Source organism: Bacillus rossius, chromosome 7 (genome assembly GCF_032445375.1).
Source record: "Bacillus rossius redtenbacheri isolate Brsri chromosome 7, Brsri_v3, whole genome shotgun sequence".
NCBI classification, from domain to species: Eukaryota; Metazoa; Arthropoda; class Insecta; order Phasmatodea; family Bacillidae; genus Bacillus; species Bacillus rossius.
In genome coordinates, this window is record NC_086335.1 from 26,833,043 (window position 1) to 26,905,131 (window position 72,089).

Below are 72,089 nucleotides of genomic sequence, written 5' to 3' on the forward strand. Positions count from 1 at the left end.
AGATTTTACGTTCATAGATATGGGCGATATGCAAATTGTGTACGGGATGACAAGAGAAATTGCAGTAAGATCGGTGTTCATTTGTCAAGGACTCTAACAACAAACGTGTATTTAATAGGAAAGACCTTCTTTACACGGCTTAAGAGACTTGGCAAGGTCGAGTTGTGCACGAATGACCAGAATATAAAAATATTCTCTTTCGGCACGGCAAACAGGCGTAGGTAGATTTGGAAGTACCTATTTATTCTGGAAATATTTTGGCAGCTTCTATAAACTTCTGAAAATTTTCAAGAACTTAATGTACATAACGTATTTATTGTAAGGGTGTATTATGGTGGTGAGCCATTACTATGCAGTATCTATTTAAATTTACTAATACATAATTATTATTTATTTATATAATATAAACATATATTGAGTTTGATTGCTGGTCTGTCAAATATGTAAATAGTAAAGGTGTTTGGTATATATTAGCTACTGTTTTGGAATGCCCAATACACAAATCATATACCTAATATAATGAACCAAAAACAAGTTTTAAATTTAATTTTGTAGGTATACTAGCAGGAAGTTATGTGGGGTCCAGCTTTTATCAAAAGTTCAGATCTAATCGAATATTATTGTTTATGATAATTATTAAGAAACAAAATTTGAACTAGAAATTTTCTCGTATATCAATGTTGCCTCGACTTCAGTTCGGTAGATTCAGATACTCGTAAAGTCTACAAGACTCGTGGTTTTAACACAAGTTATGGTAAGGGAAAAAATATTGGATATTGGTGATTATTTCCATAGCGTCAATTTCTGTGGCCATCCAATATATTCAGTCAAACCAATATTCGGAAATAGTGAAGATAATCAGCTCACCTCAGTTCTAGTTTTATGCACCTCAATTTACTCATAATAAGCATTATATTCTTCACAAATATTATTGCAATCATTAATTACATCTTGATGTCTTAATTCAGTATTACATATTCTGATTGCCATGATTCAAAAAACTTTTTCAACAATCCAGATCATACTGGTCAAGAAAATTTTTCTATGGCCTGAGGTCATAGTTACCATCAAGCTTAAAATAATGAGAAACACTTATAACTAAATATATACTAAACACAATGGTAATATTAAAACAGTTAACATGTGCATTGAGAAAAGAATATGAAATTGCATAGACAACTATGTGAATTAAAGTTAAAATAATAGTCTTTGCAGTCTGTTTGTATTACTGCTGCTATGAAATGGTCCCAGAGCTTTATAACTAGGTATCACAATGTCATTGAATTAACTTATTTCAGTCTTTAACACATGTTTACATAATTTTATACATATAAAATTATTTGTATATTATTTTTGTTTATGCTCTCGAATATTACAAAATTATCAATTAAATATTTGCCCATTTTCCATGCAGCGAAAATATAACGAATGTTTTTAATTCAATGTATCCAGCTTTGAATAATTAAGAACGCAGCCTTGAATAGTTTAGACAGCAGCATTGAATGGCTTAGAACGAATTTCATATTATACACCAACTAATATAATTATTTAATTTTTGGATTTCTAACACTATTTTGCATCCCTTGCACTAATAACATGGTCGTATAAAATTTTGCTTTGTATCCAAGTTTTAAGATGATATTTAGATGGTTTGAAAAGAATTAAAACAAATTTCATACTAAGAAATTTTTTTTTTAATTTCAACCTCTGTTTTACGGTAATAATTCGTTTCATCAAAAATTGTCTCAGCCAAATTTTAGATGAAGTTTAGGATTCATACCATAAATTATAACGGATATGATATAATGTCTATTTTAAAAATGTAATTATAATTTATTTACTTTTAAACCTTCTTATTTCCATCCTTTATTGTAATGGCTGTTTGGAAATTTAAAATTTTAACAATAATTTTAGACAATAGTTAAAAATTTCAAAAAAAATACGAATGGATTAGATTGTGTACATGTTATGGATTTTTTAATTTATTTTCTTATTTCAAACACAAATTTTTTTCTAAACTTGAAATAATGGTTTGAATTATCAAAAATTGTTTCAGATAAAAGTTTTGGTTAAGAATTATTAGATTTACAAACAATTTGATCGGATTTGATAGTGTGCGTGCTAAGGGAGTTATTTTATTTGTCATTAATAGTAGATCTTATAAATAAAATTATTTCAAACAAAAGTTTTAGATAATAATTCAAGTTTTCAATCAATTAAAACGAATATGGTGGTGTATATGGTTCTGATATGATTTTTTTTTTTTAATTTTGCACTAATTTTTCAATTCCCCGTAGCAATCGCTCATCTAAAAAATTGTTTCAGACACAAGTTTTAGATAAAAATTATAATACATATTTACAAAAAAATGGAATGGATTTTTTTATGTCCTTACTAAAGAAGTTATAAATATTTTTTTGTTTTCCAACCCTTGTTTCTTCAACCTCTTGCAGTTATGGTTGGTTGTATGAAAAATTTTGCAGACAAAAGTTAAAGGTAATATTTATATGGTTTACAAACAATTTGAAAGGATTTAAAAGTAAAATTAAGGAAAATAAACGTTTAAAGAATACAAAATAACAGCTTAAAGTACAGTGAATATTGAAAAAAAATGTAAAAGTTAACATTATTTTAGTTTCATTTTGTATTGAAAGGTTTCTATGTACTGCAAGAAACTTCTTTTACATATTAAATTTTAGAAAATTAGTTTATTTCACCAACATATCAGGATGATAAATTTACTAAAGTTTACATTTCTGAATAACCTAGAAGGATGTGTAATGTCAATTCTTCATTAGTTTCGTAAAGTCAAAATTTGAATCAGTAGAATTTAATTAAATTTTATCAATTAAAAGCGTTTATACTTTGGTAACTTTCCCACTATTGAACCTGCGTAAAAAAATCTTCAGAGCCAGTTTTTGAATTACTGAATAACGTACCAAACTAGAGATTATTTAAATTAAAGGATATGTTACTATCGCAAGTACTTCTAATTATCATCTCAAATTTGACATTTTTCCTTTGGTACCATTGGTTTCTATATTTTGAATTTCATACTCCAAAAAACACACATTGTTTGTTTACGAACCTTGAAAATCAAACAAAGTGGTTTACAAACACAATTTACATAAACACATTAACCCAGCAAAGGTACATGGTATCAATTGGCATTACTTTATATAACTGTCCAATTTGCTACATGTTACATGACAGTTATAATGCAGGTACATAAGTATCCGCAATTTTTAATTTTACGTTTATTAGTATGTTAATAACAATAACAAGCAATTTCTTATGGGTGTTTGAACATTCATAAACGCTTATCAATTAAAAAAACGAGAGTTCGTCCTGACTGTTTTGATCGTGATTTATCAGCTATAAAAATTACTTTAAATTAATCCCCAAATTGACGCCTCGCCTGAATTCAACGCTGTCTAAACTCCGCCATCGCGTGGGAGGGGGGATAAAAAAAACACGGAGAATTTCATGGCTTCTAGCCTCGGTTTTTAATCCTGTTGTGAACGTGGTTGAAACATGGTCGTTTGGATTGGAGAGGGAGTAGAGAGAGAGAGAGAGAGAAAAAAAACCAGTCGTTCATATTTCTCAGGGCTTGCTCCTCGCATTATTATTATTATATTTTTTTTGACCGTACCTCCTGCCCTTTCAACTGCCCGCGTGCATAATTGAGTGGATGCTCGCTGAGGGGAGGATGGGAATAAGAAAAGGACGCCAAAGCGGATAAACGAAAGCGTAAACCGAGGCACGAGAACTCACACGCACGGCTCCGAAATAATTCCGTGCCCGCCAAAACTAAAACCCATCTCCCGCGAGCTAGCGAGACGACCCCCCCCCCCCCTCCCCCCAACACCATGGGTTCGTGAATTGCCGCGACAAGAGCTACCGTATTTCCGTCTCTCCGAAGCGGACGATGACGTCATCTCTCCCCCCCCCCCCCCTTGCCAGTGCTAGCGTCCACCGGCCGAAGCAGGTGCGCGGGTCTATGCTTGTTGTTAGTGCTTGTGACACGTCCACTTCTCACGGCACGCTCTTCCCGGCGGCCATTATTAATGGGCAACCTTTCGCTTGAATGAGTGGACTGCTTCAATGAGCAATTTGCTCACTTTCCAGTTGATGGGATTTTCTGTTCACTTTTTTTTTCTCGGGATAAAAGCTCGAAAAGCAACAGGAAACTTGCCTGCCAAAGTGTTAAATTTATATAGATATATCATATAAAATTGCTTCAATAACTTAAGATCGTTAAAATTCTTGTTATTCATTCAAGTATTATTAAGAATAAAATTTGTAATATAATCTGTATAAATTTTAAAAAAAATGCAAAAAGGTATTTTAAACATGCTAGGAACTAATATGTCTTTATGGGAAACTCTTAATTATTTTTGACTTTTCTCGTTTCCGAATCAATAAAAATGTTTCAGTAAACATCTTTTTAAAAATGACCATAAACTAAGATAAACCGGAGATAGACTGAAAATAAATATTAACAGCAATCGTGTTCTTCTTTGAAGTAACATTAAGAATAAAGTCAGACATAAAAGAAATAAAACTTCCACTAATAGGAAATATTGAAAGAGAGATCTGTAATACACAATAAATTGTTACTACAATTTAAATAATGTAAATTACAAGCATTAAGAAGTTGGCCGTTATTTTAGTACCATTATATAAATTTTAGAAAACATAACTTAAATAAATTTTTTTTTAACTATTTTTACATGTAAAAACGGAAATTCATAAATTTAATTGAGTATAATTATTAAATATCATAATTTAAAATGTTACTTTATTTTTATATTAAGACCATGTTGTGAAATAATTTTTTACCTTATACTTAGCAATAAACTTTACCAGTTGTTCACAAAATCAATTAAACATATTATTAGTGACAGTCGTCATACGATTTGTCTTAGTTCGAATTACACGACGGGAAAATTTTTGCTTTTCAAACCGTTCGTGCTTTATATAAATCTTCTTTATAAAATTATTATTTTTATCATAAAAATATCATATCTTGATTATTTGGTTTTCTTTCTACCCAAAAAGTGATCTCGCTTTAGCAAACATCCAGTCAGGACTGATAATGTGTTCCAAAGTGACGATTTTATTATATTTTTTCCGGTGTTAAGTATGTGTGACCCGAGTGTGGAAAACATCCAATCTATTCTTTAGGCAAAAAATATTTAAGAAAGTATTTTTTTATTCCAAGTCTAAGGATAGGCTAAATGTATTTTACATCTAATTTATAAGTTATTTGCTTATATATTAATGCCATAATTAGTTTGTTGTAAGCAAAAATATTCTTTTTTTTTTAAAAGGATATTCGCTGGAAATATGTTAAAAATATTGTTTATGGAACATCACTTAAAAGTTTGGATATATTTTAAAACAGTTATGTACGAGATAAAAAATGATTGCTGTTACTTAAAGCTTAACCATAATATTGAAAAACAAAAATATTTGTATATTAAGATAAAATAAACTAAAATATATTTTATAGAAACATGCAGCACAATTAACGTCATATTTATATATTTACTAGAAAAAAGGGTTTGGCAAACATGTATAAAAAGATTTTTTAAACAACCTAAGTATTTTAAGCATAACATGTAAAGACACACTGGAGCTATTAAATAATACACTAAAAAATTTACGACTTGCAGATAATCAATCGACAAATCTTGCTTATAAACTTTAATCTGTACACATTACGAACTTCACGTTTGCAAAGAAGTCTTTTTTCAAGAAGAGTGTATATAAAGAGCCAGAAAATATGTTCCTGTTTTGAAGCCTATATTTTTCCTCAAAAGTTATCTGAAATATATGGCAGAAATCCAAAAATGGAAAAATGTATTACAAGGAGTCACATTTATTTGATTTTTCTTTGTGTTTTGTGTTTATCTTTACAGTCAGCTCAAGTTTAAACATATATTAAAAATATTAAAACTTTTCAATTATATAGCATTGCTGCATAAGCATACGATAACTATCATGCAACCAAAAATGTTGTTGATGTACAAAACCAATATAGGTTTAGTTTTATTAAAAATAAATATTAAATATTTTTCAAGTTTTTTGAAGAGGTAAGAATAATAGCGTTTGATAATTATGGGCTTTCTAATGGAAGCTCGTCGTCTTAAATGTTTCCAAGGGGAAAAAAATTATAAACATTAACCTTTTTTTCTAAAAGCGCGTAGCCCACAATAATTAACACGATTAAATCTGTCTGACGTGGAATTTCGAGCAAGAACAGAAGATATGTATAAAAAAAATGTAGTAGTATCGTAGCATTATACTCTCGGCTTTGTCCCTGTTCAGCTTTCCTTTTAGTTCCGCCGGTCGCTGGCACCTTACAAAAAAAAATTACAGTAGCGCTTCGGCCGCGCGGTTATATTACCATTCTAACTGCACCCTCTCGCGTCACGATACCGAGCAACTTATGAGGACTCTGGTGGCCCAACCCGCCCTCGAGTTGCGTCTTTTACTTCCCCCAACTCCCCACCACCTATTTTTTTTTCATCATCGGTTTTTACGAGTGGGTCCGGGAACCCATCGCCGAATCCCGCCGCCCCGGAAAGAACCTCGTAAACGCCCGTAACTTCCGGATATTATGTGAGAAGCGAGTGTGTTCGTGGGAGCCCGTGGCGGGAGCTTAAATGCCGACGTTCGTGAGGGGAAAATATTAATATATATTTTTTTTTTTGTTCGGGGTCGGCTCCCGGTGTTGTCGCTGGCCCCGCATGACAATGAAATCCTGGAGGATTGCCCCCAGTCAGTGGCGACGGCTAGGACTGCGATTTCGCTCCGCGGGAGGTCTGGAAGCAGGCAGCGCGCGAGACGTGAGATCCCGATAATACCAACTCATCCACCACCATTGAAAAAAATTTCCCCCTTCGAACCGGCATAACAAACCGGTTACAGATTATCCAGGGACATACGTAAGTTGGCGGAGTACTTGATTTGAAACAAGTTTCTTGGACATACGCCATTGCAGTTATGCACTGTTCGCCATTGCGAAAAAATTCATAAACGCAAAATTAAAAATTAACAAAATAAAAAATTAAAACATAAGCAGACGGATAAACCGAACGATGAACCTAAACAGTAATCATGGACAAGACAGTACAGACAGCACAGACGAACACATTCAAACTTAAATATCAGACGGCAAAAGAATTCCGAGGAAGAAATTCAGTCATAAAAAAATAATAACAGCACAGATGAACACAAGGAGCTTACAATAACAATACAGTTAAAAAAAACAGTAAATTCAGGCAGACAACAACATTATTGGCAACGCAGAAAATATACTAACACAACGACAAAATTGACGAACATAGCAGGTTTTTGCCTGATGATGGGAACAGGTGCCAGTTCCCGAAAAGTCACAACTGTGTTGTATCGCCTTGTAGCCTCATAGCTAAATGCTGTTGTAGCCATATGGAACCGTACTATTGTTGTATTGTAGCCAAAATGCAATTGTAAGAGTTGAAGTCAAAATTTCGTTGGAGCAGTTGTAGTCAGATGGAGCTTTGTATACTCGTAGCCTCGTATTATTTTAGATTTGTAGCCTTGTACCCTTTTAGCCAAAATGCACTTGGGGCAGTTGGAGCCAAAATGTCGTTGAAGCGGTTTTAGCCAAAATGTCGTTAGAGCAGTTGTAGCCAAAGACAGTTGGAGCAGTTGGAACCAAAATGTCGCTGGAGAAATTGAAGCCAAATACAATTGGAACAGTTGGACCGAAAGACAGATGGAAGATGGAGCAAAATAAAATTTAAATTAGTTGTAGCTAAATATAGTTGAAGGCATTGTTGCCTATCGTATCCTGCGACCGATCAATTCCTACTGATGGGATCATATATAAGTGAGTTGAATGTTCGTGTAAATGTACGCTCTGTTCATTAAATGTGCTTCCTTTTTCGAATGTGCTTCCAAATGTGCTTCGTTTTTGTCGAATATGTGTCCATTGTGTGTTCTGTGTGTCCAGTGTGATACTTTTTGTTGAATATCCGTCCATTGGGTGTATATTATGTATCCTGTGTGTCCAGTGTGTGTCCTTTTTATATAATGTGTGGCCAGTGTGTGTCCGTTGTGTGGCCATTGTGTGTTTTTTGTGTCTAGTGTGTGTCCATTTTAGGTCCTTTTGGTCGAATGTGTGTCCATTGTATGTCCAGTGTGGGTCTATTGTGCCCTTTATGTTCAGGATGTGTCCTTTTTGTCAAATGTTTCTCCTGTGTTTGTTCTTTTTCCGAAATTGTTTCCAGTGTGTGTCTTTTTGTTGACTGTGTGGCCTGTATATATCCATTATGTCGATTGTGTATCGTTTTTGTTGACTGAGCATTGCAGGTCTGTACTTGGTACTGACGACCTAATGGTTCAGTACGTCTATGTTTTGTTGTAAGCGTAAAACATTTTTTCGGGAATTCTTGGTCCCATATTTAAGCGTAAAACCTGTTTCGTTAGTTGGTCTATTATCTTGTAAAAATTTATTATCCATACTGTAGGTCTGGCAGTTCGGAGACTCTTGTCTTGTCTGTTTGAAATATAAAATATTTGTTTTGTAATAAATAACAAGTATCGTAAAATACTTTCTCGTTGTCCATTTACTCTTGGTCTATACGCCTGGCATTGGACATGGCCTGGCATCGTGGCTTAGGGTCGCTTGGTCTATACGCCTAATATTGGACATGGCGTTTTTGTAAGGTATAACAAATGTAAAAAAAATTACATCTATTTGTTCGCAGACGTTGTACATGACCTGTTTAAAATGTCCGCCGAGTATCGAAAAATACCTAGGTTGGCGAAGTGATATCGAATAAAATATTTATTTAGCTGGACAGGTGTCTTGTATAAAGGTTTTTTGGTAATAAGGGCAATAAATTAAACAAACATTTTTAAATTTTAAATAACTTTTTCGGCATTGTCCAGGAATCGTACCAAGGTCATTTAATCAGTCGATAAATTTATGGGTTATTTTATTAATGATTTTAGGAATCTGTTTCCAAGTTTATTGGTAACAAATTACAGATTTTCAAGATGGCAGTCATGACGTCAGCTAACATGACGAACATCGTGACAGCTGGCAGTCTGGTATTACTGCATTCTAGGGAATAAAAATTAAACTATAATGGCAGCAGTACACTCTAGCAGATGACGTGTGTTAACTAGCACTCCTAGTAGCTAAGTATTAAAGCAAAAATTAATGGTACCGCCCTCTAGCAGGTAATGCTATTATTCCTTCAAATCAATTTATATATATTACAAGTCTGATTATGTATGTTATTTATCCATGAACTTTTATTAATTCTCACTATGGTAACTCTCTCGATGGTCGTGAATTCAAAGGCGTATATTTTTTAACCCTGAATTCCGAGCTGTCATGGTTATAATCACGTCGATTTCAATATCTTATGTAAAAAAAATTAATTTTTAATATATTACTAAGGGTTAAAACCACATCGATAGTTAATGGAAATTAGACATTACATTCATGAAACAGAGAGATGCTGGCGCTCTCTAGGAACAGACAGCAGAAACAAAGTTGGTACTATCCAAGATGGCGACCTCCAGCAAAACAAAAACCAAGATCGTTTCTGTGGCCTCATACAAGATGTTAGCCTCTAGACGACGAAATGAATATGGCGGTCATTTATTTGGAAAAAAAAGGTTGTGAAATCAGATTCAAGATGGCAGATATGACGTCAATATTCAAGATGACGGAAGGTTCTACCACAAAGAAAAGTCCAACAGTTGTCAATGGGGTGCTAGATTTCATAATGGCTGAATTCAAGATGACAGCCTCTAGACGAGGAAAAGAAGATGACGGTCATTTATTAAAAAAAAAAAAAAAAAAAAAATGTTTGTGAAATCAGATTCAAGATGGCGCATATGACGTCAAAATTCAAGATGACGGAAGGTTCTACCGCAAAGAAAAGTCCAACAGTTGTCAATGGAGTGCTAGATGTCATAATGGCTGAATTCAAGATGACTGCTGAGTCCAAAGCCAAGGTCAAGGTCAAAGGCAAGAACACTGGTCAAGTCCAAAGTCACTGGTCAATGTCAAAGTAAAGAGTCTTGGTAAAAGGTCAAGATGGTGACTGTAGCGAAAAATCAACGTTGACGTCATCCAAGATGGCCGCTTTTACATTAGAGTTAGGTCGACACCTTGTGCCGGAAATTAGGTTTTTTGGCACGTACTTTTAAATTTTATCATAATTTTAAAATTATTTTTGGAAATAATTTTATTTTCCATATAGATTGGTTTCATAAGGGAGTAGTTTTTTTTAAGTCGACTGTACCGCAACTCGCCCCTGGTCGACTTTAGTGCGTGCCACCTCCGACAGAGGGAAGTCTTTTACGATAGTTTACTTCGAGCCGGACGACGAGAGTTGCCGAAGGTTTCCGACGCCCCTCCACCCTCTAGGACGAAGTCCTTGTTTTGAATTAGCGACGCGGCGCGGATGAGAGGGGACTCTTGCTCTGCACTCTGGAACGACCGCGTCGGTAGACCGCTGATCGTGTTTCGGGCTCCGTCCAGTTAAATCAAAGCTGACGCCGAGCAACAGTACTAAGATGTAGTCCGATCAGAAAAGGGATGTTTCCCTATTTACCTTTTGGTTTTTTATTTTAGTCATCTCAGTATAGCCTCTACGTAGTAATCCTAGTTTCTCCGCGAACCAAATTTCTTGTCTGGTGCCGCATATATTTTTTTTTCTTTTAACCGCGACGTCGGCCGCGCATCGCCCTCCATCTTCCGACCAAGCAACATGGCTGTGCCTAACAACAACTACTACCCTGTTTTGGTAAGTTCTCTCTTCGGTCCTTTGAACTTTGTCTCTCTTGCGGTCGTTTTCTGACCCGACCTTGTTCTGTCTGTGGTGCAGATATAATTTATTTTGGTTTGGTCTGTCCACAGACAGGGTCCTAGTCCCCCCTCCCCCAAAGAGAAAGAAACCATCATGGGGAACTAAGGAAGCCCGGCGACCTCCAATTTTGAATTGGTGGTTTCGCCAGTGGAAGCTCTCACCCCCGGCCTTTTCGCCATCAGCTACGAACCGCCAGAAAATCTCCAGTTCGTGAGAGCGAGTGCCAGTGAAAGTTTTATTTTGTAAATTTCCAAATGTAATTTCAGAAATCAGATTCGAACCAGTTTAACAGCTTTGGTCTCTTCAGCCATCTCGAAATTGTATATGTGAAATTTTTATAATTAACCAATGATAAGCTAATATGGTGATTACAGATTTTTGTAAAATGTTAAAACTTTACGGTTTCTTTAAGAATGATGTGTTGGAAAAATAATTTTCTATTCGCGGCCCGGGTCGGCAAATGATTAGGTAGATTGAGCTCTCTTTAATAATGGTTAAATGATAGAAGTGTTTTCTCTTTATAGCTTGTAACAGAAAATCTTGAAAACAAATTTTGACCTTAAATAAAAGGATGCCTATAAACGTAACTGTTTGTTTTTATTACTTAAGGCAATAACGATCCACACTAAACTCCCAAGTCTTGATAGGGAGTTTACAAATTTTTCTTTGGACCCACCCCGTGTCCGCCTCTGATGTTTAAATTTTGTTCTTAATTCTTCTTTTCTGCCCGCCACTTCCAAGGCCTGTTTTGTCGACATCTTGTCAATATTAATAACAAGGACACGAGGGGCGTTTCAACCTCGACACATGAAACATGAACCAGTTACCGTGTTTACTATTATATACTACTACCAACCATCACTGCAAGGGGTGGCAATACCAAGTGTTGTAGTATCAAAATTTTTATAATTTATTGTAAAAATTCTAAACGTTAGCTTAAACCTTTGACTGAAACAAATTTTTATGAAACCAACTATTACTTTAAAAAAAGGGGATTAAAAAAATTCAAAATATTTTTACAATATTTTTTTGGGATATATTTTAAACAATCCTGATATTATCTTCAACCTTTGTCCAGTGCAAACTTTTATACGACTACGTAGGCCTATTAATTCAGTGATGAAAAACAGGGTTTGAATGTCAAAACGATTCATAACCTCCTTTGGAGGTATAATATGATAATCACTCTAAGCTATTTAATGCTTGATGCATTTACTTAAAAACCTTCACAACATTCTCGCTATATAAAATTTGAGAAATTGTTTTTTTCAAATAATTCTGAAATATTGGACAAAATATAGGATGTCATGTACAATAAGTTTTTTATTGTTCCAGAAGATTATAGAAGTTTTTAGAATGTTTCCAGAATAAATAAGTAATTTAAACTCTACTTACGCCAGTAGGCAGTGCCAAAAGGGATTTTTAAAGCAGTGATTAATCTATACTATAACTATTTAGTTTACAATTTGTATTCCAGAATCTTTTTCATATTAAAAATTTGCATTGACACACCAATATGATTTGGTGTGTTTCCCCCGATATTCGTGAATTTGAATATATATAGGTTTATGCTGCAACTCGTGGATCCGCAATGTTGATGAATTCGGTGAGGCGGTAGCAATGATTGGTTCACACGTCTCTGGACCTTATTGTATTACCCTCGAAAACTAATAACAAGCCACAGGCGGTAGTTTGACTGTAATTCGACGCTCATGAAAACATGTTGTCAATATCCAAGCTCCTGTGCCCGAGGCTACATTCACTATCCACATGAATGAACTGATCAATTTGAACCAACCCCCGGCACTGTCATTCATGGGGCATAGCCTCGCATCTGGGAAGCTTGTAAGATGACGATCTGATGTAGAGAGCGATCGTGGCTTGTCGTTAGTATTCGAGAATACCACGAGCCGCCCCACAGACAGGAAACCCGACAACACACACGCCTACCGCCTACTCACAGTGCGCATTTCAAAAACGAGCCCCTGTTCACTCCGGACAGCAGTCATTAAGACCGAAAGTCATTTGACCGAAATTTCAGGGTAGTACCTTCAAGACATTTGAATTTTGGGCAAAGTAACTTTTTCTCTAAGTTCCTGTCGATCAACTGTGTATTGCAAGAATAGAGTTACTGTACCAGCCAGATACTTTATCATGTTTTAGGTGTAATACCTGTCGGTCCAGTGCCTTTCTGTCAAACGACTCTTCGACAAAAGAACTGCCGGTTCTGTCTAGTTCCTATCGGTCAGACGGCTTTCGGCTTACTGCCTTACCGCCGTCACGGGAGGTTGCCGGGGCAGGAGGGGTGGTTGGCTTAGGCTTCGGCCTCTATCCTTTGTTATTTAATTGCCCCACGGCGTGGCGATTATCTTCGCAACATTAATTACCCTGGATCGCTGCGGCGGCGCGGCGGTGGTCGACCGCTCGCGGTCCCACACCAGAGACTCCCCGGCCGTTTATATTGTTCCGTTGCACTCGCGGTCGATCGGGCGAGAACCGTTCATTATCCGACCTCCCCTTCCCCCTCCTCCACCAACCCTCACCCTTCCAACACGTACATTATATTTTTATCTCCTCTTAATTGCAGGGTCGTCCGCATCGTTAACCTCCCTTCAGTCTCCCGCCCACGCGGGCAATCAGCCCGCGAGATTACGTAATGTTTCAATTAGGTTCGTTACGTCTGATGACGGTGGACGAGGCCATATCCCGATTCCATCGCCACCTCTCGCTGAGGGGTTCTTTCTTCTTTTTTTTTTTTTTTGCTGACCGGCTGGATGGACAGGTTTGCACCGGAAATACTAGAACCGCAATAACAACCCGACGAACGCGATGATTTCCGAACCAGTCACGTCCGACACATCTTCTACGTCAGCGCAGTGAAATTTCCGACCAGGAAATAATTTATGTTTGCATCGCGTCACGGGTTTTAGGTTCGTGAAAAAAATATTACAGGCCCCTCACACGATCAGTCCGAACTGTCCGTTAGGACTTATCATTCGGAACTGAATAGTCAGAACTGCCGTGTGTGTGCAAGGACGGTGGACTGATCAGTCGGAACTGTCGTACAGGCGAACTGATGGTTTTCCATCAAAACTGACTGTTGGCTTTATATCAAACCAGTCCAAACTGCAGTGTGTGGGAACAGCGTCTCGCCAGTCCAAACTGTCATTCAAAACAATCAGTCAATTATTCCATCAGTCCATCAGCTGAGTGACGTGGCAGATATCTTTTGTTCATACTCTTTGTTTTCGCTTTTCTATTTTTTTTTTCTTCATCTTTAACTAAAAGTGTAACTAAAATTTAACTTCCAAAGTTTCTTCATTATTCTGCGAATAAACGATACATCCAACAGCAACACCAACCACAAAACTAATCGTGTGTGGGGAATATTTTGAGTGATAGAAACAATAATTGGTTTTTTTTTAATGGATTAATTTATCCTTGCACTATACGCATGCCCCTGAGAAACTTCTCTCACGACAAATCTTTTTGGGTTAGAACATATCTTGAGAAAAACTTCCAATAAATGTTCTTCCATGCGTGAGCCAGCTGTATGCTCCCGTTAAGAAACTCAGGAAGGACGGAAACGAAGGATGAAGTACATGTGGCCACCCGGCTGAGCGCACGAGCCTCAATTTCTGCGGAAAAAAACCCCCGCAACCTACGTTATGAGTTTATGTTTGAGCGGGCCCGCGGAGGGTCCCAGGCCGCGGATTTCCGCCCATCACCTACATTTACAAAAAATACCAATCTGGTTTTTAATGGGTCACGAATATAGGGCGTCATGTCACTCTGAACTGTGTTTTTTTTTTTTTTAATTTGAATAAATAGGCGGGGTTTGTAGAAGGCGTGCTGAGAAATAAAATGAAATAGGGTATAGTTAAAATCTTATGTTATTTATACGGGCGAAAGCTGTATCCCATGTGCAAACAGAAATAAATAAATTAATGGAAGATTCGGGAAGATGGGTTTGAACCCCAGTGGAATTGGAATGTTATATCTAGAGTTTCTCGTGGTCAAATAAATAGTTGTCCAGGTTTCATAGCATCGTCGTCACCTCAGCAGCCCTGTCGATAGGTCCCCGTGATTGTTTTAGTTTGATTTTAAGTGAAGGAGGGGGGGAGGGGGTGTAATGGCAGGGTAAAGGAGTTTGACAGTGTTGATCCGATGACAGGGTCGCGAACTTTTCCGACGGCAATATATCAGTGCTGACAGGTGAAATTCGCAATAGTTTTTACATCGTTCCCTCTGCTTTGGCACCCTATCCCACCCTCCGCGGAAACGTCCACAGCGTTGCTGGCGTGCCACGCGCGGACTGGTAAGAAAGCGCACACGTGCGAACAATGCCTCTTGCGAGTCTTCGCGAACGACGACATCTCGTAGTTTCACTATGAAAAAAAAAAAAAGATAAATATGAACTTCAATATTTTTCGTAAACATTTTAATCACAATGTATCGACAAATGTTTCGGAATTAACTTCTTTTTGTTGCACGACGGACAAATATGACTGAAATGAAATATTTTCTTAATAAGTTTTTTTTTTAATTCAACTTAAACGTTTTACTAGACGCAGATCGTGTTAGCACAGGAGTATTATAACTATAATATTATAAATTCAAAATAATAAATGAATAACTTAAATTAATTGATCTTTCTAAATAATCTATGATCATTAATTTTCAATTTTATTTTGTTGTAAAAATAAAATACAATTTAATTTGAGTGCTTTACATAACTAAAACGACTGCAAAATTATTTATATTTTTTATTCTCCGGAAAGTGTTAGTTTTCCCGTGTTGGAGAGATCTGAACAAAAATGAAAGTTTTGTTAGGTTATTTATACCTGTAAATATAACGGAAAATTATTGTTAAATTTTAAAAATAACGTAAACGTTTTTTTTTTCTCCGGAACGTTACAGTTTCTAAAATCTTAAACAAGACGTAGGTTATGTTACGCAATTGACAGTTAAAATGCCCCTAAAGCGTTTTAAAATAAAATGGTACCTAGTATACGGTTACGTTTGTTACATAACAAAAATTATTGAAGACAATTCGTTATTTTGTTCTTTTTCAGGGAAGGCTAGGTTTTCAAACTACTAAGTGATCTTAACCTTAATTAAATTTTGGTAAGTTAAATAACATAAATATAATGTTAAATAATTTTTGAAAATTTTTAAATATTGTATATGTACCAAATTAGTTTTCCCTTATTTTTCTGGTAAATATTTTTATTTATTCCGACCAAAAAGTTGCACAAGCGAGATGCAAATGTCAAATACGTTCGGGAAATGTTGGAGGACAGTTAATTATAGGAATCCCACAGATGAAACGAGGCGCGGAAGACTACGGTTCACATAGATGAGAGCCACACCCGAACAGTTCCGAAGTTTGCCGATCCCTAAAAAAAACCATGATATTGTAAGGATTATGATATTTTGCGGTCATAGAGTATTTTAAATAACACTTACCTGAACAAACTTTCATTTTAGTCATGATAACCTAACAAACTCTCCCGGAAGAAAATAAAGAACAATTATTTATTACCGTGTTTTAACCTAACCTAACCTAACCTATTACTTCGATAAACTTTGGAACTGTTCGGTTTGGGGCTGTTCATCCTTTTGAACAGTAGGTCATCTAGCATGGCAAAAGGGGGGGAAAGGTTCACCAAAGGGGAGGAAACACGTTGTAACCAAAAAAGGTTGGAGGTAGGATATTGGCGCGATCTGTGAATCGAACGATGACTTAAGTGGTCCATGCTCGGAAGGAAAATATATCCGTACAATAAACGATGGAGTAGAATCCAAAGGATAGGAATTGTCTGACTGCGCCATATCTGAAACACTATAGATTAGTCCTTAACGCTTTGAGTGGATATTAGAATCGCAATATTGTGATAAGAAATGGTCCAGTAGTTGCCTAGAAATGGTCCGGTTTGTTTGGCCTTACTTTCGCTTCAAATGCTCAATCTGTACTTTGGTCCATGGTTTAATATGGAATTTAAAAACGAAAATTCTGAAAAACTTTTAAGTTTGGCATAAGAGATGTTGAGATTTGAAATTTAAAATTAACTTCAATTGTGCGCCTTCCGGAAAATTTGTATTTTATTTTTCGATGGTCTATAGAACCCAAAACCAGCGTCATCTCAAAAATGGTATACACACACACACACACATATATGTATATATAACAGTTTTATGGCCACGATAACTTTCGTAATTTTGCACAAATCACTTCAAAACTGATACATAAATTAAAGTTATGAAAAATATCGGTCACGTTCATTGATGGGCAACATCCAACTAAAAATCTAAAATGGAAAAGGTTTTTCGAAAAACATAACAATCGATATAACACCTATAATATGATGAGAATCACATCCGTTTGAACGTTTTAAACTCTTAGGCGTTATAGCAAAAAATTGTCTTAACATATTTTGATACAACAAAAAATAACTACTAGGTGTGGAAAAAACCAAGGATTGGAGGCAAAAAAATATTCATAACTCCATTCATAGGCACACCACAAAATCCGTTAAAATTTGTTTGTTTTTCCATAAATTTATATCCCAAACTTTTTAAAACATGTTTTAATAAGACGATCCATTACTACAGGGGGTTGAAAACATAGGGGTATATTTAAAAGAAAGCATCATTTTCGTAAATTAAATCCATTTTAATTTATTGTAAAACCATAATTTATTACCTACAACTTCCGTCTAAAATAATTTTAATACTACCAGGTATCACTGCACGGGATGGAATAAACAGAGGTTGAACGACCAAAATAATCACACTCCGTTCAAATTGTTTGTAAACCCTACAAATATTATCTAAAAATTTTGTCTGAAACAATTTTTGATACAACCACCCATTGAGAATTGTGGATAAAGAGAGGTTAAAATTTTAAAACTAAATTATTTCTACCTTAGTAGAAACACCATCAAATCCGTTCAATTTTTTTTTGTAAATCTTATGATTTTTAATGTAAACTTTTGTCTGAAATAAATCTGATATACAAACCATTATTGCAAGGAGTTGAGAAAACCTGCGCTTGAAATAAGAAAAATTTTACACTATCGTTTCCAATATTATTTTTATTTATCTTTCTCAATATTGTTCAAAAGTTTAATAATATAAATTTTTATGCAACAAACCATTACTGTAAGGAATGTGAAGGCTTTAGATTTGAAAGTAAAAAATTTCCTTTTTAAAATAGATGTACTATAAAATACGTAATATGTAATAGCATAAATCCTAAACTTTATCTAAAACTATAGTTGAAACCATTTTTGATAAAACAAATCATCACGTAAATAACCGGGGTTCAAATTTTAAAAAAAATTCAAAACTCCCAAATTATAAAATGCGTTATAATTTATTTGAACCTATCATAATATAATCTTAATTCATGGCACAAGGTAAATATTTATACGGCCACGTTATTGGCGCAAGGTATGAAACACAGTGTTAATATGAAGATTATTCTAAGCTTTTCAAAACTGAATGCATTCAGTTAAAAAAGAAATTTGTTTGAAAAATGAGAAAATGTTTAATCGATCAGTTTGTAATATGAGAAAATATAAATATGTTAGTATATTAAGTTCTTAAAATGCTACAGAAGTTTATAGAAGTTTCCAGAAGAAATAGGTAGGCTACTTCGAAATATATATACGCCTGTAGTCTGTGCCGAATGAGAATTTTTTATTTCTTTTGGGCTCTACATCTGGACAACAACAAAGTTTTTAAAGACGGGATTACAAAGTATGATAAATAGTAACTAGGGAAGTAGCCAGCCATGGCTTACTGTAAAGACCAATATGCCTCAAGTAATTTAAAGAAATGGAAGACCAAGGTCAAGATTATTGGATCAGTATTTGAAGAAATTTTTTTTAAGTTTTATTTTAATGTTTAGTTGATATAAGATGAAGTGTTTGAGTAAGTCATATATCTTTGATTATTGACACATTTTAACAGTTTTTGAACACTATAAAAAATCCACACTCGAGCCTTGCACGGAACTCGAATCCAGAACTCTTCGAATAAAAATCCGGCGTGCATCCAACTCAGTAAGCTACGGAAGCCAGAATCCTACTCGTTTCATGAAGTAAACATGACATGGAGCCAGCCAATCTTGTCTTCCGTACCTTATGTAATATCTGGCTCACTTAAAATAAATAAAGGTGTCTAACTTACAGCTGCCAATATTTCCATTTGTAATACATTATCTTGGCCTTATAGGTTCGGGTCGTGATGAAGTGGTAGATCTCACTGACGTTTTCCGTTTTTTTTTTCTTTTTTTAACTTTACCACACACGCGCTTTTGTATACATGGATGGACGCTGGTGGAAAAAAAAATACATCTAGAATTAAGGTCATCATGAAACAAATAATAATAAAGAATAATAATTGAAATATTGTTTTGGAGATTGAAATTTAAGACCATATTGACTCAACAATAGTAATAGATAAATTTTTCTGATTTGTGAAAAAAAGTTAACTTTATTATTTTTGCTAATGTTTGCTATTGTCTTTGAAATATTGGATGTAATGAAATTTTTTGAAAACAGAGATTATCAATATAATTATAGACATTTGAATCACATGGCAAAAAAAAAAAAAATATTGTAATGTAACTACTGAAATTATGCTTTTTTTGCGTCAGATTTTATTTGAATGTAGGCCTACAAGTAAATATAATATGTACACTGTATTCTCAAGTTTATATTAGTTCAGAAAGGAAAATAATTTGCTATTCCGAAAACAAACACTTTTAACAACTTCAGTTACTTTGAAATTAATATCAAGAGGAATTTATAAAGTAATATAACTGTTAATGTTTCTAGCGATAGTTTATTAAAAATAATCATATAGTTGCCCCGCAGCTAAATATACAAGTGATAATCGATATTGGAAGATCTTCCAGCTACCTGTTCGTTAAGTACCTATAAATTAAATAACTTGAAGCCCTCAGGGTAAAGTGCTAATTGCATGATTTGCAGTAACTATAGATCTCTACATTAAAAACTGATCGTGCAAAAGTTCTTCTATTACTACGCAGCTCGTATCTTCTTCTCTTGCCAGTTTTTTTTCTTTGCCCTTCAGCTCGTTTATGTTCGGCATGACGAGAATACGAGCGGGATTAACACCGTTGTCTTTATGCCTTCTACAGAAATAATAAAATGCAAATGATGATTTCAAACCCCTTCACGCGAGTAGTTAACGATAGCAATCTTCCAGCGAAATATTGCCGTGTGGAATGAGGAAACTTGAAGGTATTGCCATGTTTTTTACTCTTCCGCAACGCGATTGTATTTAATCTTGTGTGTCTGACAGCGTTGTCATGTTTTATTAATCAGTATTCAATAGGCTGTAACATTTTTTTTCCTTCGTAAATACAATCACAGCAGCTTTAGTGGTGTAAAGTTAAAGTTTTATCTATTTAATGTTTTATTTTTTATTTTTCACTTAATGACCCGGAATGGGGTTCTACATTAACATCTTAAAGCAACATAACATGGTTAATTACAGCCAGAATCGCTTAACAAATAATTCCAAAGATGTGCAGCATAATTGATGCTTTCGAGGTCTTCTAGGTATCATTTACCAAATAATATCTGCTGCATAATCATTAATTTTAAATTGTTATAAAAGATTATCTTCGACGCAAATTAACCTCGAAAGCCAAGATACTTTATTAGACAATGACCACGAAACCTTACAATATACTTACAATGAGAGCATAGCAGACTGAAGTGTAGGCTATATATATATACTGTATATATAAATTGTTAAAAATACCTTTAGTATATTCAGCTCACTTTAAACTTCAGCTGACTTCAGATGCATTTTTCTTATCTTCCTTGTCAAACAGACTTCAACATTCGTTACTTACAATCTAAACATGCCGCCTAGACATTTATAGATGGACTGGATAATGTTGTTGGATTAAGATCTCTTGCTCAGACTCTTCAGTTCTCTGCACACTCGGGAAAATGTCAGTTGTTCGTGGGCTGCATATTTTTTGGCGACGTCTCAAATGGTTGTCCTGTGATTAAGTGCTCCCTTGGGGTATCTAATAGGCCCAGAGACCGATTCTCCATACCCTAGCCAGTACAGTTTACGGCAATCATCAGACCTACATATTTCAGCACCGTTTGCAGGGACTACGATATGAGGCTGGGAGTTTGAATTTCTTTTAGTGTGTTGATTTACTTAAGTACAATTTTGCTGTTATTTAACAAAACACTTGCCTAAAAAAATTTCAATTAGTTATTTATAGAGATATAACAAATTCGCACAATTTTATGGTACCAATATGGACTCCAAACACTTGTACCTTAATAAGTTGGTGTCTATTGTCTACTTCCTGCTGCCACATTGTACCTTGCGGCCGAATTTCATGTGAAAGGGTGATTTAAATTTTATTAAGGGTCAAAACCTACTTCAGAATTATTTAGTTTAATTACTCAAACTTTGCTCGGCTTTATATGCTACACGTTATAAGTTTGATGTCGTTTATCCGTATGTAAGTAAGTAGCTACGGTCTTTCGACACTTTTTTAGTACCATGTTTGAAGCGGTATACAACAGACTTCGTAGATTCATTAGGTAGTACCAAAATATTGAAGGGCAGAAATATGTATGTATGTATATATATATATATATATATATATATATATATGCGTTTTTGTTATTGGATTAATATGAGTAACTAATGATTAAGGAGAAGAAGTGCTTATACAATTAGAATAAAAGATAAATAGCTTCTGTCGTTTTTATCAGCAAATGTACACTCTAAAGTTGCTTAAGTATACGTATGTAAGTAGAGGTCACACTATGATAAAAAACATTTTATGTGAAATAGTTCCAGTGATAAGAAAAAGAACATGTTCATTTTTGTGTGTAGCTATATTCAGACTAATTACGGACGTTATTTTATATAGCACCTACTCCCTCATTGTGCCTGTCAAGATCCATTCACTATTCAGAATCAGGAGATACTGTACATTTAACAGACATTAACAAAGCCTTTTACCGGCTAGTCAATAGTACCATTTTTTATAATGAATCACCAGTCATAAAAAATTTAAATTTTAAGGGTTGGAGCCAAATCTCTCGCACATTATCAGAGACCGGAGGGTTTTTAGGTTGTTGTTGTTTTTTTTTGCGTGAATTTAATATTATAAAGCATATACTTTAGTACCACATGTGCATGTGGTCCACGGCAGTTAATGCGAAAGTTCTGTGCACCAGTGACAAACTGGAAAATAGATAAATACCTAATCACAGACAACCTAGTTGAGGTTTACTAACAGCCTCTGAGCAGACGACTTCAACGCTACTACGCATCGAGATGTGAAGTCTTCCTTGAAGATCCTTAAAATCTGGAATTCTCTTTCCCCATTTTGCCTGTGCCGCCACTCCCTATAAAATTCTTTTTTTTTCTACAGTGAGTCAGTTCTACTCGCTCGTGCTAACTGAAGCGAGTCGGCGAGTCCATGCCAGTGTTACTTCAAATATTCACATAATTTACTCAACCCATTACTATAGAAACCTGAGTTCTTCAGAGTTTTTGAGAAAATTTCAATTTTTTAATTCAAAATGATTTACTAAAAAGAAAGAGTTTTAAGACGAATGCTGCATGTGAATGGTTAATCCCGAACTGTGAAACACATGATTTCATGCTTTCAGTACATGCTAGGGCTGACAAAAATTTGCCTTTAATTTAATAAAGAAAAGGGGGTTGTCTGTAAAGTCGGTTCACGGAAGATAATTTTACGTAATAACGTCATAAGAAAACATTGATGAAAAATTGCATACTTTTTAATTTTCAAATATTAGCCTATTTACAGTTTTTTTCTAATTTAATTTAAATAATTTGTTTTAATATAATCACGAACAATTAGTTATAGGAATACACTGAATCAAATCAATGTCAATAAATTGTTAATTTGAAACGATGTAATTGGACAAATAAAACAAATTTTTTTAATTGCTGCTTTTAAAAAGCCCGCATTAACCTGTTTGATATTATAGAATATTTTCTCGTACGGTGGTTGGCCGGTTATTGCACGCTCGGCTCAGGCGGAACGTTACAATGAGTCATGCTTTTTCGTATGTGCAGCCGGCGTTCATCGATTTATAAGACGTTATCACGTCAAAAAAAACATTAAAAATTAAAGACTTTTTGTGTAAAAATACATTTTTATAATTATTTAAATATTGTTGTATTATGAATTAAAATACTGAGCGGAAACTGAAAGTATTATCAGCAAAATAATTTATAATACGTACTTACTACACCCTAATGGTTTGGCCCCCTTTCGTAGTGCTCGAGTAGCAACCTCCCGTGGTTGGCGGGTCCTTCCTCCATCGTGGACCGTCCCCGGGTTCACACATCTCGTCCAGAGTCGTCAACGACCACCTCTTAGACCTCTCTCGTCCAGCTTCCGACACTCCGACTGGCCAGTGACGTCACAAGCTACAGAGCACAGACAAACTTTAGCGTATCTAATAACTATAGACCGGAAAAATTCGCGGGTTAAATGACCTTCAGGATAGACTCCAATATCCTCTACACACTCGAGAAAATGCCACCTGCACATTGGCTGCTGACTTGTGAGTCGTTTCGACTGGGTGGCCTGTGATTAGACACTTCTGTGAATGAGGGTATCTTATTGGCCCTCAGTCCTCCAGATTAACAGTGAACCAATGGCAGAAGCAGCACTGAGGTACAATTATTTGAATTTTAGCATAACACGAAATGAATCCGCGAAGTTTGCAGGTCTCTAGTAATAACTTGTAAGTACAAAACAATATCTATCCAGAAATCGTCAATTGGCCATTCCAGCGATTGTATTATTCTGTTTTCCAAGTTCCACAAAACAAAAATATATGGCCTAACAAAGACGAGACATTTTCAACAATAACAACAAATGTGGACATACAGCAAAAGCCTGGAAAACGCACCGAATATACGGACACAACGAATCATCCTATGGCAAACCGACTGTTTGTGCCTGTTTGAACCGGAACCAGATGTCAGTTTCCGAAACGTCGCAACTGTTTTGTCATAGGAAACCTACTGTGTTCATCGGTGTTGTCGTTTGGTTGTCCATATCTGTATTGTATCTGTTTATCTTCATCGTTGTGTTATGGCCAGTTACACCATCAGTGTTCAGGCGTGATCTTGAGTCATAAACTGGCATGATCAGAGTTCGACCACATTTCCTGATTCACCATTTTTTTTGCGAGCGCTGAACGAAGGTCACTGGGAACTTAGATGCGAACACAACAATTTAAATCGTTCCAGTCCGCCAGTAGAAATACACCTAACATTTCTCCGACACTGCTGCTGCCTGTTGTCGCAGATTGCAAATGCAGGAACTGTGGCAAATATTGTAATAGGGACAATATAGGAAACTCGTAAGAAATACGTGAGACAAGTGATGTCAACGAACCTGGCTAAGTGGAGCCTAACTACGTTCTTTTTTACAATGTGTTTTTTAAGTGCGTGAGAGTAATGGCATCTAGCGGCTTGGACTGAAAATAGCTTGAAATCAATGCAGTTTTCTGTCTCGCGCTTTGCCAGTGATAATTCGCCAGAGTTTCCCATATTGCCGTTATTATGATATTTGACTATAGTTCACGCAAACGAAGAATTTGTAGTCCCAATGTGTACCAGCGCAATGTTTAGTGGAATGATCCTTAAAGATCATTCTTGGGCTAAGATCATTAGGTCGGGGATCGAAGAGCATAATGGTGCCAACTGACCATTAGTAGGGGCGGAAAAATTCGCGGATTCAATGACCTCTAGGATAGCCTCCATTATCCTCTGCACATCTCAAGTAAACACGCGTGTTCATTAGGTACTAAATTGTGAGGCGTCTCCACTGTTTAGCTTGTGATTCGACGCTTCTTTGGTCGATAGTCTCTCATTGGCCCAGAGAGCTCCAGTTAAACAGCGAGCCAATTGCAGAACCAGCAGAATTGTACTCATGTTTGAATTTCAGCCTATCACGAAATGAATCCGCGAATTTTTCCGGTCTCTAACCATTAGGAATAATCCAGGCGCGATCGCATGTTTTCGGACCTCGTAGTATCAGCCGCGCGGGGAGAGAAGGAGAGAGAGAGAGAGAGAGAGAGAGATGGAGAGAGATAGAGAGAGAACGCGTGACTCACGGTCCATAAGCGCAGGGCGCATTAGACGATGACGAAGGCTTGTAAACGTGTCGGGAGTAAATTGACCAGCGAATATTGTTCGGCCCCGCCCGGCAAGACGGGGCGCGCCGTGGGAGCCTGAACCCTAGGACGACCGCGGCGGGCGACGGTCTGGCCTCGCGGAGTGGAGACGCTGGGATCACAACAGCGCGGCGAAGAAGAGCGCGACGCGAGCGAAATGTACTGTCTTTACCAAGTGAACTAGCCTGCAAAGCTAGCAGAGGTTGGATAATCCTCGGCTGGATCACGAGCATCTGGGTGACCGAGGGGTCCCAGTGATGTGAAAGGTACGGGCCGTGTCGGTATTTACCAGGCCCACAGTAGGGGGGGCTTGCACTGGTGGTGACCTGGGGTATTCGGCGGCTGGAGGCCTGCGGTGGCGTAGCATGTTGAGATGGGTTCCTCAACCTCTGTGCGTAGCTGTGGGTTTTCCAGAACCGTGCCGCGTCTGAATAACGTAAATATTCCAGGTCCATTGTGGCCCATGGCAGCTTCACTACCATGTAAAACAGATCCATCCCCTGGCTTATTCTGATACTACCTTTGAGGTGCAGGCACAGAACCACGGATGAGCACAGCTAATAGATCTTGCGAAAACATGTCTTTACCAAGTAAGGGTCCCCGCCCTGTTGACGAGTGGAAGTGTTGAGCTACTTAAGCTCGGGTACTAGCCTGCTGAGCTAGTAGAGGTTGGATAGGCCTCAGCTGGATCACAAGCAACTGGGTGACCGAGGGGGTCCCAGGGATGTGAGAGGTATGGTTCCGTGACGGTGCTGCTCAGATCCCGCAGAGGGGGCTGGCTCTGTAGGAGGTCTGGGGGTTCACGGCGGAGCTGGTGGCGGGTCGGTGGGGCCGATGTTGGGAATGGTCTCCTCAACCTCCCGACCTTGCCGTGCGCTCACCAGTAACATGTAGCGATTGGAAATGGCGAATCTATTTCCCGGTTCTCGGAACCCATGTTGGGCACTGGCAACAGTGTCAGGCGTGTAAAAGACCCATCTTTCTCCTAACCAGGACCACACCCTAACGGGATCATATGCCTGGGGGAGTATTGATGAATCCTATGAGGTGTGAACCTAAATTACATGTCCTTACCAATCAAATAGTGTAGGCCTACTTGGAGGGGGTGTGTAGTGCCGTTCATCTCTTGGGGCTCGGTTCTGGTTTCCTACCCGGATTTGCTCAGTTCGGTGACAAAGTTAGTTGGTTGAAGCCTGTCTGGTGGCAGACCTTGGTGGTCACCAGTTTCCGAAGTCAGTGCGTACTGGTTGGGTCTTGGCCTACCGGGCGGCGGAAACCTGAGGCTAGCTCCCTGTGAAACTCTGTCCACTGACTGGCGTAAGCAGTTGGTGGTCCGCAAGTCGGACAGAACGGAGGGGACCTGTTTTCCAAGTCTAATTCAGACGTTGGGCTCTGGATTAAATAAGATCTGTAAGACGAGTCATGTTCTACCCTGAAAGGGCGCAGACATAGGAGGGGAGGTGGCGTTCGGGCCGGAAAAGTGTCCTTACCAATCACGTCCGACATGTTGTGTTTTCTCATGTTCACTCTTCTCAAGGGGAGTGTTAACGAACCTTCTGGGTGTTGTAAATGGTTTCGTGAAAAAAAAAAATATATATTGTATTAGCAGCAGAACAGTAACAGTTAAGGCCGTATATAATCCGTTTCAGGGTCATTGTTTTATGTTTACGTTCCACGCTTTTAAGCTTGCGGAATTTTTGAGTGGCCGAACTTTCACCAAAAAAAATATATATGTTTGTGTGTGTGTGTGTGTGTGTCGCATACTTTTGCATAACTAACTGGCACTGTTGCCATTGTAACGTTTTTTGTGCAGAATGGATAAGAAGAATGAAATGGAATGGAAAGTGGAAACTTTTTAAAGTCAAATTAACGGCTACTGTGTTTAATTTCTTTAAGGGAAAAATATTTAATTTTACCTAGCCTTTTAAAATCATAAAACGTTTTTTTATTATTATAAAATTATAAATTAAATTAAATAGATTTTTCTGAAATAAATTTAAAGTGTGCCATGCAGTAGCCACCGCGTTGCCTGTAAACCCAAAAATTGATTTTTCATTTATTCGACTTGGTTCTCCTTATCCATACAGCACTAAAGTGTTAAAAATTAAAAAAAAAAATCAGCAAATTATGCAAAACGTATGCACAACGTATACAATTATTTTTAAATTTTGTTGAAATTTGGCCACTCAAAAAAGCTTAGCGCTGTTTGAACAGAAGAATAAAATAACATCACTTGGAACGGCACATGCACCCTTAAAACTTAATAAAATAAGTGAAAATCAGATGGATACCCAAGAGGGCGAAGGGACACGGAAATAACTTTACCATTTCCGTTTCATAGTTACGATTTTTGCAAGCGGAATTGGGCAACCGCTTAGTGGGTCATTTTATGCCGGGGGCAGGGAGGGGGTGGTGCTGTGGTGGCCAGAACCACCCCCTGAATTTACGCCGACACTTTTACGGTAATAATTAGGGGCATGTGTTTTTAGCGAAAATAAGTTAACATACAAAAGACTGAAAAAGTATGTCCGTTCCAGCGGTTTTTTCCTTGTATTCGGCGGGCGTCGGCCGGAGAAGCTGTTGCCGAGATGGCCGGGAAATTCAGGAAGCATTTGCTTCCGCAATTAGCGGCTGCGATTCGTGAACCGACTGGGAGACATGTGAATGAAATAAACTCAAACAATAATCAACACAGACACTCCCCAGTGTTTTCACACGCAACTTGTCTCGAAATATTTTTTTTACGAAAAATTCATGCCCCTAATAATAAGTTCCAAAGTGTAAGATGAACGCCAACGCCAACGATCGTAACTACCGCTCCTATCTGACCCACCAATACAGATAGACAGGAAAAATTCATGGAATTAATTTAGTGACACGTTAAATTCAAATAATCATACCTTTTTGCTACTTCTGCAATTATTCACTGTTAATCTGGAGGACTGAGGGCCAATTAGAGACCCCCAAACAAAGAATTGTCGAACCACAGTCTACCCAGTGGAGACGACTCACAAGTCAGCAGCCAATGAACAGGTGGCATTATCCCGAGTGTGCAGAAGATCGTGCAGTCTATCCTGGAGGTCATTGAACCAAAGATTTTTTTTTTTCCGGTCGCTACCCTTATAATATTTATATTGGCTTTACTTCGGTGGTGCACGCACCATTATCTTCATCGCGGCAGCTGAGAAAAGCGGCCACTCATCTTCCGTCTGGGTGAGTTAGTATCTGCGCGGGGGTGTGAGGCAGGTTGAAGATGCTTGTATCGACATGGACATTTGGCGACCTTATCAGATAGTCCGCCCGAACCTGGCATTTCTGCTCCAGGTCAGACAGCGACTTTGGCTTCAAGCGAGAAGACTTGAGATTTAAATGGCGTGAATTGCAAGATCAAGTGTTTCAGTTCTAGAACGACAGGGAGATGGCGTTAGGAAGAAAAGATGTTGAGATAATGTTCACAATCTTCTACATAAGTGGACAAATATCTGCTGTTCATTGGCTGCTGACACGAAATTTGTCTCGACTGAGTTGCTCATGATTCGAAACTTCTTTGGCACAGAGTCTTTCATTAGCCGAGATTCTCCCAGAGAAACCGTGTGCCAATAGCAGAGGGATCACGTAGGTATAATTGTTTGAATTTTAGCCTACCCCGAATTCAAATCGCAGTTTCTTCCTGCCTCTAGCTAGGGTAATATGATTAAATTTCGTGTAATTCTGGGGCTTTGTTTCTTAAATACTTTCCTTACAATTGGTATTAACGAGCAGTTATTAAATTTAAATTAACTTTCTTACTCTCAACAGATAATCTAACTCCATTTAAATTTGACCGTTTATTTAGAACATAATAGATATATATTTAGCAGTAGCATATAAATAGGCATTCTGGTGCAATGCTATTCATATGGAACTACGGTTTGAAGGCTTTGTGGATTGTTTGCTTGCAAGTCGTAAGGATTCGGCTATGTTCGGGAGTTTCCGCCACTCGCTGCCTTTGCTCGGGAGGTCGACGGCCATTTTTGATGATACATCCACCATACTAGAATTCGCCATTTTGAAAATTTATAATTATTAAGATAGAAATTCAGAAAAAAATTTAAAATTCATAACAAATATGACATAATTTTCCTATTGCTTAAAATGATTTTTGTCCTTGGTTCGACACATGCTCAATCCAGAAAAAGTTAATTTTAGGAAAAAATACTTATTTAATAAAACATGGCAAGAAAACGTATAAACGGCTTTAATTCCTCATCGACCAGCCTCCAATTAATTCGATCGATTCCTGTATATGGGTTGGATTTTTGGTAAATACAAATATGATTATTATTTAAAAAAATCACATTTTTAAATAAACTTGGTGAAAAAACACAAAAACCAGCTTTATTCCTCATCCACCAGCCGCCAGTAAGCTGCCGGTGCCAACTTGGCCGACATCTTGGAAATGCATAAATAATAACCAATAGATAAATTCAGAAAAAATTTAAATATATTAAAAAAATCAACAATGAATGTACTGATTGATTCGATGGATTCGTATCCTTGGTTTGACTTTTCTCGATTCAAAAATATTATTTCAGTTAAAACAATTTATTTTACTTTAACATTAAAGTGAAAGGTACGAGAAAAAAAACAACAAAATTACATGTAACCAATTTTTTATTCATAAATTCTACAAGTATAAACAAGGAAATTGCTGGCTTTGATCGATTTCTAAATTCTTCTTAGAAGGGGAGGCGATTCCTTTGCTTTCCTTGGCATGTGTTTTCAGGGCAGTTCTACACGATAGTCGATTTAAAAAAAACATTTCCAATCATCAGCCAGGCACATCCAGTCGCTGGCCAGCCTCATCCTGTTTGTTGTCTAGGGAACGTCAGATAGCTTGGCCAGATACGCACAGCCAGTCGGTTTGTCAGGCTAACACGTCAAGTTATTGGTAGATACCTGCAAACTTCGCGGATTCATTTCGTGTTATGCTAAAATTCAAATAATTGTACCTCAGTGCTGCTTCTGTCATTGGTTCACTGTTAATCTGGAGGACTGAGGGCCAATTAGAGACCCTCGCTCAAAGAAGTGTCGAATCAAGGGCCACCCAGTCGAGACGACTCACAAGTCAGCAGCCAATGAACAGGTGGCATTTGCCCGAGTGTGTAGTGGATATTGGAGTCTATCCTGTAGGTCAATGAACCCGCGAATTTTTCCTGTCCCTAGCTGTTATTCCTAACAGCGCAGGCAGTAAAGCCACGCCTACCCGCTGTCGTCCTGGCTGCGCGGGCGTGCCTCATCGGCAAACACTCGCCTGTCTGCCGGAAGCAGCATCTGGTAACATCGCCTGCGGGGACGGGCGCCTCGCGCGCGGCGACCGGCCGCTCCTTCCGGCAGGGGGCGCCGTTACGTCATCCGCTCGTCACCGCAAGGGAGCAGTTACGTCATCACGTCATCCGCTCGTCACCGCGACCGAGAGCCGCGCTGTGAACGACCGGCAAACCGTTCTCCGTCTGCCGTTTCCAATAAATATGCTTATGAGACTCCAGCCACCAGAAGACGTCTGAAGCACGAGTCCTTAATTATTATTATTTTTTTTTCTATTATCTTACGCTTCCTTCATTACGTTCAGAAGCTCAATTTTTTTTATTCCTTCTCTTCATTTTTACGCTCGTACATAAGGTGGCCGTTTGAAATTACTCTCAAGCAATTTTTTTTCTTACCTGTGAAGTTAAATTGATTTCAGTGCTTCTAGAATGATCGCTTATTGTTTAAAGTTGCGTCGTAAGTTCAATGATGCTGGGGGCTATAATTAAAGTCTGTCATCATTAAAAAAAAGTCATTCATTATAGTCATTAAAGTCTGTCATCGTTAACAGGGAGGATATAGAAGAAATACAAAAATTAAGTAAAATAATAATAATAATATAATAAATGTACAGATAACCATCAGTTTTTATTATATGTTTAATTGTTGGTGTATTATAAATAACGTAAATATTAACTGTATGTAATGGACTATGCAATGAAGCGTTTGATTTTTTTTCACCTGAGTCGGTGTCAAATGGCTATTAAGTGTTTTAAACGAAAAGAGTTCGAGTATAGTTGAGAGTTAAAAAACTGACCAAAGACTCTGTTTAGAAATTGGGTGAGTTTCTTTCAGGTAATTTATATATTTATTTAAGTAACTCCGTGTGGAAGCAAACGCGTCATGAGTGTTTTGCTCAAATAAGGCACATTCTTTCTTGCAGACGGCCACCAATTGCAAGAAAGAAACGGCTGAAATGGCCATATCATATTGCTGTCTAATGTATACGAGTCTGATGTTCAATCCAAATGTATAAAATCAGTGTGCAATACGTGCAGGTGTGGCAACTGTAGAATCATGTCTGTTAAATTAAACTGAGTAGCTAGCTCTTGAAGCTACATAAATAGCTAGTATATGGTAAACGAGCTATGTAGAATGCCTTGAATCATACAACTCTAGCTCAGGTGAATTACTTGTATTCGCAGACATATTCAATGGATCAACTTTAAATAGTTATGTCTTGATCATGACTTTCACTGCTGGCAAATACCAATACCTGCTCTTCTAAATATCAGTCCGGAAAAGGGCGTGAAGATGATGCAGTCAAAAATATTGGAGTAAGTAGAAGGTCAATTAAATTGTTATCAGAAGCAGTAAATTGCCTAAATAGCAAGGAATTAATGTATTTATAAAACATACATTTATGATTGACTTAGCAACACCAAATAATCTTAATATATATAAATCTCGTGTCACAATGTTTGTCCTCAATGGACTCCTAAACCACTTAACCGATTATAATAAAATTCGCACACCATGTGCAGTTCGATCCAACTTGAGAGATAGGATAGTTTAAATCTCAAATTATAGTCGCAATTTTAATTTATTGCTATTTATTTGTCTGTTATTATTTGACAGTCACAATTATCTGTTAACTCCAAATGATTCTAACAGATGTCGATACCTTTCGACTGGGTTGAGTAAGTAATCAATAGATGGCGCTGCTATGGTAAATCTACGAACGTGTCATATAAGCTACATTTTAACAGCATAATTACCACGTGTTGTTGACACTATAAAATTAATTAAATTTCTTTTGTAGTGAACGAAATACCGTATAATTCAATTATTTCCACTTTTTAAATTTTTGGTGTTAGCATGTTACTTAGACTGAAGTGTAAATTGAATTTATATTATAATGAAGATATAACAGTGAAATTAATCCTGTTCTTTACTTATTTGTGCGTCATTGATCAAAACTTTATAATTTAATTTGAATATATGTATGTAAGTATTATCACATAATTATAAAATTTAATTAAAATGTCAATGCAAAAATGATACACAATTTCCTACACTTTTTCAATAGTTGTACAAATATTTTTTTTTATTGTTTTTATTTAACCTCTATTAAAAATATTTAGCACTTATTATTTCAATGTGCTATGATAACAAGTTTTTCAGATTGTTTTTCTTATATTTAAACGATTAAATTAGTATTTCAATTCTTATTGAAATTATTATTTAAACTCTATAATTTAAATATGTACATGTCAGTATTATCACATTATTATAAAAGTTAATTAGAATGATTTTCAATTTTTTTTTCAAATATTTAAACGATTAATTTATTATTTTCAGTCAAATGCCATGGAAAAAATCTAACCTCAACAACGCGAGCACCAGAGAGGCACGACGCAAACGTATTAAAAGAGCCCATCAGTTATATGTATGTAAGTATTATCACATAATTATAAAATTTAATTAAAATGTTAATGCAAAAATGATACACAATTTCCTACACTTTTTCAATAGTTGTACAAATATTTTTTTTATTGTTTTTATTTAACCTCATTTAAAAATTATTTAGCACGTTTAACTCCAAATGATTCTAACAGATGTCGATACCTTTCGACTGGGTTGAGTAAGTAATCAATAGATGGCGCTGCTATGGTAAATCTACGAACGTGTCATATAAGCTACATTTTAACAGCATAATTACCACGTGTTGTTGACGCTATAAAATTAATTAAATTTATTTTGTAGTGAACGAAATACCGTATAATTCAATTATTTCCACTTTTTAAATTTTTGGTGTTAGCATGTTACTTAGACTGAAGTGTAAATTGAATTCATATTATAATGAAGATAATACAGTGAAATTAATCCTGTTTTTTACTTATTTGTGCTTCATTGATCAAAACTTTATAATTTAATTTGAATATATGTATGTAAGTATTATCACATAATTATAAAATTTAATTAAAATGTCAATGCAAAAATGATACACAATTTCCTACACTTTTTCAATAGTTGTACAAATATTTTTTTTTATTGTTTTTATTTAACCTCTATTAAAAAATATTTAGCACGTTTAACTCCAAATGATTCTATGTCGATACCTTTCGACTGGGTTGAGTAAGTAATCAATAGATGGCGCTGCTATGGTAAATCTATGAACGTGTCATATAAGCTACATTTTAACAGCATAATTACCACGTGTTGTTGACGCTATAAAATTAATTAAATTTCTTTTGTAGTGAACGAAATACCGTATAATTCAATTATTTCCACTTTTTAAATTTTTGGTGTTAGCATGTTACTTAGACTGAAGTGTAAATTGAATTCATATTATAATGAAGATAATACAGTGAAATTAATCCTGTTTTTTACTTATTTGTGCTTCATTGATCAAAACTTTATAATTTAATTTGAATATATGTATGTAAGTATTATCACATAATTATAAAATTTAATTAAAATGTCAATGCAAAAATGATACACAATTTCCTACACTTTTTCAATAGTTGTAGAAATATTTTTTTAAATTGTTTTTATTTAACCTCTATTAAAAAATATTTGACACTTATTATTTCAATGTGCTATGATAACAAGTTTTTCAGATTTTTTTTCTTATATTTAAACGATTAAATTAGTATTTAAATTCTTATTGAAATTATTATTTAAACTCTATAATTTAAATATGTACATGTCAGTATTATCACATAATTATAAAAGTTAATTAGAATGATTATCAATTTTTTTTTTCAAATATTTAAACGATTAATTTATTATTTTCAGTCAAATGCCATGGAAAAAATGTAACCTCAACAACGCGAACACCAGAGAGGCACGACGCAAACGTATTAAAAGAGCCCATCAGTTATATGTATGTAAGTATTATCACATAATTATAAAATTTAATTAAAATGTTAATGCAAAAATGATACACAATTTCCTACACTTTTTCAATAGTTGTACAAATATTTTTTTTTATTGTTTTTATTTAAATTTTATTAAAAAATATTTAGCACTTATTATTTCAATGTGCTATGATAACAAGTTTTTCAGATTTTTTTCTTATATTTAAACGATTAAATTAGTATTTAAATTCTTATTGAAATTATTATTTAAACTCTATAATTTAAATATGTACATGTCAGTATTATCACATAATTATAAAAGTTAATTAGAATGATTTTCAATTTTTTTTTCAAATATTTAAACGATTAATTTATTATTTTCAGTCAAATGCCATGGAAAAAATCTAACCTCAACAACGCGAGCACAAGAGAGGCACGACGCAAACGTATTAAAAGAGCCCATCAGTTGGCAGAACAAATTGAATCAAGAAATCCAGCTCAAAGAATCAGGACAGCAGAAGGTCATGCACAAGAATCTCAAGAACAGTGTAACGAACGTCTTCAAGAGAATATCATAAGAACAAGAGCAGCAGGAGAACGAGACATAGCCACAGTAGGAGCACAGGAACAAAAATTTCAATTTATACATGTAAGTAATATCACATAGTTTTATAAAAGTTAATTAATATATCAATGAGAAAATGGCACAAAGCTCCCCACACTTTTTCAATAATTGTACAAAATTTTTTATATTATTTTTATTTAACCTCCATTGAAAATTATTTTGCACTTATTATTTCAATGTGCTATGATAACATGTTTTTCAGTTCCTCTTTCTAATATTTAAACGTTTAAATTATTATTTTCAGTCAAATGCCACCGAAAAAATCTAACCACAACAACGCGAGCAGCAAAGGGTCACGACGCAAACGTGTTGAAAGAGCTCAGCAATTACCAGAACAAATCGAAACAAGAAATGCAGCTCAAAGAATCAGGACTGCAGAAAGTCGTGCACAAGAATCTCAAGAACAGCGTGACGAACGTCTGCAACAGAATATTACGAGAACAAGAGCGGCACGAAAACGAAACATAGCTACATTACGAGTACTAGATCGACAAAGGCAACGGATCAGCCGCTCATTAACACGTGCATCATTCGTTCGGCTTGCCTTTGAATATGCACCAGATATTAACTACTCAGCGCATTCAAAAATTGCTATCGGTGGAATGGATAAAGTATGTCAATATTGTCAGGCATTGAAATTTCGGAATGAAGCAGCCGGCATGTGCTGCGCATCAGGAAAAGTTGTGCTGTCACCTCTACCCGCTCCCGGAGCCTTTATTATCCCTTCTTACTGGCAATTCAGATGATTCCAAATTATTTTTGCGTAAGATACGCAAATTTAATACTTGCTTCCAAATGACGTCATTTGGGGCAACTAAAATTTGCGATCGTGCATCCGATGGACGTTATTTTGAAACTACATTCAAAATTCAAGGCCAGGTGTACCATAAAATCGGATCACTGATGCCAATGCCTGATAACAATCCGAAATTTCTTCAAATTTATTTTATGGGCGATTGTGAAGAGCGCGTGACGACTCGGTGCCTGTATAATTTTATTGAACAAGCAGAGGAAAGAGCAATTGTGATATTATTGGAAAATTTTTTAGAAGATCACAATCAACTAATTCAATTGATCAAAAGAGTTTCGCCACGACTGCAAAATGACAATTATCAAATCGTCATAAAAGCCTACAAAGTACCATTAGGTGAACATGCTGGTAGATTCAACGCTCCAACTGTTGATGAGGTTGCTGTTATCATGGTTGGTGATCCAGTTGACAAAAGATCTATAAAAATTACACGGCGAGACAACACTGTCAGTACGATTTCGGATCTACACCGTTCATATGACGCACTACAATATCCATTGATATTTTGGCAAGGACAAGATGAATATCACCTTAATATCAAACAGTATGATCCAAATACCGGTAAGTTTGACAATTATCTATTTACTTTCTTACTGTATGTATAGATTTTAATTTTGTATTGCATTTTATTTTTTATTTTTTTAGGTGATTACAGAAATAATAAAGTTAGCTCAATGAACTACTACGCACACCGAATAATGGTTAGACAACATCAAGACAATTATATCCTTCGATATCGTCAGCTGTTCCATCAATACATTGTTGATATGTATGCTAAGGTCGAAAGCGAACGCTTGCGATTCCTTCGATTCAACCAGGCAAAACTACGATCGGAAGAATATATTCACTTACGAGATGCTGTTGCTGGAAACATCGATGGAAATTTAAATCCCAATGACATCGGTAATGCTTTCATTTTACCTTCAAGCTACATCGGCAGTCCACGGAACATGCAGGAATACATACAAGATGCGATGACTTACGTACGTCATTACGGCCGACCGGATTTATTTATTACATTCACATGTAATCCGAATTGGGAAGAGATACAAACTTTACTATTGCCAGGACAACAAGCCATTCATCGTCATGATTTAACTGCATGTGTGTTTAAACAAAAATTGAAATCCTTAATTGATTTTATTGTTAAATATTCAATTTTTGGTATCACATGTTGTTGGCTGTATACGATAGAGTGGCAAAAGCGAGGTTTGCCTCATGCCCACATTTTGGTTTGGCTTAAAGATAGAATCCGTCCTGAAGAAATCGATCAAATAATTTCAGCCGAAATTCCAGACCCATTAATTGATCAAGAATTATTTGATATTGTCACCAAACACATGATCCATGGGCCATGCGGTGCTTTCAACATGACGTCACCGTGCATGGAAAATGGAAAATGTAAAAAAAACTTCCCAAAGCCGCATACGAATGACACGATCACGGATATTGATGGTTATCCAATGTATCGCCGCAGAAGTACTGAGAATGGTGGCCACACATTTACAATGCGACTGCCGAACTTTCCAAATCAAGTTGAGTTTGATAATCAGTGGGTGGTACCATACTCACCACTACTTTCAAAAACTTACAAAGCTCATATCAATGTTGAGATTTGCAGTTCTGTTAAATCAATTAAGTATATTTGTAAATATGTAAACAAAGGCAGTGATTTGGCCATATTTGAAGTACAAAACATAAATAAAAATGACGAAATAGCACGATACCAAATGGGCAGATACATTAGCAGCAATTAAGCTATTTGGCATATTCTCAGCTTTCCCATCCACGAAAGAGATCCTGCTGTCCAACATCTGGCAATACATCTTGAAAACGGTCAACGTGTATACTTCACTGAAGAAAATGTTCTCCAAAGAGCGTTCGAAGCTCCGAAAACGACTCTAACTGAATTTTTTACATTGTGTCAAAAACCTGATGTTTTTGGCCAATTCGCGAAGACATTGGTGTATGGTGATGTTCCACGTTATTTCACATGGAACAAATCCAGTAAAAAATGGGAGCCACGGAAACAAGGAAAACCACATCCTTCCATTACAGGCATATTCAAAGCTAACACATTGGGGAGACTTTACACGGTACATCCAAAGCAACGTGAGTGCTTCTATTTACGTTTGTTATTGGTGAATGTTCCCGGACCAACGTCTTTTGAATTTTTACGAACAGTTAATGGTCGAGTATTCAATACATACCAGGATGCATGTCGTGAACTGCAATTGCTAGAAGACGATAACCATTGGGACTTAACGCTTGCTGATGCTGCGTTGACATCAACACCGAATAACATTCGTCAGTTGTTTGCAATTATTTTGACGACATGTTATCCCTCGCAAGCACAAACTTTGTGGGAAAAATATAAAAATTGTATGACAGAAGACATCTTGCACCGAATTAGACAAACAAATCAATGCCAAAACATAGATTATACACCAGAGATGTACAATGAAGCATTGGTCTTGATCGAGGATTTATGTGTTCTTATTTCAAATTTACCACTTAATCATTATGGTATGCCATCACCTAATCGTCCAGCCACCGACTTAGTCAATACCGATTTACAACGAGAAAATCAATATGAACATGGAAGTTTAGCAACAATTATCATGAACAGTGAACCATTACTGACAGCAGAACAAAAAATTATTTATGATCGGATTATGCTGGCTGTTGCTGCTGTACAAGGCGGTTTTTTTTTCTTGGATGCACCCGGTGGAACCGGTAAGACATTTTTAATATCGTTGATTCTTGCCAAAATACGGTCGCAACAAAAAATCGCATTAGCAGTAGCATCGTCAGGCATTGCGGCTACTTTACTGGATGGTGGGCGAACAGCACATTCAACATTCAAGCTGCCATTGGACGTTCATAATAAACCAGATGCAATGTGTAACATCAAAAAGAATAGTGGAATAGCTGCAGTGTTGCGGAAGAGTTCTATAATAATTTGGGATGAGTGCACAATGGCACACAAATATTCACTTGAAGCATTAAACAGAACTATGAAAGATTTAAACAGCAATAATAAACTTTTCGGTGGTGCTATCTTACTTTTGTCTGGTGACTTCCGGCAGACCTTACCGGTTATACCTCGCTCTACTTTCGTGGATGAGATTAATGGATGTTTGAAACAATCATTCTTATGGCGAAGTGTTGAAACACTTCGATTGACCATAAATATGCGAGTACAATTGCAAAATGATCCATCAGCACAAATATTTTCCGAACAACTACTAGATATTGGGAACGGTAAAATAGAACTGCAACCAAATACGCAATGCATTAAACTACCAGACAATTTTTGCACTGTTGTTCAGGATAAAAATGAATTGATTCAGAGTATTTTCCCGGATATACAGAATAATTATTTGAATCATGAATGGCTTAGTCAACGGGCGATTTTGGCAGCCAAAAACGTTGATGTTGACGAAATTAACTTCCAGATACAACAGTTGTTACCAGGCGATCTGATGTCTTTTAAATCAATCGATACTGTTGTTGATGAAAATGAAAGTGTAAATTTTCCGATTGAATTTTTAAATTCATTAGATATCCCTGGAATGCCACCACATAATCTTCGATTAAAGATTGGTTCCCCTATTATTCTCCTCCGTAATTTGAATCCACCTCAATTATGTAACGGTACGCGTTTGGTCATCAAAAAGATCACCGGAAACATTCTTGAAGCAACCATTTTGGCTGGGAAGTTTAAAGGAAAAGTGGTCCTGCTGCCACGTATTCCGATGATACCATCAGATTCTACCATACCCTTCAAAAGGCTACAGTTTCCAATTCGTTTAGCTTTCGCCATGTCTATAAATAAATCTCAAGGTCAAACAATGTCCATTTGTGGTTTAGATTTGGAAAATCCATGTTTTTCTCATGGGCAACTATATGTTGCGTGTTCACGTGTTGGGAAACCGTCGAATCTATTTGTGTTAGCTAAAGACAGGTTAACCAAAAACATTGTGAACCGATTGGTGTTAAATTAAATTGAAATTGAAAGTATTTATAATTCAAAATATAGATATTAATGTTTAATAGTTTAAGACTGTCAGCCTTGCCTACCTCATTCATGAGTTTAAGCGTCACATGTTATTTACTGTATTATACTGTAATATACTTATATTTGTTATAAAATTAAATGGAAATATTAAATCTGATAAATTTTTATTTTGTACCTATTGATTTCTGCTTAATATCAAGTGTAAGAACATTTTAATTAATTGTGTTCAACGTACTTCCCCTTCAAATCTCAATCCAGTGAATTTGTATACCAACATCAACATTTTCGTCTTTGTTCGTAAATAATTTCATTGTACTAAAGGGTTATAGTAGTAGAAAGTCAAATAAGGAGATAACCATATTACACATTATCTTATTGTTCCTCTTAGATTGTTTACTATAATGTAATATAACAAAAACTTTAGCCACAGCAACGCGTGGCCGGGTCAGCTAGTAATCTATAAATATGTAATATTATTGAAGCACTCCCTTATGTGTAAAACAACATAGAATATATTTTCTCGATATTCACGACGTAATTGCTGACGAGACGTCCAACTTATCTTCTATTAAAAGCTCTCATCTTTTTAGAGCCAAAATAATTATTACTATTATTTTTGTCAATTCTCATGGAATTTCGGGGAATATGACTGTTTTTATCAAAATTATATATAATCAAGAAAAAAAGTAGCTCATGAAGTTTTTAAATTGGCTTTCCAGCAAGTTAAATGTGTTAAACTATATTTTCGTGAAATTTTTGGGTCATTTTAAAGAAAGTAAAATATATTAAAAAGATTTCCTTACAAAAATATTACCTAAACTGTTTTTCATAAATATTTTTTTAAAATTAAGTTAATAATATTATAATTTTTTATCTTGTAAATTTAATTTATAAATTTCCAAGCTACAACTTGTTAATAAAATCCAATTACAAACTTCTGAAACTTAAAAAAAACTAAATTTTTGTTGTCTACTGTCTTTTCTAGACGTTTTCATTCGCTAAAAATAACATTCCAAATTTAGTGGCATGCGTTACGCCTGGCAGGTGGGTGGTTCGAGATTATTGCTACGCCGCTTAGTATTTTCTATCAGAAGAAAGCGGATATTTTTCTAATAAAACGTATTGAGTTTACGTAAGTTAACTGAAGTTCAAGCTCTTACCGTTATAAAGAAACTTACCTTTTAGTGTTAAAGAAAGGATTGTCTTAGTTGTATTATTATATTATGGTCCTCGAAGGTCATCATAGATTTTTTTTACCTAAATATCATAAATTTCTCCATTTTTCAATCCTGAGACCGCGTGGAATTGACTGAGAGCTGAATTAATTCTTGAAGATACTGATGCATTTTTCTTTACTCTACATCGCAGTAACAAACTATATCATAAATTACTGCGAAAGTAAACAATTGACGATTGACATAAATCATACCACTTGACGGAGTCCACAAATGATCTATGTCTTAAAGAGGCCATTTTGGTCAATTTCCATCACTTACCACACTTGTGCCTTGCAATATCTCAATAGCTTCTTCGGTGAAATCCTTTAGCGTTTACCTTTGACATTTTAGTGTGTCTCCCTGAACTACATGCAAGGCAGTATTGTTGCAACTATGTTAGTCCATTTATCAATCTTATTTTTTGTTTCATTTTGCTAGTACTGAAATTATTTATTAAATGGATTTTGATATTAAAATCAGTTTTAACAGTAAAATTAGCTCTGTTATAAACAGAGAAATAAATATTTAAACGTTTATTCACATAGACATACGTGTCGGTGTCTGCTCTTCTGGTGCATACGAATATTCAGTAATGCTCTGATATTTATTCTGTGTTACCTTTACTTAACGGAATTAACATTAAATACAATCAATAAAAAATTTATATCCCAACTTCCGACCCGAATGATAGGTATACATTGATGGGCGCCGTTTCGGCAGCTGTAATTTGTAGTTCTGAGTCCATCATGTTTTCTCCTCGCTCTGCAGCGTAAGGTATCACCTGGACACGCGCACCCGGCCACCAGGATTGGTGGACGCGGAGGGACCCCCGCGCGAGTAGAAGGAATAAAGGGGTTCTGGACCAGGTGCGTCCAAAGCCGCACCGCTCAATCAGGCCCATTGTTTCGCTCGGCCTGAATGTTCAATTAATGAACTGTGACGTGCGGCGTACCGCGGAGGCCTACCCCCCCTCCCTCCATCTTCTCCTTACTTCTCCACCCAGTGCCCCGTCCCTCCCACGACGAATGTGTCTCTGATTGGCTCGTGTAACTGGCATCTCCCCCTCCCCCTTCCCTTCCGCTCCACAAGCCTCAGGGGTGCAACATGCCCGGAGCCACGGCAGACGTGTTCTCGTATCGCAACTCGCTAGGGAGCCAGCGGTGCATTCTACTTAACCAAAACTATTTTTGAAATTCATATTTTAATGATATCACTGCACACGAACACGTAAAAGTTGAATGGTAATAAATGGAATTATTTAATGGAAGTTTTAAATCTAAAAATTCAATGGTGAATTAGACTGAATTCATGTAATTTCTTGGAAATGTGTTTAGAAAAATAATTAAAAACGCATTGAACCTGATATTTTAAGAAATAATAATATAAAACAATAATTTGCTACTGTGTACCGGCGATTAAATAGACATAAACTACACTTAGTAAAAAAAATACATAGGTAAAAATTAGAATCATTAATAATATTTATAATTTCTTTTATAAGCATTTAATTGTTAAAAAGTTTTTAAAATAAATTAAATTATGTTCTAAATTTTTTTATATGTTTAGACATTTTAGCTCTCAGTATACGGTATTTGTCAGGAGTAACGGAAGTCGATGTGCCACAAAAATAGCGGACCTACGGGAAGCAACAAAAACCCGTATGTTACTTTAGAAAACATTAGGGGAAATATCAAACGAAATGGTGTGCTAAATTAAACTGTTAAGGTAGTGAAACAACCCCGGAAATTCTTTTATGTGTAAAATGGTTTTTATATTAATTAATTTCGTTAAAGTATTTTCATTGATAATGGTGTAGGCTATGTCATGATTGTGCTGGTCGGAAGTATGCGACATCCTCCAGGGCACGCGCAGGTGGAGGTATGCGCCGCTACGGTTACGGCCTCGCTGCAGCTCACTGCGTGCACCAGCCGCAGGGAGTCATCTGCGCGGGAAACCCTACAACTCACGTAGTTGTAAGACCCTCCCAAGCAGTTACGAAGTTCACATAAGTTCACCGCTCTCTCGTGCTGCTTCGGGAGCAATGTTTTTTTAGTGTTAAAGCGCGTGCAAAAACTTGTTTTGAGTGATAGATAGAGACATGAAAAATTCGCGGATTCATTTAGTGTTATGCTAAAATTCAAATAATTATGCATTAGAGCTGCTTCTGCCATTGGTTCACTGTTAATCTGGAGGACTGAGGGCCAATTAGAGACCCTCACTCATTGAAGTGTCAAAATCACAGGCCAGCCAGTCGAGACGACTCACAAGTCAGCATCCAATGTACATATGGCATTTGCCCGAGTGTGTACAGGATATTGGAGTCAATCCTGTAGGTCATTGAACCCACGAATTTTTCCGGTCTCTAGTGATCGAAGAATACCCTTTTTGTTGGAATTAGCAAAAGGAAATTTGTACATTTTCAGTGTAAACGAAGAGGAAACGATTAGGGGTACTTGGATACGATGAGTACATGTTTATTTTTTATAACATGAAAATTGTATAATGCTTTGAAAAGTTTAGGAAGTCCTTAGCTTTAATTTTGAAATAAATTTAAAATAATAATATTTAGTAATATTAAAAAAATAAAGTTTTTTTTATGAAGTACTTTACACACTGATTACAGTCATTAAAGCGAAAAATAAATTTACAAACATGTAATTAGTGTTATAGTGTGACAATATTTTAGTAATGCTATGCAAGTAATACTTGTGTGGTTGCAATGATTACATGAATACCATGGAATCATGTTTACATAAACGGTTGAACTATAAATTTAGTTTCTAATAGTGAAAAGTGCTTCAATATATTTACTTACTGTCCAAGTTTCGTATTATGATTTTATCTGCAACATTAACATCATGAGTAAACATGAATGTGCTCTTTACAGAGGTTAGATGTTTACACATCACTGGCGATTTCTGAAAAGATACACTCACTTTTTTTTTGTGTATGTTTCGAAGAATTACTACCTATTGTTTCCGTTAAAATGGTGCGACTTCCCAAAAAAAATTTATTAAATTTTTTTAATAGTACATATACCTCAAAATAATAGTCAACTCAATACTTTATATATATGTATATAGTTATCGTGTTCATTAAAATGTGATAAATATATATCACATTTTTAGGAACACGAAAACTGCCGTAATGTTTCACAAATCACATCCAATCTGATACATAAAATATAATAATGGGAAATCTCGGCCGAGTACGTTCATGGGCAATATCCGGCCAAAGGGTTAGAAATGTGGAATGTTATTTGATAAATAGAAAAATACGCTATAACTCTCATCATATGGAGAATATCACATTCGTTTGAACAAATTATAACTCGTAGAAGTAAAAACAAAATCTTTTGTCCAAATACAGTTTTGATACGACCAGCCATAACTGCAAAGAGTGAAAAAAAAAACAAGGGTTGGTGGACACAAAAGTTCATAACTCCCTTAGTCAAAACACTATCGAATCCATTAGAATTATTTTTAAATAGTATAATTTGTATATAAAACGTTTAAGAAAAACAAACTTTCATAAACAAAACCATTGCAAAAAAGGAATTTAAAAAGGCGTGAAATTAAAAAAATATATATAAATTCCGTACCATATACACTTTTATATCCATAATTGTAAAACCATAAATTATTTTCTCAACACTCGTCTCAAAACATTTTTTATGCAGCCAACTATTACCTTAAAGAGGTATAAAATACCAGGGGTTGAAGGACAAAAAATTAGTAACTCCCTTACTAATTATAATATTAAATGCGTTCAGGTTGTTTCTAAACCTCATAAATATTATTTAAAACTTTCGTCTGAAACAATTTTTTGTACAACTAACTACATATTTCTGCAAAGGGTGGATAATGAAGATTTAAAATACAAATATAAATACCCGAGTAATCACACTATCAAAGCCGTTAAAACTGTTGGTAATATTAATATTTTTACTTAAAATTTTAATTTAAAACAATTTTTATTAGATGAACTATTGCTGCATGGGGTTAAATAAAGGGTGGTAAAATTTAAAATTCGTTCATATTTATTGGAAAAAAATAATTATTATCCATAACTTTTAACTGAAATAATTTAATACAATCTACCGCTAATGCAAGAGGAAGAATAAACAAAGATTGGATGACAAAAAAAAATTCAACTTCCTTAGTAGGCACACTATCAAGTCCTTTCAAATTTTTTGCAAACCGTACAAATATTACCTTAAACATTTGTCTGAAACCATTTATGAAACAACCAATCACTGGAAAGGGTTTATTAAAAAGGGTTAAATAACGAAAAAATAACCTTAACTCCCTTAGTATGCAACCCATAAAATCCGTTTGAATTTTTGGTAAATCTTATCATTTTTATCTAAAACTTTTGTCTGAAACAATTTTTGATAATACAAGCAATTATTGGCGAGGGGTTAAAAAAAACCTGGATTGAAATAAGAAAATAATTAAAACACTTCTACCATGTACGTTATTGAATCAATTCTTATTTTTGTTTAACTTTATAAATATTGTCTAAAACTTTTTTTTAAATAAATATTTATCTAACCAACATTACTGCAAGGGGTGGGAGTAACAATGATTTGAAAGTGTCAAATTCTTTATAATTTATTGCATAAATCCTAAACTTTATTTAAAACTTTGACTGAAACAGCTTTGAAGAAATAAATTACTATTTGAAAATAAGGGATTGAAATTAATAATAAAATCTTTCTTAGTTTCAAATCTGTTGGAACTTATTTTAAATATCTTATTACTTCCTTTAACCTCTGTGCAACGACCGCGTTATTAGTAAAAGGGATGAAAAAAAATGTTTTTGAATGTCAACAAAAATTGAACCTTAGTTGGCATAATATCTTTTACGTTCTAAGCTATTCAATGCTAGATACATTGAGTTAATATCATTCATAATATTTCCGCTTTATGGAAAATTAAAAAAAAATATATATTTAATTGATCATTTTGTAATATTGGAGAACAAAAATACTTTATTTACATTACGTTCTTAAAATGTTCCAGAATTGTAGAGTTTATAAAATATGTCCAAAAGAGATAGGTTCTTCGTTATATATCTATGCTCTAGGCTGTGCCGGAAGGGATATATTTTGGTTTCGAAAGGCTGCAGTTTGTTAATTTACAAATTAATAAATCTCACTTGGGAAACATTAATAAAATGTAGGTCATTTAATGAAAGATAGGTTTAGTACATATCACCAAACACTGTTCATTTAATGTAAGCTAGCTATGTTGGTAGTGATCATGAAGGAAACATACTCTTGCACCGAGTTCCGAGGCTTATTCCCAACTCTTGCACGACTCATTATACGAAACCAACTATTTAATGTTCACCCAAACACAGAGGTAACCCCTGCAACCATAACTTGATGTTCCACTAGAAAGGTAGCTTCCCAAGAAAAATCCTATTTACTGAAATATTTGGTTAGGATCAACTTAAAATGTTGGTATTTATTCTTGTAAATCGGTCAATAAAAAAACGTTATCACAAATCCAAAATAAGCACATTGCTGAAAAATCAGGTATAACTGTTTAGTAATGAATAGTTTGTTTCTTATTGAAAGTGAAAGTATTAATTTTCATGTTGCAAACAACTAACTAAATTATTATATCTATTGAACAAAAAAAAAAGGGAAAAAAAACTATTTTATCTGCACTTTTTAGTTTAACATTCACAACATAAATATTTTTGAAATTTTTTTTTATTGCGTGGTATATTTATAAAGAAGTTTACAACGTGTTTAAAACGCAGTTCAATCGATCATTTTGTTGACCCAAATACAAGCTCATTCTTAAATATTAAGAGATGACTCGCAGTTCTGTGGAACCAGTTCGGGCCACAGTCATTGTGAGATGAAATAAAGGAGGGGGAGGGAGGGATGATCAAGCCGAAGACTCCCCTCTCCCTGCAGACCTCTCCCGAGCTAATCAGGGGCACCTATTGTGTCGTGCATAGCTGCCCTGTCCTCGTCGGAGTAAGAGGGACGTGTGCGTGTTTGTTCTTAACGAGGCTCGGCAGATACCTTTCTAGCTCATATCCAACCCCTCTCGCCTAATCACTCCTCTCTCTCTTTCGTAGCCTCCCCAACAAGACAACCACATTAGCGTACAAACGTGTACGCTCGTCTTAAGGCCCCTGCGCGCTCTCCGACACCACACATTGTAAATGTTTATTTTTTTGTAAATGGAACTGAAGGTATATAGCAAAATTACAGATATGTAATAATTTCAAAATTTATATGAAAAAAGGTATGACACTACAAAATTGTGTTCACTGTAATTCTTGGTTCGAATTATTACCTGAGCATTGATGTTTTGTGGTTTATTCAGTACCTACAATAGTTTAATTTATTTGTAAACTGTTCCCTGAATTGCTTTTCAGTATTAACTGGGCGCATAATAAGCATCAGACAACAAAATAAAGTCATATATTTTTAATATTCGTTTATCTTTTCCAAGTTTTTAAAAAAAAACGTGTAGAGTGAAATATCTATTTAAAAATAAAATTGTGCTCTAATATGGGTAATAAATACTCAGAATTATCTCCAAAAACGTATCTCGTGTTTGCAAAAATCACCATATTCGTGTGTTCTACAATACATTTATTGTAGTTTAACAAACTACATATTTCTTGCCATTTGTGTGCCAAAAGAAATCTTTTGTAAAAGTACAGAAAGTTTTTTTTCTATATAGAACTCTAGGCTAAACTTGCCTGTTCTTTTCATTACCAAGTATTTTTAAATATGTGATTGATACCAAGTTCGAAACCCGTAGCGTGTTACACATCATTTGTAGAGACTTGCAGAAATTAACTTTGTTTTCTGGCACTAGGATGAACTCAATTTACTTTCTTACATAAACCGTTGGTGTCTATTGTCCATTGGCTGCGGCCACATTTTACTTTATGGCCGGATTGCATGTGGTTGGTTCATTGGAACTTTTTCTGTGCATGCCTAGACAGTGGGATCGTGTGTGGAGCGTTTCGTGTTGTGGAAACTGTCGGGCAGTTGGGTTTCTTAACCGTCGATGTTAAAACTCCCCCATCATTTACCGTAGGGTCGTAACGTGTGTAGCGTTGTCGGACCAACTCGCACGCCCACCCCACCAGTCCGCGGTCATCTGTCGTCAGCGCGCTGCGAAACTTCCCAATAGTCAGACTATCCCTAGAGACCTGAAAAATTCGCAAGTTCATTTCGCGATAGACTGACATCCAAAAACGTTTACCTTCGTACAGCTTCTGCGATTGGCCCACATTTTATCTAGGGTACTTCGGGCCAATGGAAAAACCTAAACCAAGAAAGTGCCGAATCATGGACAAATTGGTTAAAACTTCTCACGAATCAGCAGCCAATGAACAGGTGTCATTTCCCCGAGTTTGTTAAGTACTGTGGAGTCTATCCTAGAGGTCAATGAACCCGCCAATTTTTCCGGTCCCTAACTATCCCACATATCGGGAGAACAGAAGTTAGGATCTGAAAAAATTTCGCGGTTTCAGTGACCTCCAGGATAGACTCCACAATCCTCTACACACGTGGGCAAATATCCGCTGCTCATTGGCTGCTGACTCGAGAGTTGTCTCGACTGAAGTTGCCGATGATTCAACACTTCTTCGGCCCAGAGTCTTCCAAATAAACCGTGTGCCAATAGCAGAGGGATCATACAAGTATAATTGTATGAATTTTAACTGATCGCGAATTGACTCTGCGAATTTTTCCACTCTCTATGTGAAAAAACTGTTTGTGGAGTGTTGGAAACAATACGGTTGTTTACTGGAAATTTAAGCGTGTGTTTTTTTTAAAGTGAACGCAAAAAGAACCATTTTTTAATAAATTTGCAATAAAAGTAATTCATCTGTACTGATATGACGGTCTTGTCGTCTTGATTTAGTCGGGGCATGTGTAGGAAGGGCCAGACAAGGACGGTCGAGACATGTCGTGTCGGGTAGTCTTGTCAGGGCGTGTGAAATGGCCTTAACTTCCCGTCCTGGTGTCGCCACACTCTGAATGGCTTGTAGTCGTGCAAAATATCGCTTGTCGCTAACAGGTAGGCTTCGTAAACGCGCCGGTACAAAAACGATTGGCTCATAGGACCTTAACCTACACGAATCTCAACGTATTTGTTTAGCTAACCAAATACCGGAATATTAAACGAAACAATTTGATGGATATCTCTTTGTATAGTTTCACTAAATGGCATGAAGTATGCTGCCACTTATTTGAATAGGTGTCCGTACCCTAGAATCGAGGCAGAACTTGTTTTCAATTCTCCGCATTTTAAACTGTCCCCAAATCTTTATAAAAATAACTGATGCGTTTAATTATAAATTTGCATTTGATGTAATACATAAAAATATTTAAAAAATTAATACTTAAAATAATTTAAATTGCGTCACACGACTTTTTCTTCAGAGAACAAAAATATTTTACACCACATTGAATAAAGAGTTGAATATATGTGTCTACGCATATAAGCTGGATTTCACGGCACTTCCAGGCTATACGCAGTGTAGTCTTCTTTTTTATATAGTAATTTAAATACCAAATAAAATCTTTTTCAAAAATATTTAAAGTACTGGCGGTTGTGGTGTGGAAGTTATGTAATTATCGTCTTATTTTAATTTTCAAGTGTGCGAGAACAACCAAAAATCCTTTTTTAAAGAGCTAGAAATGTTAAATGAGTTAATTATTCAGTATAATTTGTAAACAGTAATCTTCCTTACTCTTTTTTAAACTTAAATACAGACCTTAATTTTTGTCATTTCTGCAAAATTTCATCAAGAAGTAAAAATTTTCTGATTTAAGAAGGGGGAAAGGTAGATAAGACATTTGTTTCTAGATCAAATGAAGACAGTGATTTTTCTTGTTTTTTTTTTTTTTGTCAAAAATAGTTCTAAGCAATAATTATTTTGAATAAGTATGCAAAAATTAATTATGAAGTACCAACATTTTTCTTTAAGGGTGATATTTTGCAATCTCATTTGGTAAAAGTTATTTCTCTTCTTTTTTCGAAACAGATGTAGACAGTAATTTACATTATAAGTAGTTTATTCGTCGATTCGGCAATACTTCATTTAGAAATACCAAAATTTTTCTTTATGGATTGGGAAAGGGGTATGGGATGCTTTCTGGGATAGGGAAAGGGGGATAAGGTGATTTCTGGTGGGATCAGTGATCTTCCTTTGTTAACAGATGTAGACGGCAATAGTCCTGATATTTTGAAAGCCAGGTGTGACCAATTTTATCAAGAAGGACCAAAATTTCATTTTAAATGGTGGGAAAGTTGGAAAGAAATTGCTTTTTTTTTAATCTTATGTACGTTTACACTCCTCTTGTTTTGAAGGTCAAGTGTGCTTAATTTCATCAAGCTCGGATGAAAAATGTTTATTTGTGATTTATTTTATTATAGGTAAAAAAATAAATCATAAGCTAATCAAATAAAAGGATTGAGTTACATATTAAAATTCATTACAACCCTTGGTTAAAAAATAATAAGAAATAATATAATTTTCTTACATTAAAGTGTTTAAAATATAATAACATTTTGTATAAAAATAAAGTAAATACATATATAATTAGTGGGGGAATTAAAAACGAAGACCTAAACATTTAAAACATGCATTTAACCACTTATTATTTTAATTTGGTTCACTGGTAGAGACCGGAAAAATTCGCGCATTCATTTCGCGATAGGGTGAAATCCAAACACGTTCACACTCATGCTGCTTTAGTGATTGGACAAATATTTACCCGAAGGAATCTGAGCCAATGAAAAAACCCTCAATGAAAGAAGTATCGAATCACAAGCCTCCTGGTTAGCAGGTGTCATGAGTTAGTATCCAATGTGCAGGTGTAATTTGCCCAAGTAATTACAGAATCTTGGAGTCTATCCTTAAGGTCATTAAAAACACAAATGTGTTTAGCGTCTACTCTTTGGTGATATTTTAATAACCAAAGACTTAACCATTTCCCACTCAATGATTTATTATTGACGTTCTGGCAGTCATATTTATATTTGAATTGTGTTTGAGATCAATTTTGACAGTTACAAATTCACAGCCACGACTTACCAGAGACTCTAACCCAGAACCCCTCCAAATGTTAATCGGAGCGAATACAGCTGTGCTACACAGGTCGACCACCAGTGATCTGAGCAGACACGTTGTTTCCTAGTGGAGAATACTGGTTTATCCACGACGTTATCCCAGGAACATAAAGTATATTTCTAAGTTGCTACACTTTATTTCTGGAAATATTAATATGTAAGAAATATATTCCTGCATAGTTTCTCCATCACAAAGATTCGTTTGGCTTACCGATACGCTGGGTACATTCCCAGATGTTCATAAAGGAGAACGTATACATGTAAATTCCACCACACACGGTGTCCTATTTGGCTATACCAAATTGTTAAACCTCCATGACATAGTACGTGCGCAGATCATTGCATTCCCATAGCATATTAAAATTTTATCCTGCAGGCGCCAAAAAAATCCCTTCAAAAATTATTTTAATTGATTACATGCCATTTAAACCCGCAAATACAATTGTAGGAATAAAATTTTTATTATTTCTATATGTATTAATATTGTCATTATTATTTTGAAAATAATTAAGTTAAAATTTTCTTGAATTTTAAGAAGTATTTTTGTTTTCACTCACTGTACTTTACGAACTGAGTCTGAATTCAACCGGCGAACTTCAACTGCAGATTCATCACGACAAAATAATTTAAAAATCTCTTTAAGATTTACGGTCTAAAGTGTTCCCCAAGGCTTTTATACGTCTATGAAGTGGAGCTGATCCACATTTTAATTGTAATTAGTAAATAATATTAATATGGAACACTGGTTGTCTGGATTATGTTTGAATTAAGTTCTACAACAATCGTGATATTGTGGTTGTAGAAAAAATATTTTGTTGGATTTATAGGGGGAGTAACACACGTGACAGAAATATCTGGAAGATAAACGTGTTACACCTAACTATTTGAATAACATAATTTTGCTACAGCTATAAAATTCTCGATGGTGGTGGAACATAATTCAATTAAAAATAATCCAGACGCTCGGTGTTTCATCTTAATAAAATTATTCTTCAGCCCCAACTTCAAAGACTTATACCAGTCTTGAGAAGCACTTTAGACCATAAATCGTATAGAGGTTTTCAACATATTTTGTCGTAATTAACCAGCAGCTGGAGTTTGTCGGTCCACTTCAGAATCATTCAGTTAAGTTACAATTTTTTTTAAATGGTTTCATAGCTAGGGACCGGAAAAATTCGCGGGTTCAATGACCTGCAGGATGAACTCCATAGTTCTACGTACACTCGGTCAAATGTCACCCACTCATTGTCTGCTGTCTTGTGAGACGTCCAAACGTAGCAGCCTGTGATTCGATAAAGCTTTGGTCGGGCGTTTCTCATTGGCCCAGAGTCACCCAGGTGAGTTGTGAGCCTATAGCAGAGGCAGCACTGAGGTATAACTGTTTGTATTTTAGCCTATCGCGAAATGAATTCGCGAATTTGGCCGGTCTCTATTTATAGCAAACAAAAATAGTTCCTTAGACCAGGAACTTTTCAGCTCAAGGGACACACTGACTCCTCCACCAAGTTCCGTGGGCCAAGCCCAAGCTAGCTCATCACACCAACATGCTGGATACCGGGTATGTCTGGCTGGATTGGTGGAGTTTTGGGCCGTAGTTTGGAGACCCCTGCCTTAGAACATTTTTTTCAGGATAATATTTGCACACACCTACCAAACGCGTACCTAATTTTCCTGAACATATTTTACTTCTTGTGTAAATAAATTTTTAGAGACATAATTTGTTTGAAATGCTTAAAAACAGATTTGAAACTAAAAAAAGGCTTCTTCGTCGCCATTTAAACATAAGCTCCTCAGCAGATGTTACTTCTAAATACGTTCTTTTAATGCAATTATTTCCCCTTTATATTACAAGAATTGTATTTGACTGTCATTTTTGTAACGAATTGTTTTGTCGCGGAAGTGTGACAAAGTATAAAATATTGTGCGGGGAGGTAGATGAGTGGGGTATTTTAAATCTGGGGTAGGAAACGTTGAAAGCTCTGCAAAGGGTAAAGGTTCACCGGTAGCTCACAGCCTGACTGCTGAACAAACACGGGATGCAGACATGTGCCAGGTGTCGAGAGAGGGAAAGAAAGACAAAATGGCCGCCGTCCAAGCTGTCCCAGGATCGACCTGCTCCCCCTACTCGCCCGCGACGTTGCCCAACGCGCGTCACGATATCGACGCGGACGGGGCGCGCGGGGTCGGCCCCCAGCCAGGCGTGTGTACGTGTTAGGCCGGGTGAAAGGACCCCGCCGCATCCCGACGCGTCGTGATGGTCCCGCCCGTAACCACAGGATAGCGGGTTCATGCGGCCGTGTTGTATGAGGGGTTTCGACGGGGGGAGAGCGCGCATGCGCAGTCTCTCACACGGCGAACACCCGCACATCACGGCCTCAGACATGACCTTCCGTCCGCAAGAAAGAAAGCGAAAGTTTCGAAGCCAATATTACAATTATTAGAGACCTGAAAAATTCGCGGATTCATTTCGTGTTATGCTAAAATTCAAATAATTTTACCTTAGTGCTGCTTCTGCCATTGGTTCTCTGTTAATCTGGAGGACTGAGGGCCAATTAAAGACCCTCACACATAGAAGTGTCGAATCACAGGCCACCCAGTCGAGACGACTCACAAGTCAGAGCCAATAAACAGTTGGCATTTGCCTGAGTGTGAAGAGAATATTGGAGTCTATTCTGAAGGTCATTGAACTCGCGAATTTTTCCGGTCTATGAAAATTATAGGCGTATATCGAAATAAAAACTGCTAAAATCGTCTTATAAATTATGACAATGCATAGAAGGAACTTTTGTATATCGCCGATTTCATACAATACATCATATCAAAGCTTACAGAACGCAAACAATTTTATAGTTTGGTCTCTCTTAGAAAACTTGATTTTTTTTATATTCAGATTGGATTTTATTGTTATTATTAATTCTAATAAAAACGTAAAACACGATACAGGTAAATAATCAGTATTCAATTAAAACTAAATAATTGTATAAATTGCAGGTGGATTTTTGATTCAGATGTAGGATAAATAAGCAATGTCTATCATTTATAGCCAAGATCTTACAGGCACTCACTTTGATGTACGTGATTTTGGGTAAGGATTCCTGTTATATAATACATAAAACGTTTACAATTTCCTAAGCTTGTATAATGAAAAAAATAATCCTTTCTTTCCCTTCCCTCCGTCCAGGATATCAGGTGTGAAAATTATAGGTCCCGTTTAAAGTGATAGAAAACCTGATTGATAAACTATTCTCATAAAGGAGAAAAACAATTCCCAAAGATTTTTTGTTGTCCAATATACTTTAAATATTTTTGCGTTAATAGCATTGTGTTTAAATAGTGGGAATTTATCTTCATTGATTGGGTTAAACCATTGACATAATTAATAGCTAGTAGCAATGATTCAATTATTACTGATATTCCTATGTTTACTTTGCTGAACATTTGACACAAGTCAGGCAAATATTCTCCTATTTTTTTAATTTCTCCATATGTATATATTATATATTATTGCTCTCAAATATATTAAATTAATATAAAGAAACATTTTTGTACTTTAGCTGATGCAATCGAAACACAACTTTTTACTATCATAGTAAATTCCCCGATAGTAGATAAATGTAGGTCCGTCTACAGGAGCCAAGGTGACGTTTTTGATGCCAGTACGCCATCTTGGATGATCTTACCCTGAACTTTGACCTTGACCTTCAAAATTTGCCAAAAATGGACAAAAAAGACTAAAAATTTGCAAAACAAATTTCGCCATATAATTCCACAAATCAGAAAAATAAAAATTTTCCTATTTAGAGGGAAACATTCCCGTTTTGAGGAAAAATTTCCAGTTTTATTCTTAAAAATGTCAACGGCTTGAAAATTCCTAAAAGCGGCTTAATACTCTTAAAATCAAGCCGCCATAAGCCTACGAGGTCATGATCTCAACCATGATGATAGCCGGACCTACATTTATTTACTAGTTTCCCCTGATCCACAATTTGGATTTTGATAAAACTTTTTATTTTTCGTGTTCATTTAGTTACAGCGCATTGATCGGATTTACCAGTTGAAAGGAGATAAATGTACCTATGTAATAATTTTTTTTTACTATTTAGTATATTATAAGAATATTCAGTATCCTTTTGACGACGTAATACAATACGTAGTAATCCGGTCAAGTTTTTGATCAAAAAACATCTTAATTAGGATCAGATGAAGTTAACGAGAAAATTGCTGAGCAATGGTTCAAATCAGTCCAACGCACAGAAATTTCAATATGAGGATAAAAATAATTGTTAATATCATATACTATGATATAATTTCAAGAAATGAGTTTCCAGTGATTTTTCAGAACTTCCGTTGTACATATAATAAGTTATAACGAGAATTTATTCCATTCACAAAATTGTTTCCCCAAAGTTTTGCTACAGCTTGCCTTTGGAGTTTGTAGAATATTAAACTGTTAAAAGTTTATAAAAAGGTTAAGGTATATCTGTTTTGTTACCCATAAGTGTATTCTTCAAACATTGCTCCAGTTTGATGACAAACAGTAAAATCAATAGCCAATGGTGGTAGGTAAAAGAAAATTTTTGCAAGAATCACACATCAAATATTTGTGTGTGAAGTTTTTAAATTAAAGGTTTTATAATTTTTTATTAGCTTATTTAAAAAGGAATGGCCTAGGGCTGCAATTATAGCAGTTCCATTAGTAAACATTCAAAGCACCTAAAGGAATATTTTTCTCTACCTTTAATTGAAGTTTTTTTTTAAAGCCAGTGTGTTCCTCTGTAATTACTTCACTTCCCTTTGTTTATATTCTTGGAGATGTACGCCATGTTTTAATCAACGCAAGCATCATCTTTAATGGCCCGAGTGTAAATGTAGTGTCATAACTACAGGTTGGCACTAACATATGACAAGCATTCGTGTTGAGTATTCCGGACACCGTCAGCGTAGATAAAGTTCTTTTAACTGCCAACTATAATAGCTGCTGCAGCATGCATTATTAATTACCTCTGCAAGCCATGCAATTTACAAAACAGAAGTCATATTCCGCATGATTAACGCCTTTACTGCAAGAGAAACAATAATCATATTAGAATAACGAGGACAAACTTAAATGAAACGACTGCGCAACTGGTTAAGGTATAAGAAATACCAGTAGTCGCACACGACCATCGTCGTTGGTCGAGGTTGTTCAGAATCGTTACGTTCTTAGCCAACGTACATAAGCCTGAGCTAGCCCGAGGGTTTCCCTGCTTTACGGTGGCGAGTGTTCATTAAGCGAGCCTGTTAATTAAACAGCTGGTGGACGTGACGGAAAATTCCATTTAGAAACTGAGGATTCGTGAAAAAATAATTTTGGCTGAAAGAGTAATAATTGTTATTTTTTTTTTGTCTGATGAGGGGAACATATTTCAGTTCTCCAAAGTCGAAACGGTTTTGTATTGGAAGCCTACTGAGTTTGTAGGTGCCGTCATCGTTGGGTTACACAGAATATCTTTTTCCGCCTGAGCGTCGATGTGTTTTCGTTTCGTTTTGTTTTCCACATTATCGGTTTTATTTCTATCATCGTTGGGCCCGTTGGTGTTGTCACTGGGTTGTCCAAGTTGGTTTTATTTGCCTATACACTATGTTGTTTTTACAACTGTCTCATCATTGTCAGCCCAATGTGTTAGTTTGTGGTATGAAATTCTTACTGACAAATTCTTTCCACGCAATACACTGTGCTGTCTATGATCTCACACATTTGACTTTAGCTGATTTTGGCTTCTATTACTGCGTGTTTGGTGTTTTCACCTTTCTTGTACATTCCTATGATTTCTCTGTGAGATACAATAGCATTTGTTCGTAAAATTGTTTGGAACACATCATCCACATGGCAATAATAATTTACAGAATGCAATTTTTGTTTCGTTGCTAGTGTTGTGCGTAAAAATTTTCACGACATTCGAAGTTTGGTTTGTGAAGGTTCGATAAGCGTCGTTAAGATTGTGAGTTTTTTGCATTTTGGCCTAGCTCTTGTTTTCCAAGTTTTATAGGAATTTGTATCAATTCGCGAGATTAGTTCATTGTGACATTCGGTGCTACAAAATAGTGGTGTTGTTAGTTCCTGGAGGTGTATATTAAACTGTGTTAGCAAATTACTCCCTCTCCCTTCTCAAAGGGTACGCTGGGTTCACACGGGAAGAAGAAAAGTGAAGGGAAACGTACTAGCCTAATCTTTTTTCCGTGCATTTCTAAATGTTTCAGGTGCGTCGTAGTTTGCACTTCACTGAAAATTCGATACTGTGGCGTAATTAAGCTATTTAAGCAGAAAAATCACTATGTGTTACGTTGGGCCGCAGACTTGTAATTTATTAGAAGGTGTGACATTATAAGTGAAACAAGTTTTTTTTTTAATTTTAGTAAATTTTTTTCAAGAAGAATACCGCAATGACACGTTTGGTAATCAGTTGAGGAGCTCTTAGTTTTAATTCAACATGATTTTCGAAGCCAAGCATTTGCCCGCCTATCACTCTTGCAGCGGTCTTTTAGATTAGTTAACCTTTTTGTCGAATATTGTTTATTGTTACATTTAATGATATTTACTGTAAGTTGTTTGAATGCAATATAGTACTGCAATTTTTAGGTTGATTTATGAGCGATGCCAGTTTTGATTTTGACGTGGACAATCAACAGCGTTTTAAATTATTTAAATTTTAAAATTTTTGCTATAATATAATATTATGATTATTTTTATTTAATTTTACAAATAATTGTTAATAGGTTAAATTGTTAGTAAGTGAAAAGGTGATATGTTGTTTAACAGTTGTACACTTTGAAGATTTTTGACATTACATTTGTTTATACTCTGCTCTTTCGTCTGAGTTACTACAAATTTTGACTCCTTTTTTAATTTAGTTGGGTGGCTGTTCAGGAATTATGGTGCTTTTAGCGAAGATCATGTCATTTTAGGGATTTGAACGAATTAATTTATTACAATGGCTGTGTTTTAGGTTTTTCATACGTCCTGAGGACTGAGGTGACCAAAGTCAACACTAGGGGAAACATGATGCTATAAAAACTAAATGTTTATAAACTGTATAAGGTCCGAAATTTAAAACAAAAGTTAATTCATTAAGCTTTTATGAAAACTATTTTGATTCATTTTTGTTAACACAGTTTACCATGACAAGTGGTGATTTACAGCCTCACGGAATTATTTGATTTAATTTATTCCACACTTCCACCATCAGAATATGTTATATTGTTTAAATTGTTAAAAACATTCTAAATAAATCAATAGTTGACCAGCATTGTGTGACGATCCCCTAAACTTTAAATTCATCTTGAAATTACAGCCTTGTTTTATCCCTCTTTAATTAAATTAATTTTTTACCAAAATGTTTCAAAACAATGTGTTTAAAACCTTTTTAAATAGTTAGCCTATTTTTAACTTAAAATATTAGATATTTTTAACTGATTAATTTTTTTAACAGATGTTAAATAAGGTTTTAATTTTAAATTCTAGATATACAATTCAAACAATTGTGAATTTAATATTTTTGCTTATAATTTTTACAATATACCTAAGTAAGCAATATATATAAATATACTTATGTATCAGTGGCTATATTTACCAACACAAAACAAATCATACTCTATAATATTTTTACGTTAAATTATTTTAAATTAAGAATAAACAAAAATTATAAGTTAATTTGAAAATGAATTTTCTTTCTCGAAATTATTTATTTAATTTTAACAATCACTTATTCCTAATATTTTAAAGTTAACATTAAAAGTTTAAAAAAGTCATTAAAATCGTTAGCGAAAATTTTTATGAATGAAGCAATATTATGCTAAACTGATTACATAAGAACGTGTAAAATTATGAAATGTATATCAATACATTAAGTTTCAATTTATTTTTTATTTCTGTTTGATAATTTAACACAAAAGTGGTTACAAATAAGCAAAAAGAAAAAGGCACTACTTATATAATATACAACATACAAGTAAAACATTTAAATGTCTAAAAATTAAAAAAGTAATAATATTAATTTAAAAAAATATTTTCTAAATAAAATAATGATAGCCATTAGCATAGCCTATTTATTTAATATAAAAAGTCTACTTCAGAACTTGTTAGAATTAAAATAATGTTAAAAGCAGATGCATCGACCGTTTATTTACAATTCCCTTGAAATATTTCATTTGCCTATCTTTCGATATTTTACCCTCCTTATGAAGTCAGGAATTTATTTATGCTGACCATAGTTTGGAGAATGTAACTGTTGCATGCTTGATCAAAGAAGAGGAAGGGGGTTGATATTAGAAATGAAAATAAGCGTGAAATTTGACAAAGAGAGATGGTCTCTCGCTCATAAAGTATTGGGAGGTGACGAGGTCATCGCTTCGACCGGGATGAGCAAACTGCGAAAGAAAGAGAGAGAGATGGGAGAGAAATAAAAGTTATAGAGAAGAAGAGGGAGTGCACAAAAAACAGAGGTCAAGGGGCTAATACAAGGTAGAGCTTATTCGTAATAAATTCAGTTTTTTTAGAGCTTGACACTTCCTAACAACCCGTATTTAATTTATCATCGTTTTTCATTTTCCACCAAACGCTATCCTTACACTGAAATAGGTCTATGTGGGTTTTGATTGGAAAAATTTGTAAAACTTTTTTTATAGTTTACTACCGTTTTAATAATTATAGATTCATCGCCCCAAAAATATAATTAACAAAGTTTACATTTAGAATATGTTTTAAACTTAAAAGTAATAATATTAATAAAAAAATATCCTTCTATTAAAGCTTCTATACCAGAAGACCCATTAAAAATTATTAGGCGGAAAATAATATCTGACATTCCTTGCATTGATTTTGGATGATTTTGACGGCTTTTTGTGTTATATTTTACTTTCTTACAAAAACAAAATTTTTCAACACTAAACAAAAGTTATGGTTTTTGAAACCAAACTTATGTTCTCAACACTGATATAATTATTTAATATAGGAATTTATTCTGATGTGTAGTTCATACGATACAATTAATTGTCCCTGGAACGCATATAAATATTATATATTTAGTTGTATATTGTGTAATTTTCAGTGTAATTGAATTTTTATAAGTCTAATATTAAAACTATTCGAACAATATTATATATATTTTATTTATTAAGCGTGTTTTTTTTTACATCATGTAGTAAAATAAACTTTTTTCAAACATGGATCTTAGTAGCTGTCAAATATGAGAGATAAACGACCAGAAAAATCAACAGCTAGTATGTTTTAGATTTTTAGTGTTACTGTGGTAATTTGAACGTAGTAACCTCATGTAAAAATATGATAACCACAAACTACTTTGACTTAACGAGTTCAGGATGACATGATTATAGTACTTTTAAGGGAAATGTTTGATGTTCCTGATAAAAATAAATGTACACATACTTTATTATACTGAAAACAAGTCATAATGAAAAAAAATTAAGTTTAAACAATGAAATAAATAATATTTTATGTTACACAAATAGCTAATTTAGCCACAATTTTGTTTTAGAAATTTAGGTCCTAGCATATTTTCAAACGACTAAGTCATAAATTAGTTATTATTGTTTTCTTGTTTGCATAACATTCTAAGGCTTTTTTTAGTTTTATAATTCATTTAAATAAACATTACTATTCTTACGCTGTGATGATTTATATAAAAGTGAACTTGTAATAGTTTATTTGTAAATGTACTAGACTTGTAGGGTGCAGCTCACACTCATATTGTACACAGGTTATTAATAGGCTTGAAATAGGCATTTATTAAAAAAAATATAATTTTCTTGGAAAGGGATGTTATTGTCACTTAATTATTCAATAATTTTTCTATCGTGCAGCTACCTTCCGCATCACTTGAGATAATGACTTACGGAAAATATTAACATCGCCAGGACAGATTACTTCTTTTTTTTCATTTTTACTATTGTGTTTGGAAGAAATAATCATTCAACATTGTTGTGGCTGCAGGCTATTGGCTGGCGAATAAAGAAGAGACATCTTTATCTAAAATGAATTGTCGATTTAATTCAACCAATTTTTGCTCTACCTGAGGTCATATCAAAACAATTGTGAACAAATCAAAGGCGTCGCAAAAACATTCGAATATTTGGAGTTTATAACGTTGTCGAATGACCCAACAACGTTTTAGGATCTCTGCCGATCATTGTTTATTGCGTAACGCATCTCTAAGCAGTCAGACACTGTTCACCTTCGGCCTATTATGTAAGGGCTTCGAAGTCAATGAAAATTCTGTGTGTTAGAGAATTATATTCTGGTTTGCATTGTCCTTAATTATTTAAAACGCTTTATTTTATTATTTTTAAAACGTTTTAAAATCAATTCTGCATTATATTAACTCGTGTTTTAGTTATTCATACTACTAATATTGTCCGGTTTATGTTACCACCTCAGGAGTCCACAACTTTTGTAAACAAGGACTTGGAAAACGCTGTGTTAAATGATTAACATACAACTTGTGTAGAAATGAAAAATTATGATTTTATAATGGTTTATATTTATTCTTTGTAATGTCTGTTATTTTCTTATTTTATTGCATGTATTATAACTTTAAAAAAGAAATATATCACAGCTACTCCAAAGTATGTAGGTTCTCTCAATTTTTATTTTTTTTTTAAATTATAGAAAAATATTTTTGTAACTTTCCCCATCATATCATCAACTATTCACTTACCTGCCACGAAAAATCTCAAGAATGCGATGATAATTTTAAATATAATATTTTTATCCATTGCGAAGACAATGCAATATATATCATGGTATAGTTATTCTCTTTCTTTTATTCATTAAAACATTTAGTTGAATTTAGTACGGAAAGATTTTTAAAATAAACGTCACCATATCCTCATCAATATAAAAACAATTAAAATGTCAAATACAAGCGTATAACTATTTTAATGCATTCTCGCTATAGTTTCGTTGTCAGTAAAAGTTGGTTTGTTTATAATAATAATCGTTCCTGCGGCGTAACACAGAACAATAGTAATAAATATATTCCAACAGTATGCACTCCTGGAAACCTAACAGGTTTCAAAATCAAGTGTCAATGAACTTCGTTTTTCCTCATTTGAGTTTCAGACGCTGGTGATGAATGTCGTTGCGAACCAACACTATACCGTAGCTGGCTACGTTTTTACGCGTCACACGTTGGAGATAATTGCCCTGCAAGTCGTTATTTCCCTAGAGAACCAATAGACAGCCTGGTAAGACTTTTTTCTTGCCCTTTCCTTCTTAGTTCAAGAAATGTTTATGAGGTGGTTGTATATTTGCTTAAAGTCACACAACTAATAAGTTTCAGCCATACTGCGTTCGCAAATAAGGCAGAAAGTAACTGTTTATTACAATATGAAAATTTTCATTTAAAGTTTACGAACCCTGGTAACAAATTATTCAAGAATCTGGGAAATTTTACGGAGATCTTGGTAAATTTATAGAGACTGATTTTAATAACTTGGAAAATTAAGTCACTTTAATCTTTACGGTAAGAAACGTTAATTTAGAAATTTTTAATCTACAGCTGAAACGCAATATATATTTCTAATTATATGATTATTATTTTTACAAAAACTACATGATTTTGAATGTCGTTATCTGATGCAGTTTCTATGAACATCAAATATATTCTCCGTACTAAAGACACTAAATAGATTTTACAGATATGTTTTGAATTGTGTAAATTCTTAGTGAAAACGATTTCAAACAAAACTATTTACCAAGAAAATAAATTCTTAATTTTTTTTTTCATACCACCTATCGTATATTATTATCATTCATAAAAATTCATTTAATTAAATTTTTGTGACTTATAATGTTATAAATAAATTATATTAAGAGCTTTGATTTTTAAGTACCCGTTTCATTTTTCCTTTATACCAAGATTTGGTATATTTGCTTCTAGAAAGAAACATAAGTTCCCTCTAACATTTACATTTCCTTCGCAAATAACATATGATGTTTTTCGAATAAGGTAATTTTAAATGATAAAGGTTTACGAACAGCTATACAAATTATAATTATACGCTTTCTCATTAAATACTTAACAACATGACATCATATGGTTTGACAATGCCGATTCTGTAATCCAAAATATTGTTATTCTTACAATAAATAAGTGGTTAATAGTATAAACCGACAGCCTTGAAAATAAATTTGTTTACGTTCCTTTGAATGTAATGGAAGACATTTAATATTGTTAATGGGGAACGTAACCAACTAATTATATAAGGTTACATATGCATTTAATTTTTTTCTAAAATATTGAGAAGTGTGCTTCTTTTACGTGCTATTGAATGGAACTAGTTTATATAATTAATAGTCCATTTAACAATATTTTAAATTAAAATGTTGGTGGTAGTAATAACGGTTACAATATTTCTACAGCAAATTATTGTGCAGAATTCAATGTATTTTAGTACTACAAAAAAAATTATTTTACCGCTTACTACGAGTTTATGCCGCTGAGTTTTCCAATGTCTTCGATACAAAGGATAATTAAATAAATTATTACGCATAGACATCAGATTTATCGTTATAGAACCAATATGATAGCTGAGTGTAAAGTGGTTGACTTTAGATGCAAATCAGAATTTGCAAATAAAAATTCGAATGGGTGGCGAGGGGGCCTACCAAACAAGCTGTTTAGACAACCTGAACTAATGTGTGGCCATTTATTTAGTTTTGTTTATTTACGAGTACTAGGCGTCAGTTAACAAAAATTGTTCAAAATAGACTGGCACCATACAAATACAGAAACATGTATACAAACAACAGAAACACAGATGGAAGATGAGGAAGCAAACAAGTAGTGCAAAGTGTAGAAGTGGATATCAAAGCTATTAGTCACAATATAAAAACGTGAATACAGTTTTAAAAAAAATCAAGAAAAATATACAAAAATAAATATAATAAGTAAAAAAAGTTATACAAAATTATATTACATTCATCGTGTTATCTAAATATAACATGTAGATATAATTAATTTATATTATTAGAGTGCTAAAACTAAAACGTAATTAAAACTCCACTAAAGGCTACTATATATGTTATATTAGAACAGTTTTGTGCTAACTTACCATAAATATTTTGATAGTATACACCTAATCAAATATTTTGTGCTGACAATAAAATAAAATGTTTTTGTGAACATAACCTATTATTAAAAAAATAATTTTTTACAAACATATTGTTATGGTAACAAAAATATTATATGTAAACAATCATTAATTTTCTTAAATCGAACACAAATATTAAATGAATGATCAGAATAAGCCAGAAAGCAAAAAGTACAAATTTTTTCGGATATTTCAGATATAAAAAATTTGGCACGTACTATTTATTTCCTCACTGACAGCAAAACACTTGTGCCTGGTTCATTTAGTTAAAAAACTTGCCTTAGAAACTCATATACATATTAAAGTGTGTTGAGAAACCATACCATAAGCAAAACAATACAATTTTCTATTTCCTGAAATTTTTGTGTACCTTTCAATGGTAAATGTTCAATTTTTTTTAAAACAAAACTATTTATTATTTGTAATTATTTTATACACGATTATTGAAAGTCAATAAATAACACAAATAACTGGTTTTGAAATATTGTGCTATTATTTATCTACACAATACTTAAACGTATAGCCTTCCCAGATGATAATTCACAAATTACGAAATGTTTTGCACAGTTGCAAAACACATTTAATACCGTTCGCACGAACACGTTCCACATTAATTTTTTTAATTAGCGTGTTCGGATGACACAAAACAGAGGTATCGTAAATTTGTTTAATTCACGTAAAGTTTACCAATGTTTTCAACGTTTTCACCTTCGACACGGGTCATGGATTATGTCTGCTGCCAGCAGCTGGAGGAAGGAGGAAATACATAAATGAAAGAAGTCGTGGGAGTAACTCACTAATTTTCGCGTTGTAAATTTTGGGATGAAAATGAACGTGATGGTTGGTTTTTGACACGGCTGGAAGAGGTCGATGGAGGCTTCGGGGAGCGGAGAGAGAGAGAGAGAGAGAGAGAGAAGACCATCGGCGTGTTCAGGCGCAAGGAATGGGATGTCCCCAGCGATAAACAAAATGGGGTTTCCCTTCAAATCCCCCACGCGAGCGAAGCGACCACCTGTCGGCGCGCTTATCGAGGTCCCGGGTTCGAGGCTTGTTTACACGGCGCCCGCCTCGTGCCTCGCTGCAGCGCAGGCGGCAGGGTTTACGAGAGATCCTCCGGACAAGCGACAAGCCACCGGCTACCAGGAGGTCGTACAGCTCCTCTGCACGGAGACTCCCTCTTCAATACAACCAACTTACAGCAAGTCCGAGCGCCAGGTTTTTCCCGGGGCGTGGAGGCCTCGATCGCCGGGAGATTTGTCTAGCTCCCCGGTATAATATTTCTAACTCCCAAATGACTGTCTAGAGGGGAACATACGGAGTCCGAGAGGGATTGTATTTCTGGCTTCAATAGTTTTCTCTCTCTTTTGAATTACCAAATTTTTGTTTCGGTAAAGCAAGTATCAAAAGTAAATGAGATGCCAGAAGTTAATAAATGAAATGGAATTTTTCCTTTTTTTAGAGATGACCACAACCTTAATAATAAAGTAAATACACACAATTATATCGTATTTGACTCTCACAGTTTTTAATCTCTGCTTTTACGAAGGAAAATTCTTAAAATGTATTTTCTATATTATCACCTTAAAATATTTTACCTTTGTTTAGGCTGTGAACATAGTTTTTTTAGTATTTATAAATAACTGTAAATTAATATATACACCCACATGTTGTCTTTATTCAATACTAATTTGATATTGAAATTTTGAGTAATACATGTTAAAGTGTGTTTCGCAATCATCACTATGAATTTAGACCACTTCAATATATTATACGCTACGCCTTGACAACGTTAAAAAAATTTAAAAAATGAATAAACCATTTTACTTTACCTGGAAAATATTAGAACGGCATAGGTTAATCACGTCTTTCGGTTCTTGTAACTCCTCCTTAGTTAAGGTTCGGTTGACTGCTCCGCCCTTCTAACTTCTCCAGGCCTCGTTCCCGGAATATATTCGCTGCCTCGATGGACAGCGTTCCGTATTCCTCGCTTTGCTATCGAGTCGCGAGCCTCGAGAATGGTTTTCCGAGGTCAAGCATGTAAAAATCTTTTAATCTCTCGATTGGGTGCAACTGAAATTTTTAGTGATATGTTTATGTAGGAAAGTTTAGATTAATTAAATATAAATAAATACGAGGCTTGTTTTTAAAGAAATTACTTTTTAGAATTTTATTTTTACATGAAAGCGTCCTTAATCTCCTTTAACTTAACTTTCACCACTAATAATTGTAACTTACGAACAGCTTTTCAATCCCATCCTCACAGAAGTCTTCCGCCTGATTCGACAACCACAGCAGCACGTCAGATAACGATCGCAAAACATCTGTTCTCTTACACTTTTTCGTCAACTTTCTGCACCAACACTTCAGCAATGACAGAAGGTCGCCCGCCACTTCGTTCCTCATCATGAACACTCGTGCGGCCATCAGGTTAGCTGTGTTGTCAGCAACGTGTGACTGGATTTGCAAACATGTGTGTCAATGTGTGAATGCAGTATTGTAAGACAATGCATGAGTATTTTTTTAAAATGTTAAAGGCTTAGTTTTTCATTTAAATATTTATGTCATAAAATATTTTAAAACTGTTAAAACACTAGATAATTTTATATGGATTTTAAAAAAATCAATATTTAATATCTTATACTTTATGTAAATAATGTTTATCGTTTGTGCTTATTCTTCTTGTATTATTTTATACTTGCTAATAATTTTATAATTTAATTTTTTATTCAATTTTTGAGTAGGTACTTTTAGTTTTTCTTGGTTATTGTTTTTATTTATCTTATCTTGTATGTGCCTACTTAGTAAAGATGTATGTGGTTAAGTGTAAAACAAGGTGGCACGGTTTAACTTCGCCACCTAAAAAAATACAAAAAAACAAAACAAAACCAACAAACAAAAGCTTTAAAACATTATTCGTACCATTCCTTCTGTCATGATGTTTTCTCCATAAACTTCACTGATCTGACAATGCATTTCAGCCGCTTTCACGGCTGTAGCAGTAAGAAAACGAATCACAGCACGTACTTCACGGTCGGTGGGATTCTCAATCGGTGGAGGCATTTTAAATGTTTACAACTAAACGTAAGCACGGCCGAATGTTTCCGTAATGGCATTTGTGGCTTGCCAAAGTTCAAGGTGCACATCAGCCTGCATACGCGGAATGCCGGCCTTAGCGCTGCAACGGCCGAATTTCAAAACGGTTCTTGTTTAAAAAAAAAAAAAAACACCTCTGGTATTACCTACGTTCTGTTGTCATCAGTTTTGGCATTCCTAAGGAATATACTTTTGCATAGTTATTATTATTCTTTTATAAAAAATATATATCTCCAAGATCATTGTTTTCTACAACACAGGTCGCATGTTAGAAAATCTATTTCACAAGAATAATATATAATAACCGGCCTTATAAATTACCTAACTACAGCACTGAGGGCTGCGTTCGGAATAGAGCACTTATGTATGACGTGTTCTTCGGTTCTGTATTTCAGGTTCATTGGAATTAGTACCGATGATTTTGTATTGTTGTAATAACAAGATGACCGCATGTTTTATAGATTTTTAACTGTGTTTATTATGTCAACATAGGAAACTTCTGGGAGCTTAACTTTCGTGGTCTATTGTGACTTTTATTACGCCAGTATTCACACACGACATGAAACCTAACAAAACTACGAACGAAATATTATGTATGGTCTGTCAGACTTATTAGACGATTGATTTAAGTTGCCTATCGAAATAAAAGTGATAAATTCAACTCTTTGTTACAAAAATTATTTAAACTAAAGTGTTTATAATACCTTTGTAATGATTAGAAGTATTGGTTGTTGGGACACTTCAGCAAAGTGCCAAAACATATAAGAAAATCTTCCCAGAAAACTTAAACAAATAAAAAAATCATTCTTTTAAATAATTGGTTGCCACGTGTAGACGAAAATTTTGTCTTAATTTGACGTCTTCGCTTAAGTTATTTATAAAATAACATGACACAAGTTCGGTTGGTTAAATTTTTAATATATTTTTTCCTGGTAAAATACAGAGTAAATCAAAATTTACGTTTAAAAAACAATTATTTCAAAAAAAAAATTTTGAAAATATTTTTACTATGAGACTACAAATAAAATATTTTTAATTCCTAAACACATTTTTGTGGAACAAGTAAAGCATATTCTTTATCCCTGTGTGCAAAATAAACAGGGGGACTTTAGAGAACACTTCTTTATATAAATACACTTTTTTTTTTCTGGAATATATATTCACGGTAATGCATTGCTTATGTTGCACTGCTGTACTTGGCGATTATATTGCAATGACACGCAGCACTTTTTTTTTACAGTGTAGACTCAAACTGCAGATCAACTTCATATCGCACCTATGAGGATATTCGTACATAAATAACCCGCGGGAATGGCATCACGTGAAGGTGTCGGACAGGGGGGGAAGGGCAGAAGGGGCGATTTACACGCCCCCTCAGCCGAGATGACGCAGGCGGACAGGTGCGCATGCGCTGGCGTGGGCGTGTGTGGGAAAAACGAACGGTGAAGGTGTGGGAGGAGACGTGGTGGGCAGGAAGCGAACGAGAAGATGCAGGAGGGGGAGTGGGGGAGAAGCGCGCATGCGCAGTTCGGGGTCACGTGCGAGGCGCGAGGGGTCGCTCCCCCTCACCCCCTCTCGTCTCCGCGCGCAGACTTACCAACGTCGATCGGGTTGTCATTACAGGCTACGGCGCCGCCGCCATCTTGTCATGTCGGCGCCGCCACCCTCTCCCCCTGCTTTTCCCCTCGCCCATCTCCCCCGAGCGCACGTGACAGTCGCCACCCACACGCTCCGTTCAAGACGGCCAGAAAAAAAAAAACGAAAAAAAAACACTGCAGGAATCGTTCCCTATCCTCACCGGGCGGTACGCTGGGAAAAAAAAGTAGACGGAGGCGTACGGTAATTTTTTGTTTTGGCGAAGCGCTGGTTTATTAGCGTGGAGACGCGCTTTTTTTTTTTTTTTCTGGGGTGTGACCGGTAATTTGTCAACGTCACGTCTCGCGGGGTGACGTCACCCTGACATAATTTCGGAGTGTCATCTTCTTCCCTCCTGGTCCCCTGACCCCCTCCCACTTCTCGCAAGGGGAATTAGACCCCCCCCCCCTCTTCTTCTTCCGCCTACTTGTGTTCTTCCTTTCTCTCCGCCGCCGAAATTGCAGCAGCTGCGTTCCGGGCGGAACGCAAAAGGACGAGGTCGGCCAAGGTAAGTGCAATGTTGCTGCGTGGAGACCCGCCCGCAGGTTTGGAGCTCGTGAGGAAAGATTACGGACGAACGCTGGCCACATTTGCTGTGTGATTCGCTTCCTCGACCCATCTTTTCCTGAGACGCAGTCTTTATCAATATACTAACAAACATATTTTATTCACTCAATCGCGTACATTACTTATTTCCAATATACGTCCTTGGCTGAGCAAAGAATTCAATTTCTGTATCCAAACATAGTTATTAACGTGCCGCAAGATCCAGACACAACGTCAAAGGGCTTCACCTGTTTGCAAGTGAGTACGGAAAAATGGTTTCACAGCAATAAAGGCACAAGTTAAATTTAGTTTTCTTAATTACTTCATGTCAAAATGTGATAAGAAGTTACTCTGATAAAGAAAAGAAATATGATATTAAGGTCACGTCGACACTACGTTTATTGCAAACGGGTGAAAGGTTGAAACATTGAAGTATCGGATTTTACTGGTGGAGGAAACGAGAGTAACGAGAGAAATAAGTCCAATATGTTCCCAATATTGTCTCATACGAAAAAAAAATTATGTATCATACCATGTCGAACAAAAATAGGATCACCCATTTATTTTTTTTTTTAGTTTTTTAGTTTTTTAGTTTTTCTACAACTTGTTCTCTTTTAATTCGGTAATGTCACTCGATGTGGACCACTTATAAACCACAGGTCATGCCGAGGTTTAAACTGTTGGCATGTTTAATGCAATAACGTTGTTTTATTATGAACTTCTAGTGAAAATTGCCTTTTTTCTGCAGTAAATCTTTCAACAACTACTATTTAATGGAATTTTACTTTTATTTAAAGCAAATCAACGCGATTGTAATTTCTTCATCTCAGCTGCTATTTGTTTAATTTACTTTATCATACTAGTCATGATTTTAAACATAAATTGTTCTCCTCTTGTGAAAGGTTATACTTTTTTACTTTATACATGTTTCTCCAAATATACAAAAAGTTATACAAAAATTTAAATATATATATAAAAAATATAACAGCTACTGTAGAACTGTTTTCCTAGATATATAAAATTATTTATTCTAACAAATAATTACGTAAATTAGGGATGAGCAATTAGTGATTTGATAGGTTAAATTAGTATTACAAGTGTCATACAATTAACAATTTTTATCTACCAGAAGATTATAAAAAATAATTTATTTTCTTAAATCTTCTCATAGTCTTAAATTTTTGGTTGGACCTGTATACGTTGTATTACGAAAAGAGTTTCCCCACCTTTTCCAGATGTTGCCATCTTTCAAGTGTGTCAAAGTGACCAAGCTTCCTAACTTTTTTTCTACAACGCTGACGGGGAGTAATTAAAACCTAATCATACTTAAATAGTTTACACTTATTTGAAGGATAATAAGATTAATGGTCAAATGGAATGATTTGTTTCATTCATAAAATCATGCAAACCAACCCACCGCTAGCGAAACGAAATAAGCTACGTAGGAAACAAAAGCCATTAATTTCAGTTTCGAATACCCTTGTGCAAATAAAAAAAATTTCAAGATAAGTCACGAAGGTTAAAGAGTGTAATGCTATTTCGACATGTACACATTCAAAACATACTCTCTCAATTCTTGAGCTAAGTCACGTCTTCATTGACGGCGAGTCAGGGGAAGGTGATTGTGATAATTTTCAGTTTGGGAACCACTGAACTAAATCCTTTGTGAAGTAAATGTAATGTAAAGATCCTTTATTGGTTATCTCTAAGTGTACTTTGGCTTAAAATATTATATAAGTTAAATTGATTCGTTTAGATATGTTATAACGCAAGTAACATAAAAAATTATTTTGAATTAAAAATACTATATGTAAAATAAATATATATATTGCTGTACCAATAAAAATTTTAAATTTTTATTAATATAATAGCCTTATTAAAACTGTAATAAAATTTGGAAACGCAAATATAATTATTTAATCTGGATAAGAATTGTTAATCAATAATAATAGTTTATACTTTAAAAATAATATAGACCACATGAGAACAATACAATGCGATTTATCCACAATTATAAGCATGAATTTATTTTTATGTATATTTTTTGGTTAAGTTAATTATAGCGGAGTTGCAGGGAAATGAGTTGATGTACTTTTGCTGCAAATAGCGAGGGATCACCAACAGGTTTTGTTATGAGGAAGGGATGGGATTGTTGAACATGAGATCATCTATCGGACATTGGCAACGTCTGCCACGTTTCCTGTTGGAAAAATGATGAACAAAGCATCCTGGGTCATTATTATTGCCATGGGAACAAACAGAGAAATATAAATATAGTGAATAAACGGTAAATTCGAGTCTCAAGTAAAACAGTAATCACAATACTTAAATTTAACCAAGATAATACTTTAGTCATGCTACACTAACATTTATGGACGTATAACATTAATATTTTTTTTAAAACATACGCAAAACTGTATTGGTATTTAAACTAAAAAAATATTATTTAAGGTCAGATAAAAATAATACGAACACTCAGGAAAGATGCTAAGCCACTGAATTCACACCTCAAAATTTTTCATTGAAACTAGACTGAGATGCTTATCACATTATCTCAGTAGTTAAATATTTTTGTTAGTATCTATTCTTCGCAGACAAA